Source organism: Cygnus olor, chromosome 1 (genome assembly GCF_009769625.2).
Source record: "Cygnus olor isolate bCygOlo1 chromosome 1, bCygOlo1.pri.v2, whole genome shotgun sequence".
Taxonomy (NCBI): Eukaryota; Metazoa; Chordata; class Aves; order Anseriformes; family Anatidae; genus Cygnus; species Cygnus olor.
In genome coordinates this window covers 92,860,377-92,924,114 of record NC_049169.1, presented here as the reverse complement: position 1 = coordinate 92,924,114, position 63,738 = coordinate 92,860,377, and the positions used below count along the sequence as shown (strand labels likewise).

Below are 63,738 nucleotides of genomic sequence, written 5' to 3'. Positions count from 1 at the left end.
GAATAGCAGTTCTGACAATCTCAGCTTTTTCCCTGTCATTTCTTTGCTGTCTTTGCTCTGACAGCTCAGATACGAGCAATAAATGTAGCACTGATGAAAGTCTGTACAAGTAAATGAAGCTATATGCATTGTAAGTGTACATATAAATGATATGCCATTAAAAGTAAGTGAAGCTATACACATTGGAAAGACTGCCCTCGCTTCATGAGTAAAAAGGTGGGCTCTGAGTTGACCATGACCTTTCAGGAGAAGAAATGTTGACAGACAGTGCTTGCTGAGCATTGAGCTAGTGAGATAGCAACAGTCAAAAAGCAGATGAAGTATGTAGTCCCTAGGAAAGGGACTGAGGGAAAATAAAGTACTTCCATGCTACTTGTATAAGCCCTTCCCCCTCCTTATTGTTGCATGCAGGTAGGGTGTCCCCTCAGGTAAAAATGTGCTGGAATTGGAAGAGGCACAGAGGTGTGGAAGAGTTTCTCTACAGGGAGGAGCAGAGTAGATGAGGACACTTCAGCTGCAAGAGCAGTGACTGACAGCAGATAAAACATGCCTGCAATATCATATCAGGCCAGAGAAACTGGATTGGGATTAACTGCTTGCTGTGCCTTCCAGTATAAGAGCCAGAGGCTATTAATGAAGGTACCAAGTGTACAACAGACAAAAGGATATGATTTGTTGAGATAGTTGAAGAATGTTGTAGAAGCAACATATCTGCTGATCCCGGGATGGACTGGGTGGATACTTAGAAGAAAAACCTTTTTGTGAAGGGCTTCTAAACAGTCCTTCCTCTGTTAAAGGGTGCTGGGGGAGTACTTGAGGTACTGTACGATCATAGGGGCTTGCTGTGTGCTTAACTCCCCTGGGGATTTGTTAATGGACACTCTTTCAGAGGAGATACTGCAGCAGACTATACCTTTTCACTGCAGTTATGCTTTTAGTGGTTCAAAGCTTCAATCTGGCTCCACTGATAGCAGTCACACCTTTTATGAGAAGAAAATCTGGGAAATTCATCTTGTGGTCAGTTGAGTGCTTCAGGGGAGAGCTAGCAGATCTTCTGGTCTGCCCCTGTTCTGTGTAAAAAGTGGTCCCTGCAGGCCTCAAAAATGGCTTCTGGTGCTGAGGTAAGGTGATGGAGAAAAGAGGCTGTACCTTGTTTAGCAGATAAGACTATGAAATGATGATGGAGGGTGGAAATGGGATTGAATTTCTAGTTACAGTATGCAAAGAAGAAATGGCACCTGTTGATGTGAACAACTAATTGGGCCTAGATTGTGTTGAATATGCTGTCATCTGAATGCTCCTCTCACTGTTCGTGAACTCAAGTCCTTTTTTGTATGAAGAGCTCAATAGCGCAGTTCTCATTTAATTTCCCTTTTCTTTATAAAAGGTGATTACACAGAAAAAAAAAATTGCTGATGAGATGCTGGCCTTCATATCAGCTCGATCTGACTGCCTGGCACTCCTTTCTGGGTGTTGTTAACTGAGTCATCTAACAGAGTATAAAGTACCTTGGGCTTTTAAGGGTGGCAGAGCATAAGCATGCACTCGTCTGTGCTAGGGCATTGAACAGGGGCTGCTGGTGAGAGGTGTTTAGCAAGTGGTGCTGTTCTTTCAGTGACACTTGTGCTGCAGATCTGTTCTTGAAGGCATTCCATGTTTAAAAAATAATAATCCTGAGGGGAGACTGAAGTGTTTGGAACATATTTAATCTGCCTAGAGCTTAATTTCATTGTCTCAAACTCAGTAGGTAATTTCACAAGAAAGCATACTTAACCCAAGTATAAGTGACTCATTTTTTTTCTACCCTATAATATTGGGAAGTTTTGATGTATCTAATATGATATGAATAGTTATTAGAAATGATTCTTTTTTAGTGAAGGGCAAGTGACATTAGATATTTAGCAGGCTAATAGTGTTTACTTGAAAACCTGCGGTGCTGGGAAAGCGCCGAATGGCTTTTATTGACTTGGATGCAAGCACATCATTTATTTCTCTGTTTGGAACAGAGGCAAAAGAGGCTCTGGCTTTGGTCCGAGTAGGGATATTAAGACATATGGGGCTTTGTTCCCAGGATGTTTCTGATTTGTTTGTCTAAGTAAGCCAAACCTCAGGAAAGGGTTCCTTTTTGATATTTGTGGACTGCTTATCTGGCTGGAGTTGGGGAAGGTGGCAATTTGTGATTTCCAAGAAATGCGTTCTGCTTTTGGGGATGGAAAAAAGTACATTTCCCACATTTATTGCTCATTTTATATATTTATCAGAAAAAGAAAACATATCCAGGAAGTGCATTCTTAGAGAGGTTGGGTGTGGTGGAAGTAACTTCAAAGGTACAACACGAAGTGCTTGTTCTTCTCGCCTGACAGTTTGCTTATCTGGTTGACTTTCTTTTAAAAATATACATGCTGTCCTCTGTAAGAGCTGAGGATGAATAAAGTGCCCTGAAAATGGAAGTTAAAGAACAGGTTCCTGCAATTAAATACCTGGCAAAAATTGATCTGATCTTTCCGTGCATTCAAAACAAATCCTCCTGTTGTTATCTACTAAGTTTCTTGTGTGTTTGTTGGAGATATTGGCCCTGAGATACTGATGGCTTGTACCCCTGACTTCTCATCAGGTTGATTAAGCATCAGTCAGTGTCCAGCACTGTTACCTATCACTTTTCAAGACTAGGACAAGGACCAGCAATGATGGTGACAAGAATGACGTATGTCCGGGAAAAGCAAGTGGCATCCCTGTAAGTCGGGGCACCTCTCAACAAACATCCGCCTTCCCTTCCCCACTGCCTCCAGGATGGCAGTGAGGGCTCACCTGGCTGCATTTTGCCATTTTGAGAGGAGACCTCTGTAAAAATCTTTGAACTTCTGGAAAATTAAATACTATTTTGAGAGGAGAAAGGTTTAGTTTGCTCAAGGGATGGATTTGCTGATATTTCTGCCTCTAAAGGAGGCAGAACTAGCCCCTAATTGAAGTAGAATCATAGAATCATAGAATATCCCGAGTTGGAAGGGACCCATAAGGATCATCAAGTCCAACTCCTGTCACCGCACAGGTCTGCCCAAAAGTTTAGACCATGTGACTACGTGCACAGTCCAAATGCTTCTTAAATTCAGACAGGCTTGGTGCAGTGACTACTTCACTGGGGAGCCTGTTCCAGTGTGCAACCACCCTCTCAGTGAAGAACCTCTTCCTGATGTCCAGCCTAAACTTCCCCTGCCTCAGCTTAACACTGTTCCCGTGGGTCCTATCACTGGTGTTTATGGAGAATAGGTCACCTGCCTCTACACTCCCTCTTGCGAGGAAGTTGTAGACCGCGATGAGGTCCCCCCTCAGCCTCCTCTTCTCCAGGCTGAACAGGCCCAGTGACCTCAACCGCTCCTCATATGTCTTCCCCTCTAGGCCCTTCACCATCTTCGTCGCCCTCCTCTGGACACTCTACAGCAGTTTAATGTCCTTTTTGTACTGTGGTGCCCAGAACTGCACACAGTACACGAGGTGAGGCCGCACCAGCGCAGAGTAGAGCAGGACAATCACTTCTCTCGACCAACTAGCAATGCCGTGCTTGATGCACCCCAGGATATGGTTGGCCCTCCTGGCTGCCAGGGCGCACTGCTGGCTCATATTCAACTTGCTGTCAACCGCATCCCCCAGATCCCTCTGTGGGGCTGCTCCCCAGCGTCTCGTCGACCAGTCTGTACGTATAGCCAGGGTTGCCCAATCCCAGGTGCAGGACCCGGCACTTGCCTTTGTTAAACTTCATGCGGTTGGTGATCGCCCAGATCTCCAATCTGTCCAGACCTCTCTGCAAGGCCTTTCCACCCGCATCCGAGTCCACAACTCCTCCAAGTTTGGTGTCGTCAGCAAATTTGCTCAAAACACCTTCTAGTCCTACATCCAAATCATTTATAAAAACATTGAAGAGGACTGGCCCTAAAATGGAGCCTTGAGGGACCCCACTAGTGACCATCCACCAGACAGATGTGGCCCCATTTACCACAACCCTTTGAGCCCTGCCTGTCAGCCAATTGCTCACCCATCGTATGATGTTTTTGTTAAGTTGTATGCTGGATGTTTTGTCCAGTAGGATCCTATGGGAAACTGTGTGAAAAGCTTTGCTGAAGTCCAAAAAGATCACATCAGCTGGTTTCCCTTGATCGACTAGATGGGTGATCTTATCATAAAAGGAAATCAAATTAGTTAGGCAGGACCTACCCCTCATGAACCCATGTTGGCTGGGACCAGTGACTGCATTGTCCCCCAGGTGCGCTTCAATAACTTCAAGGATCATCCTCTCCATAATTTTACCAGGCACTGACGTGAGACTGACAGGCCTGTAATTGCTAGGGTCTTCTTTCTTGCCCTTCTTGAAAATTGGCACAACATTTGCCAGCTTCCAGTCTACTGTAGTAGTTCCTTATAGCCAGCCTTGGTACCTGGGAATGCTCATCTGCCCATGTGGCCAGCTGTGTTTCTTGGCAAAACGTACCCACTGTTGTTGGCTAATGGATATGTGTCTAATCTTTCTTTCTTTATTTATTTATTAGGATTGGTCCACTATTAGCAAAAACACAAGACAGCACTAATGAAATTGGGTACTTCACTAGCTCAAAGATGCTGTATGATATGTTGTCTCTTTTCAGATGCTTTGATTTGGGGATTGGTTCCTCCTTCAGGCACTTATTTTGGTCTTGTGGGGGAAAGGTGGTATATCCTGGGCTGTGTTTGTTGAGTGTGTATTTGTTTCCAGCTGTTATGATTGATTAAGAGAATGACTCAGTAACTCTTTGGGTTTTACTTGATAAACCTTCCTCTTAGCTCTGAAAACTTGATCTAGGCTGTTTTGAGAAAGTGGTTGTTGCACTAACCAATCTAGACTTCACACGTGGTTTTCCTCTTAGTTTCTGGTGAAATTTCTCCCCTCCCTTGCTAGTCAGAGAGCCTGAGGGAAAGATGACTAAGGTGGTGCTTTAGAGTTAGGAGTGGGAGTAGACAATTGAAAGCAGTTGCCCATTGCTTCTGTAAACTTGTCTGGGCTGTGATTTTTACTGGTGATGAGTCTGAGTGAAATGTTTACATCAGTGCAGTGCAGAGATGCGTTCACATATGCTTCATGAAACCTTGTAACCCTGTTCAGATGGTCTCAGATGGTACATGTAGTTCACAGTACCAAATGCTGCATGGGGCTGGTTTTTAGGCCTCAGCTCAAAGATCTCCGGGCCAGTGCTGAGCTCTTTCCATTGACTTGGCCTTAGAGGGAGGTAGAACTTGATTGACCTTCATCCGTGGCTCGTGGATGGCATTCACTCATTGCCCATGTATCTCTTGGAGCCTTTCTGGAAAGGCCCAGAGCTGCCTTGTAGCTTTTGGGGTGCCCCCAGGCCTGTGGGGAGAGACAGGAGGATGTTTGCACTTGGTGAGCATCAAACTCAGGCTCACCATAAAATTTCCAAGAGGACTGGGACTAAACATAAACACTGCAGTTCGTGGCCAACCAATAAACCCTGCTGAGCTGGGCAGGTATGTCTTGTTATTATCCTCAGGCAGACCACAGGCTCTTGCCCAAGGACTTTCATTCTACCAAAACCAACCCAGTAAACGATGCCAATAAACTTGGGGTTTTTGGGGTGAGAATTGGAAATTCGAGGTCACAACAATGAAAGATCTTGCGAGATGCTTACGGTGCCACCTGTGACCTTGTCCTTTGCAATGTGCTGCATTTTGGTGTAGCATGTAGGAGTAAGAACTGAGTCACCAGTGGTAGCCTGCATACATTTTGAGGGGAAGGGCCTTAGTAGCAATTCAAGGAAAAGCCTCAGTATAGGCTTTTAAAAGCGTGCTATTATCATTATTCATCATCAGATTTCCAGGTGGCTTCAAAGGACAGTCAGTCATTAATCGTATCAGCTAGATAAGAAACCAGAGGTAGAGAGAAGCTTATCTGAAGAGTACTACAAGATCCTCATCTGAAGGCAGTGAAGGCTTGCAATTACTCCTGCAGTTGCCTGCTCTTTCTAAATTTACTGAATAATGAAGTGAGCAATGACTGATCTGGAGGTCATTCACGATCCTTTTGTAAGTCGTTCATGTCATTTGTACACTCACTTTGAGAGACCCTGCATGTGATACTGCTAGGCTTGCCAGACTGTTCAGGTCAGCCCCTGGTCAAAAGCTCAAGAATGAGCTGCAAACTTTTCAGGAAAAAGTTTCACCTTTCACCTCTCGAAACCCAGACTGCTAGAACAGGAAGAGGGAAAGCAGACCTGGACCAGGAAAAAGTAGACCTAAGCAAATCTAGTGTGTTACCACTCCAGTGAGCTCTGAGCTATGCCCATGTCTCTAGTTACTGTGTTTTGTGAACATTGAAGGCAAAACTTGACAGCTTTTTTTTTTTTCTTATGTAAGGTGAAATCATACATATTTGGACATCTCACTACAAGAAGGGTAGTAAGTTGCTCTAGTGTGTGCAGAGGAGAGCAACAAAGCTGGTGAAGGCGCTGGAGAACAAGACACATGAGGAATACTTGAGGGATCTGGGGTTGTTAGGAATACCTGAGGGATCTGGGGTTGTTAGTCTGGAGAAGAGGAGGCTGAGGGTAAACCTCATGGCTCTCTACAGCTACCTGGGAGGAGGTTGCAGCGAGGAGGGTGTTGGTCTCTTTTCTCAGGTGACAAGTGATAGGATGTGAGGCAACAACTTCAAGTTGCACCAAGGGAAGTTTAGATTGGACCTTACGAAGAACTTCATGGAAAAGGGTGGTCATGCATTGGAACAGGCTGCCCAGGGATGTGGTGGAGTCCCCATCCCTGGAGGTATTGAAGAGACGTGTGGTCATGGTGCTTAGGGACATTGTTTAGCGGCAGACTCATAGTGTTACGTGGATGGTTGGACTTGATCTTAAGGGTCTTTTCCAACCAAAACGAGTCTATGATTTTAAAAGCTGGTCATAAAGTATGCTTAGTCATTAATGGATTTCTCAGAAAAGAATAGCGATGATTCAAACTGAGAAATAAACATTTATCTTACTGGTATGGCCTTTTAAATGTGCTTTATATATTGCCATGAATATTCTGACAGCTATATAAAACAAGTCTTCCTTTTGGGATGGGGTAGCAAGATTCAGCTCAGGATGTGAATGACGCAATAAAAGTTATGCTATCAGGACAGCTATCCTGTTGTTGATGATAGAGTTCTCTTAACAAAGATAGTTAAAATAAATAATATAAGTGTGTTTAAAGTTAACAGATAAGAGAGGATGCATTATTGCCTAGAAATACACAGCTTTTATCCATCTCTGTCCTTGCTCATCGCCCTCGTTGCAGGCTGGTACAGTTTTTCAAACTTTCTCACATATGTCTGAAGAAGAAAAATGCATATGTAGAGTAGGTTTAGAATATAGATCACTTTATTTTTGTACTCTGTAGGAGAATTGTATGTATATATGCATGCAAAATGTAAGTATGTAAAATGTATTGTGTGGGAGTACATAAGGCTGTAAAACTCTTTCAAGAAGATTAATCTTTTAATTCAGGAATACTTCATTACTTCAGAAGTTTTATTTTCTTTTGTTAAAAATAGAAACTTTTCCCATACTATTCCCTTGAATTTGCAAATGGAATACACTAGTAAAAACATGTAGTTAAAAACAAAAAACAAACAAACAAAAAAACAAAGTTCTACATGGAATAAAATTCAGGTTTCTAATGGTTTTCTGTTGGTTTCTAATGGTTTCTGAGAACACCAACATAGACTTTCCCATGCCTGACAAGGATGAAGCACGTCCTCGGCAGCTGGTGAGGACCCTAGTGTGCTCCCTGCTTCTCTCTTGGTTGTCTGTGTAAATGCAGAAGGTCTGCATGTCTATATGAGATGGCAAACCCTGCAGTCTCCTCTTTTTGTTCCAGCGAGGAGGACCCCAGGAAAGGTGGTTTATGTGCACTTTATGGCATGAGGGGCTGGAGCGGGGTGGGATGTCTGAGTCAACATTGCAAAGGGCTGATGTCCTGCTTGGAAAGTGGCACATAGCGCACCAGCAACTTCCAGCCCTCATCCAGGACTGCAACCTGCCCGTGCAACCAGTAGTGCAAAGGCAGATACCTTTGTACTTTATTACAGACACGGTGAACAAAGAATTTTTTTTTTTCCTTAGCTGTCATAATGTAATTCTGTTACTGAAGTGGTTTTATCTGTCTCCTGATGAGCATGAATGTTGTTAGCCTCTTTCCCACGGTTTCTGCATCGGTGTCTCAGGACGCTTCCCTTGATTTCGGGGCAGCCCTTCCTTTCCACACCCAGCGTCCTCAGCCGTACATTTGGGCTGGGCCGCAGCAGAGCCCAGGGAGGGGGATCTGGAGGAAACCTGACTACAGGTGTGCGGTCACTGGGCACTGACCAGCTCCACAGCTTGCTTGAGAGCAGCATGAGCTGATGCTCAAGCTTGGGATACTCAAGCCGGGACACGGAGAGCAACTGTTCCCTGTCAATCTGGACTTGTTGGAGTAGAAGCACTACTAATAAACATTTTAAAAAATCTTCTTGCTTCTAGGGGGCTGTCAGAAAGATGCAGTAAGAGCTCTAGGGAAGGCAGCATGCTCCTCGTGTCCTCCTGCTCCCAAATTGGTGCTCAGGCTCCTGCTTCCCAGGTACAATGGGAGGACGGACCTTTGCTCTCCAGACAGGTACCTGGCTGGCACTTCCTAGCTAAGGCTCCAAACATTAAGCCTTCTTGCCCCTTCCTCGTGCTGCCTGTGCTCAGCAGGCCCAGGGGTGGCACCTTCCCTCAGGGGCTTACCAGTGGCTGCTGACCCCTGCAAATCCCCCTATTGCCCCTTGGAGCGGTCAGGGGCTCGTGACAGCCTCTGCCCCGAGAGCTCTCAGTCTAGACACCGGGCGTGGAGACGAGGACGCTGTGGGCCCCTACTTCAAACAGATGAGTCTTCCCTGGTCGCTTGCTTGTCATCTTCCAGAAGCCTCCCGGCACGCTTGGGGAAGATTTGAATAAGGAGAGGGAGGAGGCCCGGCGGCCCCATGGGGGGCCTCTATCAGCTTCTCACTGGGTTTGTGTGCAGTCTGTATGCTGCTGTGCTGTGGTCCTTGTTATCATGCTGATGGCTCCAGTTGTTGCTCTGCCTGTTTGGTTTTGCCCTATTGTTGAATTTATTGCTCCTGGACTCTTTACTCTTGTTGGCTCCTGATAAATTGCTGCCTCTTATTAGCCTTAAATTACTGCCTCTTACCAACCTTTAATTACTTGCCATCATATCTTGGTGCCACATCCTCTTAATTATTGCTCCCATGCTTCTGAAGATTCCTCCTTGCCTTTGCTAAATCCATTAGCCTTGCTTTCAGCTTGCTGTGGCCACATCTCTCTCTGTCCCTGCCTTCCCTATCTCTCTGTGTCTTGCATGGATCTTATGTGGAGTACCATGGAGCCCTATCCTTTCCTGGGAGCATTTCTGGTCTTACTGCATCCTCCCTCTCTTGTCCTGTGCCCCCAGATTCCTGCTGCGTTGCTCCTCCATGGCCTGCACCCCACTGCCTTTTTTAGGGCTGGTGCTGATGGATTTCTTTTGCTCTGTCTTCTCTCTCTCCCTCTGCTTTTTTACATGCTCTGGTGTCCCCTGTCAAATTTCCCCCATCCCTCCTATTTCTCAGTTAGCCAGTGTTTTTTCTTTTCTTTGTCACTTTTGTGGGAAATACTTTGCAAACTTTTCTTTTGCTGCCAAACTTCACTTTGAGACCTGCTTTTCTACTCAGAGCTGCTGACACCTCTTTGGTGCCTCTTCTCCTGGGCAGCTCCCAAGGGCCTCTCTCTCCTATTGCATATGGTCCACCACATCTAACTGTGGTACTTGCTTTTCCCCATCTTCTGCTTGGTCTCTTCCTTGGAGTGCCATGCTTGAGCTCACGTGGGCAGATCCTGCCTCTCCTGTTGCTTTCACCTCTGTCCCTCATGGTGCCTGTGTCACCTCCTTGCTGGTTCCAGCTGGGTGCCAGTCAGACCTATTTTTCCAGCCTTTATCCATGTTCCTCACCAGATCAGGCTTTCTGCCTGCTTTCTGCCAGCATTCAGTTTGCAGTCATGCTCTCTCTCTCATGCTCTGTGTTGCTGCTGCCGAAGTTGTTTCCTTTCCCAGCCTCACCTTTGGAGCCATTGTCTTCCTTGCCCATTTTCCCACATGTGCAAATCCTATTGGCTTAAGTTTTCCTTTTTAACCCCATCAATGCATTTTCTTTATGTGTCTGCTCATGCCGAAATGTTGGCTGCGGAGAAGAGAAATTGAAACTCAGGGAGACAACAAGAGGAAAGCAAAGTGGTCAAAGCTCAAAGTAACCAAACCTTGCTATTTGCCTAGAATTAGCCTATTTGACCATCTTACTCTCCTCTTCGTGTTCCTCTGGTCATAACCCATTGCTAGAACATCAAGTGCCTGATTCTGTCCCCCATGTGTGGGTCCCAGGGTCTGTGTAGCCCTACAGCCTTTGTCCTTTCTGGCTCAGCCATGCTGCAGGCTAGCTATAGCCTGCAGATCACCTCCTGCATGCCCTTCACATGGGACTTTACTGTTATCTACAGTATCCACTTGGGCTTGCTTTGCATCCTGCCTCTCAACGCAGGGCCCAGCAATTGCCTAGATGTTGCCATTTCTTTCCCTAGTGATTGCCTGTGAAAATTTCCAGCTACTTCCTCTGTGCACCCAAAAGAGTTTTCTTTGCCATGTCACATCTTCATGGCCTAGGCTGTGTGCCTCATCAATGCTGTTGATGGAGTCTGGGACCGGGGATTCCCCTGAGGTGCCCTCCTCCTTCAAGAGCCTGGCTGGAGCTGTCAGTTCTCAGGACCTGTCTGCTTGATCCAAGCATTCGGTGAGATTGAGGGAATGATTCTGCCTATGTAAGTCATTAGTTTAACTAATATTGTATCTCTTCATTGTAAAAATGCTCTTTGAGGTCGATTAATGAGGAGTAGGTGGAGATAAAATGAACTCTGGTTTTACAGGTGAAACACCATTCCTTTAAAACAAAATACTTGTAATGTTACAAAAAATAAACCCACTTAAAACAAACCTCTACTTCTTCCTGTGGGGAGACTGTCTCCCACAGAAAGTTGTATTTTCTCCTGTTCTCTTCTTTTTATTTATTTATTTATTTATTTATTTTGGAGAACAGTGTATTCCCTGCATGTTTTTATTTGCCTGCCTTTGGTCTCCCTCGTTCCCAAGTGCTAACATCTTGGGTCACCAGGACGTAGCCTGGTGCCTTTGAAACACATCTGTTGCATGGCATGAGGTATAGAAATGCTGTGATAACTGTCCTTATCAGAAAGCCATGGGGAAGTCTGTGTTGGGATATTCTCCTGATTATAAGCTTCTTTTCCACATCTGTCAGTGCAGGTGGGAGCTTTTTCCAAGCAGATGTGCCTGTGGGAGGCCAGCATGGGAGAACATTGCATCTCTTGCAGCCATCCTCATACCCCATTTGTGAAGCCACCATCATCTTCTGATGCGGTACGTGTAATGCCGTGGCTGTAAGGGTGGCAGGAGGCAGCGATTGCTGGTCTGCTCTCCCCAACCTCGCAGCCGCAGAGCTCTGTTCTGCAGTGGTGTCAGTCTGTCTCCTGCTTTTTCTCTCTAGTTAACCAGAAAGGAAGGCCTCACGGGGCAGTTCTGGAAGCACCTGGTCACACTGATTGCATGCTCCACAACCCCCTTAATAAAAAGTACTTGTGGAGCAGCATGGTAAGGTGCCTTTTTTGCAGCCCCACGTGTATCTGCTTGGGGTGAGGACAGGCTGCGATGCCGAGGCCGGTGCCTCAGCTGCAGACATGGAGCCGAGCAGAAGATGGGCGAGCCGAGCTGAAAAAACCTATCTGCGTCTGGCCTCGGCCCAGAGCCCGTCTGCCTTGGCGTGCTCTGTACTGGGACGGGTGAGGAGCAGAATGGGTATGCGCAGGGGAAGACGCCTTGGCACCATGGCCTGTGCCCGCGGAAGCGGGTGGGAGGTGATCTGCGCCCGGCAGCTCTTGGCAGCATGGCTCGGCTTGCTGGGCCCTGCTGTGCCAGGCCGGGGCCTGGCTCTCCACGCTGCTCCTCTCCTGTTTCCCTTTCTCTGCATCGCTTTTCTTCGCTTCCCTGCGAGCTAAACCTTGCTTTGGAGTTGGTGCTGAGGAGGCTGGTGCGAGGGAGAGATCCCAGCAAAGGGGGAGAGGAGGGTTGCTCTTAAACCCTCTTGTGCCTCTCCAGCAGCGCAGCGCCTGCCTGGGATGCTGGTGCCAGAGATGCAAAAGAGCAGGGAGGGCTGGGGCGGATGAGTGACTGTGTGCTGCGTGTCCTGCTGGGGAAGTGTCGCTGTCACACGTGGCCCATCCCGGAGCTGTGTGTTGGCTCACGCTGCCGAGAGGTCTGCGTGCTGGAGATCGAGCGTGGTGCTAATTGTCATAATGCTGTGCTGGGCTACCGGCGTCTCCTGAGCGAAGGCTTGGAAAAAGCGACTATCCGGGCACTATCAGAAGACATGCAAACGCATGTAGAGCCAGCTCACGCACGGGGCAGGGAACAAGCGTTCCCCCAAGGCAGGAGTGGGTGGGCTGCTGGCTGCCTGTGCCTGTGGGAGGAAACACCCCGGCGTCTGCCCTGGCTTGAGAAGCAGGCGAGGAGAATGGCTTTGTAATCATGAACCGTGCGGGGGCTTCTGGCAGCCCTGCCCCACGCTGGCTCATTCCTCTCTGTGAGGAAAAGGATGCTTTGCTGCACTGGATAGGGGGGAGAGGGAAGGGGAACTACTGTCTCCTCTCCCTTTCAATCCAGTTTACAGCACAGAGACTGATGCTGGCACAGCTGGCTGGTGGGACAAGATGCCTTAAACCTTCTTGACATCTTACTATGCCAGCCACTGCTTCAGCCACAAGAGGATAGTACGGGAGCCCTCCCCAGGGGTAAATAACAGGCAGCAGGGAGTAGCTCGGGGCCAGGCATGGGGCTCAGCCAGCCCTGCTCTGCCCTGGTGGGAAAGGTTGAGAGGCACTGGGAGCCAGCAGCACTCTCTGCCTTGGGCACCAGGCCCTCGGGCTCGTCTGCTGCTCTTGGCAGGAGTTTGGGTGACTCCTCACCGCTGTCCCTCCTCCAGATACATGCAGCTGCCTGCGTGTCCTTGAGTGCCGGTGCGGGCTGGGGGTCAGTGATGCTGAATGGGGATGGTCTGGGGAGGGATGCTGGGGCAAGCTGCCAGCCCCTGGTCAGGGACAAAATCTTTATTTCAATGAAGACTGTTTCTCTGGACAGAGCCCTTAGAGAAAGCTCTGTTTTCACCCAGGAGAGCTTGGTATTGACGTCTGCAGGGTTTCAAGCACCAGCTACTCCTTTTGCAGGACAGGGGACATCAGGAAGCAGTGTGAATGGACCAAGCTAGACTTCTCCAGGGATTTGGTTTGAGATGCGGGGCTTTGCCTCATCCTTCCTTATGACCATCCCCACCAATTGCTACCACCTTAGCTCAGACAGATGTTGCATGGCCTCGGTAACTCTTTCCATGTGCTTTCATGTTTTCTTTTCTTTCTTTTTTTTTTTTTTTACAGGGTTATTTTCAATTTGGACGCCTTCACTGACTGCTCATAAGTTCTGATCATTTGGGAAGCTCCTGCCATCATAAGAGATGAGTCCTTGCACTGCAGCACAGGCATGTATGAGAGCCAGCATGGGGAGGAAGCTGGCTACTGTGCTCATCACCTTCTCCCCAAATTTCACAGTGAGGGTTTTGCTGGAAGTGACTTGGCCCATTGTAGCAAAGTGACGCTGGCTGGAGGAGTGGTGCAGCCTGCTGCATCTGGGACATGGTCCGAGATCTGCTCCTGATTTGGTGAAATCCCAAGGGAGCCATGTGGCTTTTCTGGGATGTGAAGGGAATTGAGGCTTTGGACTCGCTGTAGGAAGGCACGGAGGTCTTCCCTCATGCTTCTGAAGGGTTATGGCAAGTGCAAGGAGTGAATAATGCTAGTCGGATAGCAAGATGAGGTTATAGTTAAAGCTTCTGACCTCCTTGCCTTACCTAATTTCTCTTAAATCGAACCTTAAATCTACTTTTCTTTTCCCTACCTAAGGATAAATGCAAAGTGATGCAATTAGATTTGGTGGAGAAACAAATTGTAGAAAACTGATCAGCGATAAGGATCTGATCTCATCTTCCGTAAAATGGTGGTCTTTCAGCTGCTTCCTTGCCCTGGCAAAACCTCAATTGCCAAGGGGACCATTTCTTTATCTATCATTGCAAAATATTGTTCCTCCTTAATTTTAATACCCAGAACCTCTAGCCAAGCAAATATTTAGCATGTGCAAAGCCTGCATCCAATGAACTGGGACAAATTCCCCACTGCTGTAATCATCCCCTAGCAAAGCTCCTTGCTCTTGGGCACATGGGATGCTCTGGCAGGGAGGCTGCGGCTCACGAGAGCCCCAGGGCATCATCCAGGGCTGCCCAGGCTGCTTTTCCCACAGCAAGTCTTCCCTTTCACCCCCGTGAAAGCTCTCCAGTTGCAGTGTGGGCACATGGCTGCCCATATTCTCTAGCTGAGAGCAGAGGTGAAAGCAGCACGTGTCTCTCTTCCACACCCGCACGTGCAGGCGTGCACAAGCTCTGCCTTGGCCCTGCCTCTGCAAGTGATTGCTGCCTGCAAGGGCCAGGCATCTGGCAGGGACCGAGCAGCCTCGGCCACATGTCCTTGTGTCCCAAAAACCCGCCGCACCAGTGCTGCAGTGGGTAATGTCCCCTCAGCAGCCCTTGGCTGTGTGAGAGCAGCTTGGATTGCTTGAGTTGTGCCCTGGTGTCTGGGGACTGAATTAACTCCCTGCCTGCAGACAGGAGGTGTTTTACACCTGGGTTTTGGGCAGCTGGCTGTGCAAGGGAGACTTACCTGCCTGCTCTGCTGGAGGCTCTTGGGGAAGCCTTGGCTCAGAGCTAAAGAGAACAAAAATCGACCGGGTATGGCTTATGGTCCCTGTGCGTGGAGGGGGAAATGAAACGCTGCTTTGTGCAAAGATATTGCAGCTTGGTCGTAAGGCTGTTTTTGGCAGCCTTCTGCAAAATCCCCCTTGATTTTTGTTTTCACTTTCCCATTAAGAAATTCAATTGAATTTTGGGAAAAGTTTAATCTTTTTAAAGTAGCATGAGTAACTGTAGTTAGCTCTGGTCACAGAACTGCTGCTGGATTCCAGCCCTTAGTGGATGTGCATAGGCTGCCAGAAAGAGCCTGAAAATTCCAGTGAGGAGTCAGACTTTTTATCCCGGTACTTTGTTGCAAGTGTGTTTTCAAAAGATATCAGCTGGATGAGATTTGTAGGTAGAGGTAACATCTTTTATCAGACCAACTGTTGTAACTGCAAAAAATTAAGACAGTCTTTTGGGAACAGAGTCATTCTTTGCTTTGGGGTAGCAGGCATGAAAACTATTTTTTTTTTTTATCCACCTGTACCAATTAGTTGAATAAAAGATAGACTTGTAATTGTGCACTCCTGGCAGGTAGCTGCGTCTGTACGATTAGGACTACAACAGAGCACAAAGTATAAAAGTAGCACCTCACCAGAACCTCTGCAAGTGCACAGCCAGTGTATAAATCAGATCAAAGCAATAAATTAACCTGTCAAATTCAATAACTCAACAAAGCATGCAGTCCAAAGTTCAAGTTTGTTTAGGCTTTTATTGCCTTCTCAAGACCAACCATTCCGGTAAGTTGCTGCTGTTTGGGTTTCTTTTGTGAGTGTGTGTTTTATAGCAATGTTGTTTCAAAGAAGTAATAAAACTTCAAAACCGGACTTTGAGTTACACAGCTGGTGCTTGGGAACCGAAATTTTCGAAACAGAATTTGTCTTTATCACCTGGATGGTGTGTTCATGTTTGTGTGCGCAAGAGAGGGAGCAGGAGGGAGATCTTTACATATCTATATCATCTTGAATTTCAAAGGGCTTTACAAATCTTAGTCTTCCAAAATCTACAAAAATGCTGTGCTTTGCATATGATTATGTGGAGCTCATTAGTAAGGGTACTAATGAGCCTTACACACCCGAGGCAGATAAATGAGGTTCCAGAGTAAAATGATTTGCTTAAGGTCAGACTCCTGCGAGCTGACAGCAGAGCTGGAAATAGAAACCATTGTTTCCCAGTGTCTTGTACCATATTCCCACGGAGGGAATGTTGTTTTAAAAGATGAAAACATTGCTGTTTGTTCATGCTCTTTCACTTCTTATGCTTTCAATGTAATCTTCACAAATGCAAATGTGCTGACCTAGAGCTACATAAGGCCTTCATTAAAACCTCTCTACAGTATCAGGCTTCATGCAATTGTATGAAGCAGAAGGGATAGCACGGTCTAACAATTCCCACACCTTATAAAATGATTGGCCTAGTTTCTTTAAAGTGGGTTTAAACCATAGCCTCTGATGTGATTTAAGACGGAAGCCACACTATTAATTGCTTATCTTCTGCCATTAAGGCAATGAGTTATGGGAAACTGGGGGAAACAGTTGTTTATCTTCCATGTGCTAATAGACAGTTTTGCTTGGTTTTTATCTTTATGTTTAGGCTGTGACAGAGCACGCTGACCTCATGCCTCCCCTCTGCCTTGAGGAGCTGTATTGGGGGTGGTGCAGGGCGGGTGCTGCACCTGAGGAGCCTCATGGTGGGCACTGAGGACATGGGCACCTGCTGAGATGCCCTGCGCCCAGACCCCAGCCAGAAAAGGGGGATTTTGTTCCTATTTGGGATCAGAGACAGGCGGTGTGAGGGAGATGCTGATTACTCCCTCCCAAGGGCACCGTGCCCCCATTGCTCTGGGTTTTACCCATGGATGATGAAACCTCCTCCATGCACTTGCCTTTCTCTTTACGACCTTCTCTCTTTTCCCTCTTTACGTACAGCTTGCCTGTTCCTCGTTTCCCTGTTATTTCTGGAACACAACTGGTTGCTGGTCCTGTCAACCATTTGGAGCGAGTCCAATGAAAGGGGTTTTTGGCAATTCTAGGCTTGCAGGGAAGACTTGTGGCCCAGAGAAAAATAAAAAGATATATATACACATACATATATACATACACATATATATGCGTTTATACATATACATGTGAGAGAGAGAGAGAGTCTGCCCACAAGCCTAATGTGAGTGTGTGTGCGCATTTTTTTGGCAGGGCGCATGCGACTGTGCATGCACATTTTGTGCTGCAATTCCAGGCCCGATTCCTCCATCCTCTTGTACTCCTGAGCTCATCTAAAGCTCGGATATTTGGGACACAAAATCATTCCTGCAGAATGGGTGGCGGGGCTGGGGAAGCCATCTGTCTGTCCGTCCATGCAGCACATGTTGCACCAACCCTCGCCAGGCAGATGCTGTTTTCTCTGTGAGCACTCGCGCTGGCATAGGGATTGCTGGCAAGGGGAGCGCAGCAAGCACGAGCAAACAGTTTCCTTACTGCTTGTATAAACCGAGCAGACGAACGCACAAGAGCTCGTTCTCCTGCTTATCTCTCTGTGGCTGAAGCAAATGGTGGCTGCGGAGTTCAAATACCCTGTGTTTGATTAAAATCATTTTTTTTTCTTTCTTTTTTTTTTTTCAATGCACTGAAACAATAGCAATAAAAGCTGTAAAATTGTGTTCTTCTTTTGGCACCAGCCCACTGTAAACAGCAAGCTACCGGGCTTAATTAGGCAATTCTGTACCATCGCTTTTAATAACTGAATGTTTGTCTCCCGGCTATTCAGGTGGGCTATTAGTGATATTTAATATTACTGGCAGTGTTGTTGCATACTCTGTGCCAGCGCTGGCAAGGAACAGTGCGATTCTTCCAGATAACAGAACTGCACCAGCATTTTTCTGGATTTATCTGAGAGAAAGGCCACGCACAGAGACTGCACGCTCTTATTCAACTCTCCATTTTTTCTTGCAAATCTTCTTCCAGACACCGAAAGGGTTAAGCAAAATAATTGCAAGAATAAGCATGTTGGTTCTAGCTTCTGTTATGGCAAACATCAAAATGTATTGACCTAAAAGGCAAATGTTGATTGAAGCAAAAAAACTGACGTCAAACTCCAAAGCGCTCTGTATCTTGATGTTTGGCACGTGAATACCGTACTGTTTGTATCGTGTGAAATACTTAGGTTGCTTTTAATTAGATGAGTGATAATCTGGCGATTGTGGTTCTCATTTCAAGTGTAACAATTTACTGCATGACTAATTCTTCTGAAAAAATGAAATTGTCAGCGACAATCTGGAGGGCTGAGCAAACTGTTAAATGACGGCAGTTTATTCCACAAATGACACCAATGGGTTTTTCAGAGAAAAAGATTTGTATGCTCTTCCTAGTCTGACCAAATTCTTGGGGTAATTTTTTTCTGTGTGTTTTGTACCCATATTTCCTTCCTCTTTCCCTAGATCTGGCCATGGAGAGCTGTTGGTGGCTGAAGATTTGGACATCTGGTCCCAGTGGCATCCCTTCCTCCTGCAGGCGTGCTGCTTTAGCAAAACTCTGCTTCTCCTCTGTCACTGGTGAGACTTAGCCAGGGCATGAATTTCAAAACAACCACAGAGCTGCAGGTTGTATGAATGTCCAAGGTGCTCAATGCCATGTGAGTGCTCCAGGTTATTTTCCTCTTTCCAAAACATGCTGGGCTGACCGGAGGGTACTGGCCGTACAAGTGATGCCCAGCACCAAGCGGGAGGGTTGTGTGAGGGATGCAGAAGTCCTGCATGGAGAGTTTGGTACCAAAGTGGGCTGGCTGGGAAACTGAAGGTGAGCGTGCTGCTCTTTAGATCCGGTTGAGTGGGCACTAATCATAGGCTGGTGCAGGCCCATGTTGCTGACCCCATGGTGGTTTCTGTGGGGGCTTTGGCCATCCAGGAGGAGGGTGGCTGAAATGGCCGCTGGGTGTTTTCTCTTGGAATTGCCTAGCACTGCTCAGGAAACTGGAAAACATTTCTTAGAAAGTATGAGCTGCGATGGAACCAAGCCACCTTCTGCTAGGAAATCCCTTTTTCTATGAAAAAGCTTGACTGCAGCAAGAATTTTGTGGGAGGGGGCGAAGCCAGCATGCTTTGTGGCTGCTCTTGGAGGAAGGCATGGTCTGGGCTGTCCAGGTGGGACGTGGTGCACATGTACCTGCATTGCTGGTGCTGGCCCAGGCTGCATCCCTTGTGCTGCTACCCCACTGCTGCCTGCCTTTCTTAGCATAAACTAATGTTCCTGAGCTCCTAGATCTTTTCTTCTGTCCTCAGGTTTGCACAGCACTGAATTCTCACCCAGGAGCTGGGCAGCTCTGGGCAAGCTGGCTGGCTGAGAAGAGAGTGGAAGCGAGGTTCAGACCGTTCCAAGCATCATGGCTGCTTCAGAGAGGTTTTGGTGTAAGATGTTTTTTGACCAGGGCCATGATGGGGAGGGAAGGGAGGTGTGACATGGGGCCATTACTGCTTTCCACCAGTGCGCTAACTGGTAGATCCAGCAACTGGTAAATGGCAGATCCAACGCTCCCAAAGGTGAGAGATGGGGCTGGATCCCAGACAGTGGAGGTGGACGAGAGCACTTGGTTGGAGCTGCAGGACGTGAGTGTCTGGGGACAAGAGACGGCAGGGAGCTTGGACGTTTGCTTGGGGGGTGCGAGGGTGGTGCGTGAGGGGGTGGTATGCCTGCAGCTCCTGCCAGTGGCCATGCTGGAGCAAGCTACGATTAGGATTAGACTTGCAAATCTCCTGAGAAACCCTTGGGAAAGCACACACTGTGATTCATAGGGCTTCTCCCTGCATGCACCACACAGAAGGCAAATCCCGACCAAAGCCCTCGCTCCTGCTCTAGTAGGGATGGATTCTCCAACTGGGAAATCTGCACCTTCAACGTCTGGCTCTGCTGCTCAGCCTGGTGTTGCATCTCAGCACGTCAAAGCCCTTGTCCTTGGGCCTTGTCTTTACTCAGCCTTTGTGCGCTGACTACAGCTTGTTTTCATTTTTATGGGCCCCTAAGTGTGGATAATTGAATTGTGAATGTGTCCTCCAAAGAAGCACAGAAGAAGGGAAAGGCCTGGTGGAAGATGTAAAAAATTGGGTGTTGGTTTCTTAAGATGGATCTGACCATGTAAATAGGCTTGTGTTGGTTCCCCTCCTTTTTCTTCACCCTGATTTGGAATTGGAGACTGACTGCTCTCACAGAGTGCTGCTCTCACCAGCCCAGTGCTAACACAGGGTTAACTTGAACTGAGGGGCTTGGAAGAATGACTTCGTCTGAAGGCAGTTTGGAGCTCTGCTTTTTCTCCTCTGTGTTTAGGGTGTTCCCATGTCCCACTTCCAAGCTCTTTTTCAAACTCTAAAGGGAAGAAACGTTAATTAGGAATTTTTAATTAAATATGAACGATGACATTCTCAAGCTACAGCCTACTTCTGACAGGTTATGTGTTAAAACAGATTATCAGGCTACATTAAAAATACATGGGGTGTGTTGGAAAATCCTCAAGGACTTGATGAAGAATTTAGGTACATTGACTAGGTTTCCTTGGCTTTGAAGGGTAATCTGCAGGTTTTTCTTTTAAAACAAGGATTAAGTGTTTTTCCAAGTTTTTTCAGGCATTTGAGCTATGTGGTAAAACAAGGTCTCCAACAAGCATTTTCTTCTGTTTTGCAATGTTTCTCTCTGTGTTAGGTCTACTGCCTTCAGGGAAAAGCGTGGCAGACGAGTCATGTTTAACAGCAAAAGCTAGCTGGAGAATCCCAGTGCCTTCTCTGGAGGGGAATAGTGAAAAGGACGTTCAATGCAAAAAGAAGCAAATTGGAAAACCTGCATTTTCCCTCCTTTTTCAGGTGACTTTAAGTGTGACACGTTTCTGTGATACTAACCTGTTGTTTCAGGCTACTGTCCATGCTTGTGGGTCTGGAGGGGACCAAAACGTGATGCTTCAGAGAAAATTTTGTAATCCACAGTAACCCAGTTCAGTAATGTGGCACACATGGGGTGAAGAAAATGGCAGAGCTTGTTTCCAAACCTACCATATCTCTCATTCGAGTACTGACCATTCATTTTGTTAAGAAATCATGGTGACGTATTATTATAATTTCCTAGTGTTGTGCAAAGCAGAAATTGGGTCTATGGCATTTTAATGGCAGGCTTTTGGTGATTGCTTTTGTGTTTAATATTGCAAGGCAAAATGCAACTGGAGGCAATAAAAGGAGGTGCTTTAAATACAATGCAGTTAAAAATGAAAGGCTCCTTGCATGAGATGTGGCTTTTGCTGTGTCGCTGGGATCGTCAGGCATGAGTCTTCCTGGTGTGGGAGGGGGTGATCTTGGTCCCAGGCTCTCCAAATCTCAACACCTGGCTGCAAGTAGCCCAGGTGGCTTTGCTTCATGCCCTGCTGGGACAAAATGGGGTGTCATGCCATCTCTGTGCCTGGGAAATCTCCGGGGTGTCCCACTGACTTGTGCTGAATGGGGTAAACAGCCCAGCTGAGGATGCAGAACACGCCCAGCTCGTAGCCCAGGTCTGGCCCTGCAAACTTATCTCGGTCACCGAAGGCATCTATTAAACTCTGACTCACCTTGCAGAGGCACAGCCCACAGAGGAGAGGTAACTTTGCATTGCAGTCACTCTTTGCAGTAAAACTGCTCTTCAAGAAACCTGGTCCTTCCCACTCATGAGCTCTGCGCTGGCGCTTCTTCACCTCGCAAATGATGTGTGGGGTGCTGGCCCCGACAGCGAGCACCTTGGTAGAAGAACCAAGAAAACATGTCACAATTTACCACTAAACCAGGGTTTCAAATATTTTGTTTACAGAGGGAGGAAGAGGTGACTCATCCTTCTCTGGGTAGGTGGGTGATGTTCCTGTTGCCAGCCTGGATATTCCCCAGCCTCCACTTACTTGTGCTGTGAGAAAGGCACAGCTCCTCTTCTTGCCCGTGCTGCCGGCACATGGAGGGCGAGTGTTTGGGTGCCTCGGGGTGTCACAGGCTGAGTTTGGGTGCCACAGGTGGTGGGGATGGCGGGCAGCAGCATGGCAGTGTGCTCTGTGCCACCCCTGGTATGGCTTTGTAAGGATTCAGGGCTCTGCTTTGCTTCTTGCACAAAGCCTAGGTACTGGATTTTGGCTTAGTCAGCAGGCCTTCCCCTTCTCCACTCTTGCAGGAAAAATTTGGGAAAGCTGCCATGTACGGGTCAGGTAGAGGCCTCAGAAAGATGTGTCGGAAACAATAGATGGCTGACCAGTGAAACGGCAGGCTGCTTCACTGCGTTGCAATGCCGGCTCTGCCATTGACTGTACGTCATGGTTTTGTTTGGTGTGCTGGAATAATTTGGATGGAGCCAACATTATTCGTAGGTGGGGTGAATCATGGAACATGGGATCTCGAGCTGTGTCTTGCAGGGTGAGATTTTGAGCAATTCAGATGTGATCTTGTTCCAGGTTCTTTCCACACTGTCAAAATCAGTGTTGCTGGATGAATCTGGAAACAAGGAGAGTTGATGGCTTGACCTTATTCTCCAGTTTTAGAGCAAATTGGTGCCTTTTAAGAATTCTCGCCCTAGTGTAAGTCAAACTAATTTCTGCCTATTCAGAATAATTCCCTATTAGCCTTAGGAGTTTATGCACTGTTGACTTGCTGCACATCCATTTACTAGACTGATAATGTTTGGTTTTGCAGCTGGACAACATATGGGATCCGTCCAGGGGGAAAAAAAACCCACCCTTTTGTATGATTTAGGAATAAGCCCCATCTGTGCTCTGCAGTGGATGCTTCTGTCAACTGTTTAGCTGAAATAAGGTGCAGTCAGTTAAATATTTGGGTTCTGCATAACAGCTGGAATGGCAAAGGAACGTTATTATACAATGAATCCAAGCTACACCCAGATCTTGAGTAATGCCAATTAACGTGAGTAAGTCAACTGAAGACAGTGAAGACAAGGTCAGTGCAGCCAGGTCTGCCAGTGGAGTGTGGCATCAGCTGAGCAAGATGGGGTGCCCAAAATGCTGATGCTCCCCAAAGAGCCCTGAAGACCGTGCTGCCCCCTGAGGAGAGGCTGAGGCTGCTGCCCTGGGTCGATGGCTGCCTGTCCATCTGGATTGCAGCAGCAAGTTCCTAATAAAAGTAGGACTAGGATCTGTGTGTTCATGGAAAGTCTGTAACCGAATTTTTTTGTTTGTTTGTTTTCATTCATCAGGGCAGCTTGCTGGAACTTCAAGTGTTAACTTCAAACCAACTCTTGTCATCGTTCCGGGGGTACTCCAGTGTCACTTGCTGATGTAGAGTCCTCTCAGCCCTGTGTACCACACAGATGGAAAACGGAAATGAGAAATGATAGGTTATAAAATGAATTCTGGCTCCCTTTTTCACTTCCATCACTTCCTCGAGGCCAGAAACTATGACAATAAAATTGATAAGAAGCAATTTTTAAGGGTCTGTTTCTCTGGTGTCAGTATGCAACCTTATCTAGAGGAAGAGGAAGCACTGAATGCTTCACTGATACTTGGATTAGTTTAAGATAGCCAGTTGCTCACCATTTCCTTTTTAATTATTTTTTTTTTTTAAATTTTGAGATATTTCCTTCTGATTAGAGCCTTCCCCTTCCCAGCATTTCATGCCCTTCTTCATTTCTGGTAGGGCTTAATTCCCAAAACTGACATGGTTTGCTAACGGCTTATGGCCGTAGAATGGAAAAAAAAATCTTGGATGGAAAAATATTTGCCTACACTGACTTTGGCTGTAGGCTCACAGCAAGCAGCAAAAGTACGCAAGAGCTTTGAGACTGCATGTAGAATGCCATCTCCCTTGATAATTTGCTTGAACTGAGTGAAAAGGGACTTCTTGTTCCTTATGGACAATAGGAACATTGGGTAATTCAAGAGGCCAAGTACACATACTGCTGCATACCAGACCACACCACTCTGCATAAAAAGACAAGATGCTGAGGATATCTTGACTAGTAAAATCCAGACAGCTGAAGCCCTGTTCTGATATGCAGAATGAAAGTTGAAATATCCATGCTGACAAATACTATGTCTGAAAATACACATGCAATGTCTGTTTTGTGTTTCTTAACAGGGGCTTACATTTGCTTCAAATGCCTCTGCTGTCTCTGAAACTTCCATATATGCCACAGAAATATAATACACCCTGGCTATATGTTAAAACAAATGCATACTTGTACATGTAACTTATGCATCATCAAGCCTGCTTAGTGTAGTCTTCCATCCTGGCTATTTGCTACAGTTGCGCAGCCTTTTGGAATTGGATCTGAATGTTATGACAATATAGCTTAGAGATAGTAAAGCAAGGAAAACAGTTTGTCTTCACATTCTGGCTCCTGGAAGAGGGATATGCAGAATAGAGGGAAGTCAGGGTTTACCTAAAAACAAGTGGAACCCAAACCACGGTGGGTGTAGCTCCACTCATCTCCAGACTATTACATAAGTAGTGGATTTAATCCACTGAAAACATCTAAGGATTACATGTACGAGGCATCTAGAATTAATATGTGCACATTAATAACAATTTTTTTTTTTTCTGGTCATGGTTACTGGATAATGGTGGTGTTACTAAGTAGTTGGTCTCCCTTCCAGCTCTCTAGTATTTGTATTCCTTTGCCTGTCTTGTTCTTTTAGGAGTTTTTTTTTTCCTGGTTTTGTTTGTAAACAAGGCAGCAGATGCCAGGGTCTATTAGAGATCTAATCCAAAAACCATGAAAGTCAGTGATTATCTTGTCTTTGAGCTCAACTGACTGTCAAACTAATCGTTAGGGATTATTTAAGACTTGAAACAGAGTTTGACTAGCTCTTCCACACATTTATAGCAGTGATTCTGGCTATTCTGGCTATGATAACAGTATATAATTTTTAATGGAAAGCTGTGGGTTTGGGCTGAAAAATCTTACATGAACCGGAGTTGGTCTCTTTGTGAACTTCTGAAGGTTTGTTGTTGAGGAAAATAATTAATTCCTGAAAAGCTCTTGTTTGTAAGTTCTGGTGCTTTCTACCTGTTGACAGCTGCTGTCCTTAGGCTGCCTTGTGTGCTCATGCCCCTTGCATGTCCTTCATGCATGGTGATACCTCTGTATCTGGTGTGGTATCTCACTGCCACACCTGACACCTAAAATCTTCCGAATGGCTCTTCTACACCTCTCTCTACCATGTGTCTTGGTGTGTGTGGCTGTGGGGGTTCTCTGATATCCCAGAAAAGTGCAAAATTATTGCAAAACTTGGCCCAGCAAAAAGGTTACAAGCATTTGTTGCTAGTGGAGATGGTGAATTCTGATTTGGGCTACCCAAGTCTATCCAAAAGGCGAACTGATGGAAATGGCAGTAATATTATGTTTTCCTTCTTTGTTTTTGAAATTAGATGAAAAACTGCCTACGTATCTGATTTAAAAACACTTGACTCTTTTTTTCAGGCTAGAAGTGGGATTTGCAGCCTTCTTTGAGAGGACAACTGACTTTTGTGGTCATAGATGCATCTACCCACTGATGGAGCAACAAAGGACTGAGAGCTGCTGAGCCAGACAGAGAGGAAACACGTCTCGCAGATGTTATGTGGATCAGCCAATTTTCAACACGTAATAGAAATGTTTCCCTTTGGATACAGGGTGAATCATGAAAACTGTAGAAAATGTCAGAGCACTTTCTACAACGGCCCCAATTTTGCTATGTTACTGCTCTTCCTATGCCAAGAAATAGCTTTTTAGCCACTTTGATTGTTGAAGGGCTAAAAATTCACCTGGATCTGGGAGCAACTCCTGTGCTATTATTCCTACGGACCGGCGTGAGCATTGGCAAGCTGCGGGTGCTTCACCCACAGCTGTGCTTCACCGACTTTACCAGCCTCCCGGGCAGAGAGCCCTGCTGATGTGCCAGAGCTCACCGCAAAGCTGCCGTGTTGACACCAGGGATGTGACAGACCTTATCCGGCCACAAACATGTTCAAAAGCATTGGGGAATGGCCTGAGTTACCTGAAGCATTTACTAATTGTTTGGTGATGACGCAAATAGCAGGGTCCAATTTCAGCCATGCAGTCAGCTCCTGGGCAGGGACGGTGTGCTCAGCTCTTCCTGCTCCCAATATCCTGGTGGCAGACGGCTGAAAATCCCCCTGGTGCTGGAGTCCCGTTGTAAGTAGGCTGTGTTGAAAGGGACATTTAATCTCTTTTGGAGTGAAATACTCCTGCCTGTGGCCCTTGTTCTGTTTTAGTCCTGTGGGGTTTTTCTCCCACATCTATGTAGAAACCATGTTTTGGGGATCTGTCTGAGCACCATTTCACGTGTGTGCTCTACACACTTTTGTTATTGACCAAAATAATGACGTTAAAATCACATTCACTGACTTAAAGTCTCTCTTTAAACTGGCTTAACTCTCAGCACATCCCACATAATCATTTCACCATGAACTATGCTCCCCCCCGCCCTGTGTTGAACTGGAATCATTCTCTGCACCATTGGCAATACTTGTGGAAAACTGCTGTAATGGCTGCTTCATAGTGCTCAAAGTGGTTTTAAGTGTTTTTCTCAATGTTTTCCTTGAGTTCCCTTCTGGTTTGGTCACTCACAGCAAAAGCCATCTGATGTTATTTACGTGGTGGTTGTACCCTGGGGATGAATGATGGGGAGAGTTCAGCCATAGCCCGCCTCAGGATCAGGCCTCAGCCTCCCTGCATGCCAGGTGGCATGGGGACACGGGTGGGTGGCAAAGCTGCCAGGGTCTGCTGGCCTGTCTTCACCCACAGCCACCCAGTTCCTGTCAGGAGCAAGGCTAAGGCATGGCCTGCAGGCCTGTGAGGCCCCCAGGGAGCACACCATGCACGATCGACTCTCTTAGGGTTGGTCTCCAGCGGCTGGTGTCTGGGGAAAAGGTCCCTGGATGAGAGGCCGAGGCTGGGTCAGGCATCCCAAACAACTGCAGGAGGAATTGCCTGCGCACAATGCTGAGAATATTTTCTGTACGGCTTTTTTCACCTGTGTGGTTACTTGGTTCTGCTCAAGCTCTTTGCAAAACATGCGAAGTGGAGGGAAAAGAGAAAAAAAGTTCCTTGTTTTTAATGGTAGTGCTTAAAAATAATATAAAACCATCCTCAGTGGCCAAACCACAGAAATTGCCATGCAGATCCAAGAGCAGGTGTGCCTCCTGGAGCTACTGGAACAGCATCAGAAACCTGCTGGATCCCCAGTAGAAAGTGTCCTTTTAATTCTGGGTCAAATTCTGCTCCAAATGTGGTTGAAAGCAAAACTCCTATTTACTTTAATGCTCGCCGGCTTTCATCTGTTGCTTTTGGAATAAACCGAGATCAGACGTGAGAAGCGCAATGTACTGCTGTCAGGACGGGAAGTCGGCGCTGCGCTGGGAGAGGTTTGGAACGAGCTGCTTGGTACGTCCAGGTCCTAGGGACAAGGTCTTAAGGAGCATAATGTGGCAAAGGACGCTTCTGGTCTTCCAGCATAAAGCTGAGGCTATGGCTTTCCGTACTCCTCTCTCATTTTCCTTAATTTCACCTGCAGGATATCGGGGTGGCTGCAGCCAAACGCCTGTCTTGTAAGCAGCAGTGGCCACCACGGGCGTTTCTGTGGAGCTTTTCCTTACTCTGTCCTGCCAAGCCAGTGGCTCTGGGAGAGCCGTCCCCATGCCTGCCACTGTGGATGTGACTGACCCAGCAAAGCAGCTCTGTGCCTGCCTTTGGGTACCTGCACTGCCCCTGGTGCTACAGGTGGCCCTCATCTGCATGGGTAAGTGCTCCTGCTCAGCTGGCCTTTAAGCTCCACCAAAAAAACAACCCTCTGCTATCTTCAGCTTGGGATGTGCGGAATTTCAGGCATCTTTAGCATCCATCCCTTCAAGAGCAGTAGGCTGGCTCAGTGCATTCTTGTATTGCTACAGAAATACAGAGGGAAAGCAGGTTGCATTGTGCACATAAGCTCATACAGGATATATTTATTAAATCAATTTCATAACTGTACAGCTGGTCCAGTTTCTGGGTCAGAGTGGATACGAGGTAGTAACTGACAGTTAATGCAAACATCCAAAGAGATTCAGACCTTCCATCGTTCTTATTTTCTTTATTCATACCCATCAAAAACTTCCACAGAAATAATTGGCCTATTATTCAGTAGGAGAACTCCTTTCCCTCCCACTTTCCTCCCCCCTATTTCCCAAACCATTCCCTCTCAATTAAAGCCTTCCAAAACATTTGAGACTTGATACTCCAGCATGCCGAGCACTCTGGCCCTGATTCAGTAGAGCACTTAAACATAGGAATAATTTCATTTGAAGTCAATGCAATTATTTGCATGCTTTAGTTGCTTTGCAGCGAATTGCTCCATATTCAATAGGGTGGAGCCCATCGAGTCCTTTCCTGGCTGTGCTGCTCAAATTTGCTAGACAGGGAGGAAAGCTAGAGCAGTCCTTCCCAGTGCTTTTGCTGCTGGTGAACAAAAGGCAGCGGCATCTAGAAAGGGTATTTCTGGGCAGGATGGGGTTGTGGTTCAATAATGCTGCATTGTAAAAGGCTTGTTCTTATTGTACTCTTATCAAAGCCTGAGAGATTATCCTTATCAGAGCCTGTAACATTATTTTTATCAGCGTGAAAGATGATTCTTTTATATCAGGGCAGCTGTGAACCTCTTAAGGCTTTTCCCTTTATTTACCTCTCTGCAGCACTTCTCTGCCTCTCACCCATCAGCATAGCCCTTTGGTACAAAAGCTCAGAGTAGCCCGACTTTTAAATGTGCAGCGCTGGGCTGGAGGTGTTTTGCAGTGTAAACTGCCTGGATGTGTGATTCAGAATACTGTCCCTCTGTTCCCAGCTAAAAGTATGGCTCAGGGTAGGCTCCGGTGTCTGTCTGTCTGTCTGAGGAGATTGAGCCCTGTGATGCTTGTTCCAGACAGCACAAGCTGGTGGCAGAACATGAGGACATGCATCAGTGACTTTATCTGTGCTGCCTCAGGCTGTTCGGGTGTGCTCTGGGATGAGCTCAGCAGCTCCCAGGGACAGACACTTCTTGCTCTTTGGTGTGGAGTCCGCTGTAAGACTGGAGCTTCTGAATCTTCCTGGAAACACTACTTTTTCAATAATAATAAAAATAATAACAACAACAGTGGTCCCATTCCACCTTCAGTGTCAACCTCCCCAGTTTGGCCGATATGCACATTCTTGTATTTTTGGTAATCTAGTCTGGAAACCTCACCTGGTGGCAGGGTGACACCAGCAGATGCTCCAGCCCTCCTGCGAGGTCTGTTTGCGTTTCCAGGAATTTTCCTCTGGTGTTAGCAACACAAGGGGATCAATGGGATTGTTTTTGCTGTGTCTGGTCATGGAAGAAGCATGTGCATTTCGAACCAATGGTGAGACCGCTGCATCAGGGCTGCATAAACAGAACCTGGCTTAAAAGTAGTCAAAGAGAGTGACCTTGGCCATTCATGTTTGTATCTTATATAAGGTCCAGGAAAATAATGTCGATGCTCAGTGCTCCTTGGCTCACTTTCCCAGAAATGTGCAAGGGGATGTGACTGTTGGGGCTGCAGGGACCTGTCTCTGCGCACCGAGGCAGCCGGACAGGCTCTGTCACCTGTCAGCCATGAGCAAGCTTTGTCTCCTGCCTCCTCTCTCCACTTCCTACCGTGCTGTAATCAGAAAAACATCAGGAACAGTCACAAGCACGGTGGGTCTGACTGGGGGCTGCATCCAACATGTTCGTGTCCCAAGAACAAGCAGTGCTGACCCCGGTACCTCCTCCAGCGTGCATAAGGGAGCACAAGCACGAGCATCTCTCTGGGCTGGGGCTGTTTGTAGCCTTGGCTCGAGGCCCACTGCACAGCACCCATTTTGATCATGCTACCATCTCATGGGCAGCACAGATCCCCGGTTTTGCAACCTGGTTCCACATCTACAGAGGGCAAAAACAAGCTGGGGAGCCCTGTAGGGCTTTGCCAGCCTCTGTGGTTGGGTCACAGGACATGCACCGGGCTGTGTTGCTCATCTTTGCTCCCTTGCAAGCTGCAGCCCAGGGTGTCAGCTGCAGCACAGCCTCGTGCACCATCCCACCAGCAAGAGGGAGCTGAATTGGCCCTCGAGGTTGCGGTAAAAGCATGAAAACATTTGGGGTTGTGGCTGGAAAACTCCCCTCACTTAGACACCTGAAGGGAAACCATCCAGATGTTGTTGGGTTTTGGGTTTTTTTGGTCTTAAAGTCTCGAATTTATAAACTAGCCTTGCGGGGATGGTATTTTTGTTGTTGTTGTTGTTGTTGTTTCCCCCCAGCTGGTATGGGAAAGATTGATGTGGGGGAGAGGGAAGGGGCTGGCTACTAATTTCTGAGTACTTACAGCTGGCATAATTGGCAACAGGACTGTGTCATCACCATGAGTGTGTCTGACCCTCCTTTTGCAATGGGTCTTTTCCCCACAAAAGCATGGGCCTGAGCCGTTGGGCTGCTTTGGAAGAGGCTGATCCTTGTGGGAAACCCTTTTGATGCTGACTTCAGTAGCATATGGACCAAGCTTTTAAGGTAGCTTCTACAGATTTTTAACAGACCCTTAAATCCAGTCTAGAAATGATATCGCACATTGATGCTATCCAAAAAGGAATGATGAAATATTGCAGACAAAAACCCAATACCCATACTTGTTCCATCTTTAGCCCTAACCTAAACTTTCCCCACCCCCAGGTTTTGCCAGGGCTGTGTTGTGCTTCACAGCACTTTTTGGGTCAGCCAGGCATCCTGGTCCCTGACTGACAGCTCTTCTGGCAAAAGCCTGCAGCATGTATCTGGCCCGTGAGGTGCCTTGCCAGCTGTGTTTTAGGTAGATACTCAGGTCCTGGGAGCATTTCACAGTCTTGCTGGAAACCCCTGGGCTGGCTGGAGCACTCCTTGGGTGCTGCGAGGGAGCGTGGTGATGCTCAGCAGCTTGCAGGGTGGAGCTCATCCTCTTGCTTTAAAGCAGCTCGTCATGAATGCCCTAGTCTGAGAGAAAAGGGACAGTGGTGCTTCCCAGTGCTTGTACCCAGGAGAATAAAGGGAAGTGGGACTAGTGGGAGTCTTCAGAAGCCTCTAACTCACCATAGGAGCACAAATATCTTCAAGGGATTGCCCTGGGGTGCTTCTTAAAAAAGCAGCCGGGTTAAAGTGGCTTTGTTAAGTTTGTTCCCATGAATATGATTTTCCCCAGGCACGCTTTTTACATATACCTGTTAGATAAAAGCTACCACACAGTATAAAAAAAAAACCAACACACAGGCCTCTTAATTAAAGATATGGGACGAAGGAGGTTCCTCATACAAACAAGAAAGCGATGAGGTGGTTCTGGTTTAAAGATCCCTGAGAAATAAAGCTGCCTGTGGCTGCTGTGGTGGTCCACCCAGGCTTCTGCACAGAGCCTGGCCTCTATGAGTGCTGGTGGCCGAGAGACATGCAGGTGGCTCTGTGCCCTCCTCGCTGTTGGCCACCCTGACCAAGCAATGACAGGCATTGGGAAACCCAATGAGAAAACTGCTCCTGTCAGTTTGCTCTCTGGGACTGGTCCCTCTGGTGTACCCTGCCCCTGTTATCCGCCGGGCTGTCCAGCTGGCGCTAGGAACCCAGTTTCCCCAAACTCCCATGTGATTTTGCAGATACGTGGCATATTTCAGAGGATGGGCTCCTGTCATGCAAGTGATGGTGGCATGATCATGTCCCTAGATATGATTGTAGTCCTGGGTCTCCCACCCCTGCTCTGCACTGAGCTTCTCTGTGTTGTCCTTCCCTGACACCTGGTGAGGGTGGATTTTCAAGTCCCTCTTTTTCAGAGGTGTGGCCCCTGATGTGAGGCACGGTGATTTTTGCGTAGCTTTTCCCAGCTTGCCCATCATGAGCTGCAGAAATGATCCTGCAGTGCTCAGGGCCTAGGAGCGATGAATAAGTTACTCACCGACAAAGGTGAGAGCATCATGTGGAGGAAATGGGAGTAATGACTTGTGCTGGTGGAAAAGCCATCTGTTGGACATGCCTACTTTGTGCCAGGTAATGCAATCATGCCAAAGACTCGCTTTGATGTAAATTCACTCCTGTGAACAAGCCTGTAATCTTATATTTGAAAGCCAAGAAACTCCTGTTGCTGAAGATTTGGAAGCTGTAAATGCTTTTGTTGGTATGTGATGACAGTAAAGACACATGGGATATGCCTTTCAAAACACATTGGTCTGAGACATTCGGGAGGGAGGGAAAAGGTGGAAAGGAGGTGGAGAGTGTCTTCACCAACTGGGGGCTGTGGAGTGTTCGGTTTGGAGTGTTTGGTTTGGAAGACCTATGTGCCGAGCCAGATGGGTGTTTGTGGCCTAATGGAAAGGGGCTTCAAAGTGCTATCCAGTCTTCCCTACCATAGTTTGCGCTCGTGTGGGCATTTTGGGAGCTCAGCAACATGCTGAGACCCCTCCTGAGAGGACAACGTGGTGGTGGGAATGCCAGGAGGAGCTGGGCTGTGTGTAGGGTGGCTGGCTGGTGGGGAAGGATGGTCCTCATGTGCCTGGATAGTGTGGCCACCAGGTACTGGGCCTTGGCCGGTAAAGCCAAGGCTGTGATGGCCCAGGGGTGAAAACCACCATGCCATCGGCTGCCGGGCAGTGCTGACCCATGGAGGAGCATGCTGCCATGGAGGTGGGCAGACTGGGCCCGGTGCTATATACTGGTACGAACACAGGTTTCAAGGAACAGTCTAAAATAATAATAATGGATAATGAAGCAGTGGAACTGACTGGGAAAAAAAAAAAAAACTACAAAAAAAACCCTAATACCAATAGAAAACAGTGCTGCAAGAGCAGTGTGTGAGATCTGGAAGATAATCCAGACCTAGCAAACCACTGTGAGAGCGACAGCAGTTTATCTAGCGCTCCATCAGTCTGCTCATGGGAACCCGTGCAGCAAAGTATTTATTCTGAGGGCTAGTTGTGTAGGTGGCCTAGCGTGTTATCGCAGAAACGAAATGTTAGTCATGAGAGCCTACTCGCCAGACATGCCTTCTGCATGCGCCTTCTCGTGCAGCAGCCGGCGTTATCTGCTGGCAGCAGTGGGTCACTGCCAGCTTGGCATGGGAACGCGGCAGGATGGGACTTGACTTGACGGGGAGCCTGGAAGCCAAGGCTGCTCCACCAGCACCAGGCGCTGGGGCTGTATTTCCATGTCTAATCGGCCTAATTCACATTTGAATTAATGCAGCATATGTGAAGGAGCTTACAGCTAACAAGTGGTTGTGGTTTTGTTTTTCAAATCGTTATCTCGCCTTCTGATCAATGAAACTAACTCCGCGGCCTACAAACAAAGCTAAGGTACTGAGGCTTCCCAACATAACGAACTCCTAGGTTGGCTTGGTTTTTGGTTGCCCAGCTTTAACTAAGCTTTCAGCGGCTTTTGGAATGCAGGTCCAAGGATGATGGAAGTGGGCTCAGCACAACAGAGGGTCCTAAATTACAAATCCCTAGGTTTTAAGTCCTTAGACCTGGTCTTCCCTTGCTTGCTCACTATTAACGAGGGGTCACAGAGCCACGCAGCACAAACCTTAGTTTCATACCAGTGTAACTGAATCCAGAAACTTATTCCCTGGTGAGAAATAATGAGCGGTTTTACGTCAATGTAGTTGTACAGTTGCTAAGATCATTTTTCCTCCTTTTGGCCGTTCTGATAGAGTTAAAGCAATACAACTCCTAGCATAGACTTTGCTCTTGAATACAAGCAAGCATTTTGTGAAACTTGTTCTGCTTCTGAAGGTTTTGTGCTTCAAAATAGTTTTGTTGTATGGTAGAGGTCTCTGGTCAGGTTCTTGGGACATTGTTTCTGCAGTTGCCTATTCCTCAATTACTCTATTTACAACATGAATCTCTTTTTTTTTTTTTTTTTTTTTTTTTTTTTTACTCAGGATGTCTTTAAGTTTGAAAACAAGATAGAATCAGATGAATACAAAGAAGTTCAAATGCATTTTTTCATTATACAGTTCAGTCATGGAGGGGACACGGCCACTGAAGGGGGCTTGTCCACAGGAGGCAAGTGATGAACTTTCAGGAATGCAAGAAGTTGTTGGCCTCAGACTGCAGCTTGGGGCTGCATTCGGCAGCCTTGCTTTGCAGCAAAACATCCTTTCATCTCTGTAAAAATTGCATCTCCAGTTTATATCCTGCGGAATCTGATCTGATGGCAGATGTGGCTGCTCTCTGCGGTCCCTGTCACAGCCTTCCCACTTTGGATGGTGCTTCGCTCAGGGACCGAGGTTTTGGGGAGAGGTGAGCGGCTCATACTGAGCTCTGTGTGGCACTGCCTGAGATGTCCAGGACATGGTTGCCCTTGCCTATTGGGGTGTGTGGTGTTGGGGAGGTTTGGTGCACGTTGCAGGGAGGGAGGAGGCAACTCCACATGTCGTTTGTGAACGTTTGTGGAGTCCTCAGTGAGGGCTTCGTCTGTGCACACGTGCAATTTGCTAGTGATCCTTCCTGTCCCGAACACTGCAGTGCATTAATTACTTCTACACTATCTGGAAGGCATTATCAGGTGCTGCAGGGAGACCCAAAGGAAGCTGCAGGACCCATGGCAGGGAGCTGCAAGGCCTTGTGGAGGAAGCAGAGGAGGCTTTGGTGGGTGCCACGCAGCCGAGGCCTGGTCCCACCCTCGTCCCGACTTGTGAAGGCATTCCCATCCGCCACCACGCTGTTAATTTACATTCCAGCCCAAGCTGCCAGGGTTCTTTAACTATTGTTTTCTTGGTACATATTGATCTTATTCTGTTGCCTAAAGCCATAGAAATAATTAGCAGAAGAGTCTTCCCATCGCATTTGCCATATAGTTAATTAGAAGTTTTATCATATAAAGCATTTGTGTGAGAAAAGCAGACCTTTAGTAACACAAGTCTGTTTTCTCAGCTGGAGTGAAAGAGCAGATCTCCATTGACTCCTTCAGGTCCTCATTTTACAATAGCAGCAGAAAAATGGTCCTGGATGTCGTGCCAAACCCCAGTGTCTTCTGTTTCAGGCACACTAGGAGACCCTGCAGGTGCTCCAGCGACACTCCTGCTGTTGAGCGGCTTGTGGGGGGATTAAGCTGACTTGGTGCACATCAGTGTCAATGCTATGTTCTCCCCTGGTGTCCTTTCTGTCACCATGGGAGGGACCTGGCAGGTTGGCAGCATTTCCACACTCTTCATGTTCATCTGGTGCTTAGGACACCAGTCTGCCCACAGGCTCAGGACTCTGGGTCTCAACATGGCAATACTAAACGCTGAGCCCTTCCTCCTGTTTCTGCTAGGGTTTTCTCCTATAGCAGGAATGCCCTCCATGCATTACCCAGCTTTGCTGTGGCAGGAAGGCTTTTCTTGGCTCAGAGTGCCAAGTCTCTGGCTGAGATGAACCAAACAGCTGCCTCCTGTCCCTCTCTTTCACCCTGGACCCTAGCAGTGGGTGCTGCGTCCTGCTTGGGAGGTGGCCAGCCAACCATCCATGCTGTGTCCACCCCTCCTGCACAGCGTGGTGGTGCCAGGCCATGGTTCACAGAGGGGGAGATGGCAGCGTTGAAGGTTTGCATGCATGTTTGAAGGTGGTGATGGTGGATCAGTGTGTGCTGAGTGTTGCTTGTTGTGACGGCTGACTGCAAGTTCAACCTTCAGGTGCTGCTGGGAGTGGCGGAAAGGCGCTCTGATGGTGTGTCTGTATTTGTGTGTATACAGGGCAGAGATGAAAAAGAGACTTGCACATGCCAGTAGGTAATTTGGGTATTGATAACGAATCTCTCCCTTGTAACCAGGTGGCTTAAATGCAGCTGATGGCCTAGAGAGAATAATGTTTATTCCTGAAATGAAGGCTCTTCAGCAGGCTTTTCTGGCCATAGTCCAACTCCTGATATCCATTACTTAAATCAGAATAGGCAATGTGTGTCCCAGAGAAGAACTGAGGCTGGTGGCTGTCTGAAGGTGAAGGTCAGTCTCACCTCCCAAAAAGCATCTCCCATAAAGCAGGGTGGAAGCATGTGCTTGGAGCTCTGTCTTTAGGCCTCCACCTCTCTGCAGAGGTGCCATGCCAGGTGGCTGGTGCTCCTCTGAAACTGCTGGTAATTAAGCACCCGTTCCTGCTTGTGATGTGTAGAGAGAGGTCGTGCTTTGGTGGGGAGTGCAAGATCGGCCACCGTTGAGTAGCGCTGCCTCATGCTTCATGCTGAGATGGGGTCTCAGCACGTGGAAAAGCAGTTGAATATATGGCTGGTGGCATTTCTTTGCAAGGGTCCCTGGTCAGCGAAGTGGGGTGGGTGGAGGTGCAGAACAGGACTCCGGGGAGGGCCCTCTCAGTAGAGACCAGCATTTCAGCCGGTTCTGCTTTCAGGTCCTCTACTGCGAGCTGCTGTAAGCTACGTGCCTTTTATTTCTGCAGCCACTGTCCTACTTGCATGGTAAGCTCTTTGGGCCTGGGTGCTATTTGTCTTCCTGTTGTGCCCTGCAGCCTTGGTTTGATGTGATGCTCTGTGGGCACCTGAGGTGGCTCCTGGGCTGGGGGCACAGGCGGGCAGCCCGCCCGGGGGGCACATCCTGAACCTGGGCTCCAGGGATCTGAATTGCCTTCTGGATATTCTGCTTAGCACCCAGGGCTGGTATAAGCACCCAAGTTAGATGCCTAAAGCTAGTCTAAGGTAGTTGGACTACCCTCATCCTCTCTCCATATGTATTTTTTATGCACATGCACATTCTTATATGATTGATTCTTGTGTGGTCATTTCCACCAAAAGGCTCTTCTACACACAGTCAGTGTTGCGGTGGCCTTTGCCTGGATAACCAACATGTGTTGAATATTGTCCTGCAGCTGTATTTGTTGGAGCCTGCAACGAGGGCTCATCTATTGCTTGTGTGCCTCCAGATTGAGGTTTGAGATCCATGTTCAGTTTGGTTGATGTTAGAGTGTATTTAAAAATATAATTTCTCTAAGCCTTTTCCAAATGTTTCTGTTGCACCACTGGAAAATGAGAAGTTCTGCTTGCTGAAAGCCCCCTTTCTCTTAGATCTCTGTCAATGCCTTGCCTAGCTTAGATAAAATACCCACATCACAGCTCACAGCTTTTATCATGTTAGAAGTGAACTTCTCATCTGAGTCTTGCACAAAAGAGCCTATAACCTCAAAACAGCTGTAACTGAATGAGCAGCAGCTGGGCTATAAATTGGTTGCTTCTTCAGAGACAGCATTTTTTTTTTCTCTTTGAGTAGCTGGCCAAGCTATATTGCTGGCTCCTTTTTAATTTAAAGCAAATTTACTCTCTCAGCTGTGCTAAAGGAAGACGGCACCATCGTTACAGCTGCTGTGCCCGATAGAGGCAGCTGATCAAGTGGCAGACCTTTCCGGTGTGTTGTGGAGAGATCCCTGCGAGTGTTTCCCAGGCACAACCCGCCTGCCTGCAGCAAGCAGCTGCCTCTGGGTGTCTGAGGGTTTGCCCTCGGCACAAGCGCGCAGGGCAGGCTACTGCGCGGGAAGGCAACGCGAAGCCCCGACTAGATCTGCCAGCAAAACGGCTTGTTATCTACACCCCTCCGGAGATGAAAGGAGCCCCGTCTGGCTATTCAAACTCTTTGAATGAGCACGTTGTGACTGAAGTAGATTAAGGTGGAAAGCAGGTTATGGGTAAGTAGGGATGCTGAGCTGACACAGCAAGATTTGGAAATCCCATCCACTTGTGACCTCTCATTTAGAGCAGGCTGTTGTGTGTAGCTCTGAAATGAACCCCCATTAGTTCTGGGCTGGAAACAAGAGAGTCTGCTTACATCCCCAGCAGTGGGAAGGTGCCCAATGGCATTTTTAAATGGTGGAGGATGGAGAGGGCAGCAAATCCTTGAGCGTCTGCTGTGGTTAAGGTAGACTCTGAGCTCCCAGATACTTAAAGCTGCATGTGATGAGAAGCAAGACAGTTAACGGAGTCAATGTTTTGATTTTGGTAGGTTTTGTGATAAGGCTATGTGGAAAGTTCACCAAAGCCATTTCAAGTCTTGCCCATGATCTATACGTATTAGGACAATGCCTTGTTTCCACATAAAACAAGACATTTCACAGCTCAGAGTTGCTTATCTCATATGTGGTGAAAGCAGTAATTCTGTTGCTGGAGAGCAGGAATCTGTAGTTTCTTATTATCAGATATATCTTTCCTGGGGTTGATCTTTGAGCCTCTCTAAAAAACTAAGGAGCTACTAAAGTCGCAGCTGGCATTTATCCCCAAAGTGATTTTCTTGGCAAGGCTTCAACAGGTAGGCTTTAGCAGGAGGAAAGGAGGGGTAGAAGTTGGAATTTCCCTCTGCAATTAATTGTGATCAGGAAAGTGTTCTCCTTGCACACCTACAGGTAACCTTCAGGTGGGATGCTCCTGGAGTCCTTTCCAACGAGCAGGAGGTGTTGTGTCTGGAGTCTTCTACTTAAATGTCATTTATCAAGGGGTTTCCCTTCCAGCAGCTGCCCAGCATTTTGAAGTACACTTTGAGGAAAGCTAATTGTTATCGCTGCAGAAAAATATTCCACTTGTTAAATGAATTCAAATGAATTCTTCAGTCCTGCCCAGACTGAGCTGGCCAAAGCAGATTGCTATCATCCTAACTAGCTCAATGCTGCCCTAATGAATTTCTGGCTTGAGGATGAACTTTCCTCTCAAAACATGCATGTCTGCAAACACAACTGTGAATGTAGCAGGTGGAGAGGCTGCAAGCCAGCATGCTGCTTCAGATACAGATCTGCCTTGAAACAGCAACCTGGGCCTGATTCCCCTTGCCAGGTCTCTCAGTGGCTTTACTGTATGTGCGAGGCATGGGGCTGTGCCTCGACACAGCAAGGAGAAGAGGGAGGAGCAGGAGCTGGCATCGTCAGGGAACAGGATGGGAAAAGGGGAGCCTGGTAGGAAACCAAGCTCCTCATCCCTGTGCCATTTCTGATGGGGATGGTGTTTGCAGGGCTGTTAAGGGACACCGTGTCCCTCGCTGGGTGCATGTAATGTGAGTTGTGGGAACTACTGATCAGTACAAGGTTGGAGGATGTCTCTCTGACCTGAGGAATCATTTCCACAAATGTTCTGCTAACCTCAGAAGCCGGTGAAAACTGCTCTCATCTAAACCAGATCTACGCAGAAACAGGATCAGGTCTTGCAAAATATTTAGTTATTGCACCCGATATGTCCGGGTAATTCAGCAGACAATAGCTGCTTTCTCCTCTGACAAGAGTTTCACTGATTGCCCAACTGGGCAGGGAGAAGAAATGTGGAGCAGGGTTCCTGCAACAGCAGCTCCTGGAGCAGTGCAGACAGTGGTGCCAGGGAGGTGTGCAGGGGAGAAGGGCCAGGCATCTGTAATGTGAAGTGAAAACCCAAACCAAACCAGGGAGTCAAAGCATTGCTGGCAGCTCCTGTTTGCTTTTCTATTCGATTTGCTTTAGCAGCCAAGCAGGCCCTGCATTTCTCTGGGAGCCCGGGCGCCCTGCATGGTGTGGAGCCTGGGATGGCAGCTGTCTCCGGACCACAGGTGCTGGGGGCTCCCTTTGGGTCTCTGCTTCAATCCTTCAACTTGCCCTGAAGCTTCTCCCTTCCTCATTTCTTACACAGAAAATGTTTTTATCCGCCACTTCACCCTGTGGCAAGGTGCATCAAGGGCAGCGTCTGTCTCCCTGGCAGACTTGTTGTTCTCAAACTTTCCTCTTGTTCACCTTGCTGGCTTGGGACTCTGCTTCTTGCTGTGAGGCTGCCCTTCCACTCCAGTTGCAGTTTCACCCCTCCACCTGTGATGAGGGATCCTGGTGCTGCTTTGGCCCGGGCTCTTCCTTGCAGCGAGCAGGACCTTACAGCCTTGACAAATCCTCCTGCACGGGGCTGGAGCTGACTCACGAGAGGAGCTGCGTGCACACTCTAGTGAGGCGCTGAGCCAAGGACAGAGAGGGACAGGGCTTGGCACCTGACTGAACATTGCTGTCTCCTCGTGTGGGTGTGCAGAGCCGTTCCCGCGGGGATGTTGAACCAGTCCTGTTTGCAGTGTTTGGCTGCTGGTGAGCCTCTGCCTCAGGGCAGGAGACTGGCGTGGCACACAGGCGGGCACAGAGGAGCAGCAGGATCGTGGGTATCGCTGTGAGTTACCAGGATCCATAGGGCTCCCGCAGGAGGAGGACGGGGCTCAGACCCCACGGCCTCTTGCCCTTATGCCTTCCTGGACGCAGCACACCTACCCCTGAGGCAGGCTGGTTCAAGAATATTCGTTTAGTGTTGCCTCTTCCACTGCCTTTTGGTCTTGCTCTTACCTGTGTGTTTGTCCGATGAGCTGGAGAAGCAGGTTGCACCTCTCCTTTCAAGGTGTTTAGGTCACCCGGTGATTCTCCTGTCCTCCTAGCCCCAGCTGGCTTTTCCAACTCCAGCCTGCTGGCAGCTGCCTCAGTTTCAAAACAGGGAAAGAAAAACACAAAAACTCTGTGTTTTTCCTTTTTAAATAGGTCTTACACTTTATTTTTAAAATGAGTAAATGCCTCCAAAAGAGGAAGTGACAAGGGAGAAGGGGAAACTAGTGACTATCAAGATGCTTGGCTCAGTTGAATCACTCAGACTGCCCTTCTGAAGTTAACTTCCTGCACTGCCAAAAACACTTACAATAAATGTATTTCAGAAAAAAATGAGAGTGATCTTGTCAGTTTCTCTCTGAAAAAAACAGAAAGTGCTTTTTGACTGTGGATCGCCACATGCTATTACATGATGTGGGAGTCTCCAGTGAGCCATTTTCCTGCAAACTGATTTGAGGAAGAATTACTCAGCAGAAGTTCCCTTCAAATATGTTGAGACATATGCAGGTTTCAGCTGCTTCCTAAAAGCAAAACAAGCCTGCACCGTGATTTTAAAAAGATCAGGTATATTGATAAGGGCCTCCCGAGAGATGGGTTACTCCGATTCTTGGGGCTCCTGCTGGAGGGTTACTTGTTTTGTCCAGACCTGGCTCTGGCTGACCGAGGCTGAACTGCTGTGGCTGGGATCCCACGCAGGGCTTGTGCTTGCTGTGCAGAAGGTATCAATAGCTCTGCTGTCTGATGGACACAAAGAAACTCATGGTGCTTCAGTGCTGCTAGGGAGCAAATGAAGTGGAGTCCTCTGATGTAAAAGTCCCATGGCGTGTGGGCGGGCTGCAGTCAATACAGCCTCCACCCCAGTTTGGCAGGAGCTGGACTCTCCAGGAACAAGACCGTGGGATTGCAGGCCATGAGCCATCACCCATCCCTTCTTCTGTGCTTCAAGAAGTGAACCTGGGCAGGGTTTGGCTTTTGTTTTCAGGATAAAGGCTGGTTTGGGGTATGAGTCCTTTAAAGCTATTTTTCGCAGGTTGGTCCCTCACCTGGAGCACCAGGGAGAAGACCATATGGGAAGCAAGATGCTGCTGGATATTTCCTTCAAGGTCCTGCTGCTTCCTCCTACGCAGTGCCAGGTGTCTACACACAAGACGTAGTACCAGCAGTGCTACTGTTTTTGCGCATACCCTTCCTGCTCACCATCAGTGTGAGTGCTTGGCGCACGGTGGCTATCGGATTGTGGTGGAACAGAAGGGAGGAATTCAGATTCTCTCTGGTTTCCAGTAGGATATGGCACAACAGTGCTACCTGTGAGGTGTTCATATCTTGAGGTTTCTCAGTATTAGCCCTAAGAGCTGGTGGGAGTGGAGCGTTCCTGAGAAGCGATCAGTGGAACAGCAATTTCCTGCAGCTGCTGCTCCATGTGAGGTGCTGGGAATCAGTCCTCCTCTGATTCACTACCTGCTGTCCCCAGGGCCAGACCATTCCCAGCCCAAGGGCTCTGCGCTCTCTCACAGGGCAGAGGGGTCAGTGAGTCTCTGTGACTGCCTTGAACGGAATAGAGTGGAAACGGTTCCCAGAAACACATTACAATTGGAATAGAAAGAATCAAGGCTAAATCGGAAACTGAAGAGAGCGTCCCAGGCTCAAAGTCTCAAATACAAGGAAAACATCCTTCACCTCTCAGAAAGGAGTGTTCACAGTTTACCACTGGCAAAAAATTCTCTGGGTTATCCAGAATGCCCTTTTCCTTGTAAACCTGATGCACTAGAAGACGGAAGCAAAGGAGTAATTTAGATGCAAAGAACATTCACTGTGCTTGCACCAAGCCCCTTAAATTTTATAGGAACACTTTAAACAGTGAAGGACCTTTGAGAGGAGTCACCAGGTCCAGTAGTATGGGAAGTGGTCCACATGCAGGAAGACTGGGTAGATTACGTAGGCAAAAAAATGTTTTAACAATTATTTTATGGTCTTACTGGAGTAAGTAATTCCTGTGTGCTGATCCTGTCACTTTTTTTCTTTTTTTTTTTTTTTTCTCTTTGTGAAGTGTTTATAAGGAGATAACAAACTTTAAATTGAAGTAACCTGTGGTTTCTTTTTTTTTCTTTTTTTTTTTTTTTAACCCACACAACTATTTTTCCTGCTCAGTTGCTGAATGGTTTATAATGTGACGTATGCTGAATTTCAGGTACCATTGAAATGATTTCAGCGAAACTGCAAATGTAGAAATAAGGCAAAACCTTGCCTTTATGCAAAGGAAAGCAAAGCAAAGACTACAAAAAAGGACTTTCCCAGGCTTTTTCTATTTCTTCTTTGATGTCATTTCATCCGATATTTATTTGAAAATCTAAACATGAGAACATGTACTTCCTGTGCCTGACACTGTTTCTATTTCTGAAGTAAAGGAAATGATTATTTTCCTATTCACTTATTTCTTTTGTACTGATTCAGCCGCAAATGTTAGTTGACCTCAACTGGATACGGATCTGTCCAGGCTTTTCTGTTTTGCTCCTTGTGAAATCTTGCATCTGTGCATGCATGAGTCCTCTCCTACCTTTTTGGTTTCCCAACCTGTGTTTTTGTTTACAGTCTGTAGCAGGCAGTCTATTGCTGTGTGCCCAGAAACCACAATGAGTGTGAGTGTAGAGTGGTAGCAGACCACGCCATACACACGCTGATATTTTTATGAAGTCGGGCTGGTCATTTTCAATAACCCTTGCTGGTACAGGAAGATGACGTCTGGTGTTGTGATCATACCAAAAATCCCCGTTGTTTTTGGCATGAATCAACGTAGAGTTGTTCCTGTTTGAGATGCAAAACCTGAATCCCAACGCCCAAATGCTGTAGTGCGATGAAGCTGTGTGGGCAGCCCCAGTGCCCCCAGACCCACAACCCAGCAATCTCTATCTAATGATAAGGGCTTATTATCAAATTCCTGTTTTTGTGATACTGTGTACACATACGGCGTACATGGGTGGTCTGATGGTGGCATGCACCATATATCTCGTTGTTCAGCTTCCTGACTTGGTGCTTCTAAACACGTACTGTAGCCTTCAAAGATGCATATGTGCTTAAGGCTCTATTCTGAAACTTGAGTATTTATAACAACAAATAGTTGTTCCAATTACTTTCCGGATTCTATTGTTTAGCTTGACCTGATAGTTTAGGATTTGGTAACAGATCTTCAAGGTCTGTCTTAGAGCTGCGGATTTGAAACAAGGACCTACCCTGTTGCTCATTCTGTGCCAAAAGTTAAACTGCTGGCCCATTTCTGCAGGTATCTTGTTGAAGCAAATGCTTCTGTCTAACAAGTTACTATGGGAATGCCTCCTGAAAGCACATAGGTACATCGTATTGCTTATCTGTGGGAACGTTTCCTCCTCTCCACAGAAAGCCATGCGTCCCTGCTGACTCACACAGTGTAAGGAGCCATCCCATAATTTTGGTGGAAGGTCTTCAAGACAGGGTCCAAATCTGAGGAAACATGCTATGCCAGTCTTTATGGTTCAGCAAGGACTTTTCCTCTTCTGATCTACTTTGCTGTGGGCCAGATGGGATGGCAAGATTTGTAATGTCTTGTAGCAGTGGCACCAGTTCCGTCTTTTATTTAGGATGAGGTGGATGGTGAAGAACAGTTTGATTTCTGGAGGAAAGCTGTTAGGCCTTTTCAGAGCAGACTGCAGTCTCCTTGATGACAGCATGTTTTGGGAGACTGCGATGCTTCTTGTTCTGTAAAGTGGTACAAACAAAAGGGATGTCTAGCTGGCCAGGGTCACTCCTGATGTCCTGTACTATGGTGCCTTTCCCCAGCATGGCCAATAAGGACCAGGTGTGCACACAGCTTGTCTGCCAGTGTGCTCAACACTGGCCCTTTCAGCACACACACAAAATACTTAAAACTTCTGCAGAGAAGGATTATGGTGGGCTGCCCAAGGTCACAAAGAAAGTCAGGGCAAAAAGGAGATGTGAATCTAGATCTTTATGCACTACACTGGGTCCATGTCTACCAGACCTGCCTTTCTCCTCTCTGTCCTTGGCTTGGGGTAGCTCACTTTTTCTTCTGTAGTTTAAAAAGACCTCCCTGGCAGCTGGCAGAAAGCATTTCAGTCTGCACAGGGCTTCTGAAATTGAGGTATAGCTGATTCAGATCACTAAGTGATGTCTCTCCCCAGCTGTGTGAGGCTGTTTGTGAGCTCTCTCTTTTCTTCCAGTGTTGGCCATAAGACTGAGAAACCTCCCAGTTTTGCTTTGTGTCCATTTTGTGGTGAAGCTGATGCCAGCTGATTTCTGTCTGTTTCCCTACTGGCATGAGCTTTATTTTACTAAATCTTCTAAATGGCTGTGCACAGGAGAAATTGCAGCTGGATTTTTTCAGGAGGTCTTGATGAGCAAGAGCCGTGGAAATGCCACACTGCTTCCCCACAGAAAAAGCTCCTGATGTGCTGAAGCAAAACACGAGCTCGGAGTGGGAGCAGCAGCTTCCTCCCCGAAGGCTGATGGAAGATTAGGCGTGCTTACATGACCCACAGAAAGGGATGCTGGTTGCCTGTGTCTGTCTCGCCTGTGACGCGGACCCAGTGGGGCTAAATCTGCATGGGATGAAATTAAGCGGACCTCCCCAATAGCAACAGAGCCACCAGGGGCTGTCACTGTGGTTTTGAATCTAAATACTCTCTGCAGTGATGTGGTTGATCAGAAAAGAGAAAGGGGATGGCTTGTAGCCCTTGGGAAGCCATGTCTGCTCAAGAGTGTCCTGAGAAGCTGCCCGCGTTTGCTGATGCCAGGCCAGCTCTCCTGGAGCTACCGCTTGCAGCCTGCGGGATTGCGCAGCGCCAAGTTGGAGGAATGCTACGCCACGCCTGGGGCCTCTAGACATTGTTGTCCTACAGATAAATAACAGGGTTTGAGCTGCTGACGTTGCTTGTAACACTGTGAGTCAGCTTTTCCAAAGAACATGGTGCCTGATGTGCTGAGCTGGGGGAAAAGCTGGCTTTGCATTTAGGTGTCTGCTGGCACGCCATGCCCTCGAGAAAGTTTGGTGCTCCGCTGCGGGATCTGTGTTTTCATGGGTTTCGTGGCTCATATCTTCTGCTTGGCCTTGAGGCTAGCCTAGCCTCACTGGCTCTGTGCTGCTTCCCTTGATAGGATACCCCAGTTCTGGGTGGGCTTGTGCTTGCCCGGCCCCTCGTTTTTGAGGATCTCCAGCTGGCCTTGTTCCTGGAGAGGCAAAGAGACCACCTTGCCCTTGCTGGCCTTCACAGATGAGGCTGTTCCTGCCCCCTGCAATGCCTGGGAAGAGCCAGACGTTGCAAGAGGCATATTTAAAATGAATAGAGAAAGGCGTGTCTTTGCACAAGGTTCTGTTCAGCCTTGGAGCAAAAAAAAATCCATCACGGTTATTAAATACACAGAAACTACTTCTGACTCAGGAAGTCCCTGAGCTGTATAGTGCCAGACTATGGGTCTATATTCAGGGGGAAAAATCACTGTATGCCTGTGCTCCTCTTATAGTCTTCCAAACTGGAGCCTGGCTGGTTTCAGGGAGCGGAGGTGTAGCAGGATGGGCTTGGATGACACCCCGTGTCTCTGCTCTTGGGCCTTGCCGTTGCACGTGGCCCTCCTGGGGGTTGAGGTGTTGCCTGAGGGGAAGCTCCGGCCTGCACCGCCAAGGGAGAGAGACCAGGCGGGCTCCAATCCCCTGTGTACTGGGCAATTTCTGCTTAGGACTGTGTTTATTGTTAAAAAAGGAAATACAGCTGTCTGCTTTCCTCACTGCATCGATACCAAGAAAAACCACAGAGATGAAACTGTCACAGGACAAACCCCAGACCTTCTCAAAATGATTCCAGCTGTGCTTCTCTTTTTGTGTAACATAGAGGGTTTAATATTTTCACTGGTTTTCTCTGTGTTGTTGTTGTTGGTTTTTGTTTTTTGCCTTAGGCCACAGACCAGACACAGTGTCAGAGGCAAATGTCAGGGTAAACACTGCAAGTCCAGTTGGCTCAGCTACCCTCAAGGGGTCACTCCTTTGGCCTACTGTCTTCCCTTTCCCTGTATTATTATTTCCCATTTTTCCTTTTATTTTTTTTTTTTTTTGTGTGTAGTGATTTTAGACATTGTAGTTCAGCTGTGAGACTCTCCTTGTGCCCCACTTCTGACCCTGATGCAGCAGTAGCTCTGAGCATAGACCATACACATCTGTAGGGAGAGAAATACTAGCATGCCCAGCCCTCCCTTCTACAGCAGTGGCTGTGCCACCTTGCAAGCTGTCCATGGAACCCGTGTGCTTGCCTTTTTGGGCAGCTTATTTCTCTTCTGTGAGGAAAAGGCTGAAGTCCACGTGGAAGCATTGTGAGGACAGCCAACTAAACCATGCTATTTAAATGAAATTCCAGTTTGTCTGGCTGCCAGGGCAGCTGTTCCTTTGAGGCTGAAGCTTCTTTTGAAAAACAAAACAAAAAAACTGACCATAAAAAGGTCAGGAACTATACAAGGCACTGAGCTATTCAGGATACCATCAGCTAGGGATGGAGAGTTGTGTGTGCCTGCCTCCTGCACGCTTGGCAGTCCCTGCCTGGGGCCAGGCTGGACACTCAAATCCTGCTGTGTGTAAGAATGTTGATTGTTTGGGGTTTCTTTCTCCCCAAAGGTCAAAACTGTCTGAAAAACAGGGCTTCAGACTACTCCCTGAAACCTTTCCTTCCAAGGAAGAAAATAAAGCCCTTTAGTGTTGTTTAGATGGAGTAAATTGATGTGGTTTTGGTTTGTATCTTAAGAATTTATATTTTACTCTGGTCTATTTCTACAATATTGAATGAAAACATATTGAAACCACATCATTTGGAAAGGGGGGGATCCCTGAGCAATTGGTTTGCTGTGACTGGGTATGGGAACTTTTGCCCCACAGCCATTTTTACCTGAGCCAGGGTATTGGCAAAATTGATGCTGAGTAGTCAGATGGAAAAGCAATCCCATTGCAGTTTTCCAAAAAAATCTCATACTTATCTTTGCAATGCAAGAGTGTACTGTCTTTCATATCTAATGTGTATATTAGAGACTGTATGATCCAGCCTGAATGCCTACTTAAGCACTTAACCCCTGTTGATTTCAATGAAAATGTCATGACCAAGCATCCTTTCAATGCCAGGGCCTGATCTTAGCTAGCTGGATGCAGAAAGCTTTTGGCAGTGCAAAGAACTAGCCATCCTCCCTGGGGAAGGACTGCAGCCAAGGAATGCTACTTGCCATAACACTTACGATGGACTCTCAAATAGAAGTTGTGGCTAAGGCGAGTGTCTGTGCTATGAGAACGGGACAAACCAATGGGAAGTCATTTAAATTGCAAAAAATACTGCTGAAAGGGAAAAGAGAATAAAAGGCTTTATAGGTTAAATGAGTGTAACATACTGTATGAAAAGAAAGGTGAGAGTGCAAAATGGTGATGAAAGATGAAATTTGGAAGCTAAAATAGTGATCTATTCTATAGGGAAATCAATGGAAATGAAATGTTCAGATGCTGGAGATGCCACTAGCTGACCTACAATGGTGCTTCATGAGAACATCAGTGGGGAATGTCGCAGGTCCCCAGCGCATGGTCCTGGGAGTACAGCATAGCATTCAAGTAACACTCTGAGTTCATGTGAATTCAAGCTAATGCAGAAGCTATGGGAAACCATTTGATTTCCTTTGACAAGATGAATTGTTTGGCAGTGAAACTAAGTATTCTGTTAATGGTGGGAAAAAAAAGGCATTTCAGCCATATTTATATTTTCTTCTCTTATTTTTTTTTTCAAAAAATGCATGAAGAAAGTTTAATTTGCAGGTTAGAAGTTAAGTATTGTGTTGGTTTCACCCTGATGGACAGCTAAACACCACCACAACTGCTTTTTCTCTCCCCCTCCTCAAAGGATGAGGAGGAGAAAATACAGTGGGAAAAGGACTCAAGGGTTGAGGTAAAGACAAGGAGATCACTCACCATTTACTGTCACAGGCAAAACAGACTCAATATAGGGAGATTAATATAATTTATTGCCTATTACTAGCAGATTAGAACAGTGAGAAACTAAAAACAAACTAAAAAACACCTTCCCCCCCCAACCACCCTCTTCTATCCTTGGGGAGGTTTAGGTTAGAAATTAGGAGACATTTCTTCTCAGAAAGAGTAGTCAGGCACTGGAATGGGTTGCCCAAGAAAGTGGTCACGTCACCGTCCCTGGGGGTGTTTAAGGAAAGGTTGGGTGTGGTGCTTACGGACATGGTTTAGTGGGTGACATTAGTGGTAGGGGGATGGTTGGACCAGATGGTCTAGGAGGGCTCTTCCAACCTTAATGATTCTAGGATTCTACCTCCTCCCCTTGAGGAGGGGGCACAGGAGAACAGGGAATGGGGGCTGTGGTCAGTCCCAGACACTTCACCTCCATCGCTCCTTCACGGTCACTCCATGCCCCTGCTCCACCTGGGGTCCCTCCGATGGGATGCCGTCCTTCCCGAACTGAGCCTGCGGGGGCTGCCCACAGGCAGCAGCTCTTCAAGAACTGCTCCCACATGGCTCCGTACCACGGGGTCCATCCCCCAGGAGCAAACTGCTCCAGCACGGGTCCCCCATGGGTGGCAGCTCCCCCCCAGGCCCCCAGCTCCTGCGTGGGCTCCTCTCCACGGGCTGCAGCTCCGGCCCGGGGCCTGCTCCTGCGGGGGCTCTCCATGGGCCGCAGCCTCCTCCAGGCCACATCCACCTGCTCCACCGGGGGCTCCTCCACGGGCTGCAGCGTGGAGATCTGCTCCATGTGGGACCCATGGGCTGCAGGGGGACAGCCTGCTCCACCAGGGGCCTCTGCACAGGCCGCAGGGGAACTGCTGCTGCGTGCCTGGAGCACCTCCTGCCCTCCTGCTGCACTGACCTGGGGGTTGCAGGGCTGGTTCTCACTCCTCTCTCCCAGCTGCTGTTTTGCAGAAGTCCTTTTTCCCTTTCTTAAATCTGCTCTCACAGAGGCGCAAACAACCAGCTCCGGCCAGCAGCGGGTCCCTTTGGAGCCAGCTGGAGCAGGCTCTGATCTGACATGGGGCAGCTGCTGGACTCTGCTCACAGCGGCCACCCCTGCATTTTTGCTGCTACCAAAATCTTGCCACGTAAAACCAATAAAAATTTATGCATCTTTAGGAGGCAAAATGCTCTCAAAGCAAGACACTTGTGAGTTTCACAGTTTCCACTTATGTTATTCATAACATTACATTAATCAGGACGTGATGTTTCTAAGACACTCAATTGCTCAGCCAAGAGGCTAAATCTAAAATAATCAATCAGCTCCTACTCAGGAAGTAACCTCCTCTGCTTCCTGTCAATGTAAATTATGTTAATGTAAAGAGTATAATTTAATGCAGTGTATAGACTGTTAATGGAAAGAAATGTTAATTTATTAATTGAATATTTTTTTTTTTGCATCTTTTCAACTAAACTGACTTGTCACTCCGATGTGCTTATTTTTATGTCATGAAAAAAATACAATATGAATAAATATAGCACATGAATTTTTTTTTTTTTTTTTTTTAATTTTATTTAAAGATCAAAGCCAGAATTTGAAATATTTGATGTTGGGACAGGTGGATGTTATGGATGTTAGCCAGAGAGCATAAAAACAGTAGATTTGTTTTTCCCTAGCTCTTGTGTGGCTGGAATACTGTATGAGTGAGTTTACTTATACGGTGACAAGAACCCCATGAAAAGAAGAGTTTTGGAGGATTTGTGCTTCTCAGGGAGTATGCTATGCAATGCAATGGACAGGATGTTCACACATGGGCAGAAGGGCATATGGTGTTGTTGCAGGTGGGCTTTCATCCAGACTGCAGTGTCCTGTGCAGGTCCTGTTGTCCTGCACCTGGGGCGCAACAACCCCAAGCAGCGCTACAGGCTGGGAGATGAGTGGCTGGAAAGCTGCCTGGCGGAGAAGGACCTGGGAGTACTGGTTGATAGTCGGCTGAATATGAGCCAGCAGTGTGCTCAGGTGGCCAAGAAGGCCAACAGCATCCTGGCTTGCATAAGAAGCAGTGTGGCCAGCAGGTCTAAGGAGGTGATTGTCCCCCTGTACTCGGCTCTGGTGAGGCCGCACCTTGAGTACTGTGTTCAGTTTTGGGCCCCTCGCTACAAGAAGGACATGGAGGTGCTCGAGAGAGTCCAGAGAAGGGCAACGAAGCTAGTGAGGGGTCTGGAGAACAAGTCTTACAAGGAGCGGCTGAGGGAGCTGGGGTTGTTTAGCCTGGAGAAGAGGAGGCTCAGGGGAGACCTCATCGCTCTCTATAGGTGCCTTAAAGGAGGCTGTAGAGAGGTGGGGGTTGGTCTATTCTCCCACGTGCCTGGTGACAGGACGAGGGGGAATGGGCTCAAGTTGCGCCAGGGGAGGTTTAGGTTGGATATTAGGAAGAACTTCTTTACCGAAAGGGTTGTTAGGCATTGGAATGGGCTGCCCAGGGAGGTGGTTGAGTCGCCATCCCTGGAGGTCTTTAAAAGACGTTTAGATTTAGAGCTTAGTGATATGGTTTAGTGGAGGACTTGTTAGTGTTAGGGCAGAGGTTGGACTCGATGACCTTGGAGGTCTCTTCCAACCTAGACGATTCTGTGATTCTGTGATTCTGTTGTGAGGGCATGATCCTCAGAAAGAGTTGGTATTGCTTAAATGTGACCCATGTCCTTTTAATTCCTAATACTTGGTGTTTGGCACTTGACAATCTGGTTTTAGAGATTTTTTCTTTCCCTGTGGTTCTTGTTCTCATAGCTTCTTAATCATTCTCCTCTGCCTTGGCTTCCTGAAAGGAGTGCATCTGTTCTCTTGTGCTGGTTTCAGTCTGAGCTGAAACCACAAAACTCAGATTAGACTCTTCAAAAGCTTTACCAGGCTTCAGGAACTCCTGAAGCAAATCTGGGCCCGTTTTCATGCAAATCCAAATACCTTTTATGGTTTCGTTTCAACTTGACATTTTGATTTTGAGATTTTGAGTTGCTCAGACCCTAGGGCTTTATGTGAAACCCAAAGGGCGTGAACTTACATGAACTGAAATGGAAAAATATTCAGATGAACCCACTGAAGACTGAAACTATGTTCCCACAACTGTGCTTAATAAACCGCTCTGTTTTTTTCTTAATTGGAGAAGTGGCAGCTTCTGTTCCACAGCTTGAAGCACACGGCAAGGCATAGTTTTCAGTTTATGTATACTGGGTATTAATTAGGTATCCCAGTAAATCACGGATGGTTCATACCCTTCCAACTGGGAAGTCGGTAAATACACATCTTTTCCATCAGTGTGTGACCCGAGTAGCCAAAAAACAATGCTTTCCCTTCTTGGGGTGTGCTGATGCAGGACTTATGCTTCTCGTCATGGTGGGTCGCCAGCTCTGTGGCTTCCAGGAAAACTAAAGCTCCTCCTCTGCCTTGACACGGCTGAGATCAGCAGTGGCCAGCCCAGCCCCAGCTGTGGTGGGGAAGTCCTGGCTCTGCTGTATCCTAACACTTCCAGCATTATTTCTGTTTCTTCCGGTTGTGGCCCACTGGATCCTGTTGACCCTCTGCTGAATCACTTTTGTGGATTGAAACCCTAACAGCCCTGGGGATGTGTGCTGCTGACAGAAGTAGCCATGCTCAGGCACTGGTGGCTTGGTGCCATCCCTCTCTTCTGTCCTCACCACCCACCTTGCCAAGGGCCAGGAGGCTGTGGGGATAGTTCTGTAGGGATGGGATGGGAATGGAGATGGGAGGAGAGAGGAGAAGAAGGAGGAGGTACTGCCTGACTCAGGTACAGACAGGGCAGCTGTCAGGAGGGAGAGCAGTGCGTGCCCCAGGCAAGCTTTAGCAAATAGCTGGGGACTTGGTTATCATGGTAATAGCCAGTTGGGCCCAAACACACCCAAACTTGTCTACTCTCAAGAGCAAGCCTGCAAACAAAACTGCAAGGTCCTAGCATGGCAACAGATTTTAGAAATTACGAATGCTCTTAGGGAGCCCTTGTTCCTAAGTCCTTCTCTGCAACTCTGCATGATAGCTCCTCTTTTCCACCCCTTTTAACTCAGCTTGTGAACCCTGTCCATCCACAGAACTGTGAGGACTGGCTCTCTAAGGACATCCCCACTGAGAGGAGAGCTGCCAGCTCTTGGCACCCCCAAACTTCTGCTCTGTCCTTTTGCTGGACCCACTGCAGCACAGGAAAGCCCACTGTGGGTGCTGCAGTGCATGGTGCTTGTTCCCCACCCACGTCCAGTGGCAGTGGGCTTTCGAAAGGTTTCTTAACACCTGGAACAAAGCTGTGATGTTGCGATGAACATCTCTTATCGCTTCAGTGGTCCAAAGTGCTTTCCCTGCCAAATCGTGTGCACCACGTGCTCTCTGCAGGAGCAGAGGCAGACCTGCGGGGAGGGCAAGCCTCAGTGGCTCTCCTCACTTCGGGGCTTGCACTCTTTCTGTCCTTGAGGTTTCAAGCATGAGAGACTACAGTAGGCTCCATTCAAAGAAACAAATGGTAGTGGTGGGGCTCTTTTTTATTTAAAAAACCCCAAACTTATTGGCACAGCTGTTCACAAGCCCTAGGAGGGGAATCCCACAGTCTGTGACACTTCCACAGACAGATGGATGGCAGCATATGACCTTTTGGCATCATGTTCCCCTTCAGAGGCTACAACTAAAGAGAATGGAAAAACTGCTGTGGGGCTATGGCTGTGAATGGCTGCCCTCAGCCTCCGCTTTTCTTTTTTTAACAAAGCGTGTGCTTGGAAGCAAAGGTCTGCCATTTCAAAGGCTGACTTTGATTTTGGATGTTTGTGTCCATGTGTGAAGTGAGCCATCCACACCTAGGAAAATGAGGCCTTTTGAAATGAAGCTTTCAAAACCATCAGTTAAGACTTTTTATGTTAATTAAAAGATTAATATAATTGATTTAAAGAGCATGCACATCATGGCATCCTATTAGGGACATGCTATCTGCAGTTTACATTTGGTTTACTCACTGCAAATACCATACATACAGTGAAGCAAAGAGGGTGAGGTTACTCATGGGTGGAGGGAAGCAAGTTGTCCTTGTTTAGTTATCTTGTGGTAAAAAAACACGACAACTGTATCTCCATTAGGATTTTGCTATGAGCTTGCTAACACTCAGTAACTAACTTGTTTTTGTGTTCTCTCTGAATCCTCCCCCCAGCTTCTCCTGCACTATGGGCTTCAGTTCGGAGTTACCTGATCTCCACAATCATAATTTCTGCACACTTGGTTGTTGACAGGCTTTTGGCTCTTACAGCTGGTAATGGATGCAAGGACTCAGTCACTTTCTCAAGGAGACATGGGAAACCAAGCTGGAAATTGAACCCAGGCATTCCCAGCTAAAAGTTTCATGTTTTAACTCTCTCCTCAAAACTCTGAGGCTGTTTTCCTAGGGCCATGCAGTTAGTTAATCCATCAGACCTTTTTTTAGGCTGTTACCACTCTAACACCAAAATTTACAGAGTTCCCCAGCAGACACTTTTTTTTTTTCTTTTAGCAGACAGGGTTAAAAAAATCAGTCTTCCATGGTGTGCAGACAAAACTACTGACCTGTAGTTTTGTAGTTACCTCCAATAACTAAGCTTTACTGTGAACAGACCTGAGCAATGGTTGTGGCCTGCCTTTCTTTCCGAAAGATTTACAGACTCCTCACTGAGGGTGGGAACAGAGAAGTTGGTATTACTTTTACTTTCTGGCAGCCATATGAAAACGTAAAGGACTTTCTTAAGAATATTTGCTTGTCTTTCATTCATATTCCTATGTTCAGCTCTTATGCTGAAAATATTTTCTTCAAGAATTATTTGTCTGTGGGAAAGCATATGGAGGATTTATTGGATGGTCATTGATTCTTTATCATTCAAAGCTTTCTCTAGGCAAGAAGGCCATCAAGCTTGACTACTTCTCCTTTTGCAAATATTGTTGTGTTAATCACAATGTGATGCCTCCTGGAAGTTCAGTGAAGAATCAAAGCCCCTCTGAACTGCTATGACCTACAAATGGCAAGTAGCAGAAACTAGGAGGATTTCAGACATATGTAATTGCCATTAGCAGCATCATAGTTGTTGCCAGAGCTCAGAACAGTTGAAGTATTCCGATAGGAATTTAATCCAAGGTTTCCAATCTTTTTTTTTCCCTAGGATCATTTTGCAGGTGCTGGGTTTGTACATCAGGAACAGTATTTGTGCTGCTGCTCAGGGGCTGGCATCCCCTCAGAGGGTGTACTTGGTCCTTCTCCTGGGTCAGCTAGCACGGCTTCTCTAGGCATTTGCCATGGCCAGGCTGGCAGCAGCTTGGAAATCACCGAGGTGTTTTCTGGTGGAGGAGCATCTGTTGAAGAACAGCCAGTTTGTTGGGTTCAATTTAAACAGGTCAGCAGAACAGATCATTTGTTTTTTCTTTAACCAGAACTTACTGAGTTTCCTACAGGCTCCTCAGCTACAATATGTTATGGTTTTGCTGGTAGACAACGTGGTGTTTGGCAGTTTTGAGTGAGTCTTAACCCTTTGTTTGGGTGGCTGCAGCTATGGGATTAAAACTTCTTAAATCAAAGCTGTGAGTAATGTTTCCTGACTTCTCTTGCCAGCCAAATCTCAGGGAAGTTTTTTGGTGTATTGCTTAAAAAAAATGACTGAAAAAGTTGTTTAAAGTGATGTGCCTGTAAAACACTATCTGATCATTTTGTGTTTGCATGAAGGGCTGCAAAAAGGTAGAAAACTGTGCAACTTTGCTCAGTTTGAAGTGTTTTGCTTTTTATGGAGCCTTTTAATAACATTTGGCTGGAGCTTTGTATCTGCTTGGTTAATAATAGATAATTTGTATAATGAGAAGGCTGTTGGACATCAGAGTGACAGGTCAGGATTGGTTCTGCTGCAAATGAACCAAGTCACTCACAGGACTGTGGCCAGAGGGGAAAGCCATGTAGGGCTGTTTCAGGAGGATGTGTAATGAGCTGATGAATGTGGCTCCAGTATTTCTTTCTGCTAATGTAGAAACAGTGGTGAGTAAATACCAAAAACAAAATCCATGCACCCACTTTAAAAAAAGAATACACAATTTATATTCTTGGTTCATCGTAACTTAGTTTTGAGAGGCAAGACCATGTCCTTTGAAGACTTTGGTCATCTTAAAACAATGCTACAGGTCCAAGTGACATTTTGTCTGTAGAAGAGGTGAACTGACGTACTTCTCAACAGTTCTAACATTTAGTTGTGAGTGACCTCAGAGCTGAAGACATCTGTGCATTTATGGGGCAGGATGCTCTTGATCCTCAGAGTCAGCTGGGAGTTGGATCCAGTGGTCAGAAAGCATAGGGAGCTGTTTAGATTTGAAAACAGCTGTCTCCCGCGTACAGTGGGCTGGTTCCTGTTTAACGTTTCATTTCGATCTTCTTGTTTGTGGGTGCAACAAGAGGCCAGAGAAGTTTACTTCTCATGAATAATTTTTATATCCTGTGACACTTTATTGTAGCTGGCCTATCTGCATTCTCTGAGCAAATCAGAAGTAGCTGGAAAATAATAAACCACCGAAACAGTTGCAAGGGCAAGAGATGGAAATCTATAGCCTTCAAAAATGGAAAACAAAAAACTTAAGACAGCAATGGAAACCATGCATCAGTTGAAACAGAAAAGAGCATTCGGATTTGCATTGGGTTGAAAAAAACGGCTTACTTAATACACCTACTGAGTGTTGTTTCTCCCTCTCCCCCCACACCTGAGTACTTTGGTTTTCACTAATTGGCTTGTTACAATGGATTGGTGTGCCCTTAGCTTTACCCAGGTCTCTTTGTCTTCTGTACTGTGTTACCAGTGACCCTGGTCTTTTATTTCAGTGCAAATGTTATAACAGGTTTGAAAACCCATATGGATGGTGCAGACTTACCATAGATATTTTTTCAAGAAACTTTTTTTTTTTTTTTAATTTTTAAGGTTCAACACTGGATGGATTTTCTTTCACACGATGCCTATGAGTACCTCTGGCTCAGGTTTCCAGCCACTGTTTTTTTAGGGGATGGATGGGGAGAAGAGGAGAGAAATCATATGGTTCCCACACTCTGAGGTGGATCGTTGTGCTGCAGCTGCTGGGCGTGATGTGTGGTGGTTTCAGTCTGAGGAGGGTTCCTACCCTCAATTCTGTTTGCTCTGTGATCTACGGCATCCACTCGCACTTAAGCATCCTGGTGGCAGCAAGAATTAATGTTCTTCACAGAAAACTGACCTGAAAGTAGATCAGTTCCCTGCAAGGATGAAGGACTGCCCATGGCTTCAAGCACTGCCCATTGATTTGATATGCCCAGGAGCATGTTCAGGCCCTTCCACTGTCTTGGTTATCCTTTTGGCCATTCCTGTCAGTGAATTTTGCTCCCAGGCATGGATGCAACCTCTAGACACTCAGCTGTCACCAGGCTGTAGCCCTCAAACCCCAGCTAACAAAAATGCTTCTGCAGAACAAATATTTTCCTGCCTTTTTTTTTTTTTTTAACAGCCCAATGCAACTTGATCATAACAGCATCCCACTACTAAAGTCACTCAGAGGATTTATGAAAACTACTGGGAAAAGGCTCCATTTGCTGCTCTCAGCACCTTGTGGGATGGGGTTTTAAACAGTGGCTTGGGATTTTTTGGAAAACCATCTCAATTCAGCATGCGCTGTGTATGGCAGTCACTCAGCCTCCTCCAAAACCTTTTCAAGAATAACTTTGCTGTGTGTACAATTTTTTTTTTTTTTTCCCCCAGGACCGCCTGGCCTGGCCTGCCCTTCCCTAGGCTGACTCTTTACATCTGATGGGTCTGAAGAGCAGCAGAATGGAAGTGACTGTTTTAATAAGCACTAGGAACTTGCTGGATTTTGTTACACTTCCTTTTGGTAAGTACTTCTTCTTCCCTCACCTTGTGCCTTTTCTTCTCATTAAAACAGCTGTACATCATATGACAATCATGCAGTTGGGTGGCCTCCTTGTTAAAAGTGGCTTGGCATCCTTCTCGCTGAATGTTCCATTAGCTGGAGCAGGAAAATGAGCTCTCTGGCCACGGAGCAAACCTAGTCCTTAGTGCTGCAGGGCTGTGAAAACCCATGGCAGTGTACTCTCAGCAGCTCCTGCTGCCGCCCCAGTCTACCTGCTTATGGACACAGACATACGTACAGTGAGTGTGCAACCAGGTCATGACATGCTTCTCTGTAATCCACTTCCAGAGCAAGCGCTTCCGCAAGTTGGGAGTGGGCGAAACCCGGTTTCCTACAGCTCTGTGCCTTGTGGTTTGCTTCACTGGTGCCTGCGACAGAGCAGGTGATGACTGACGTGGCTTCTGTGCTTGAGAGACATCCTGAAGACTTCATGTGTGAACCTCCATGCCCTTTTCCTTGGCCATGGATGCAGCTCTCCCTCCTGTTGCCAGCTGCCAGCTTGAGAAACTTCTAGGAAATTGCTGTCTTTGAAAACTCAGTACTCGGGAAATTTGGCTTAGTTTGGTGATGGGGCAGTGGGAGGATGGATGGGAACAAATGCATGAAGAAGCCCATGGCTGCATCAACCTCTTTTCTTTAGGAAACTAAAAATTGGGCTAAATGCTTTTTCTCTCTCTTTTTTTTTTTTTTTCCTTTTCTTCTGACCATGTGGGCTATCTCCATTTATAAGAGCACCCAATTCCATCTCTACCAGCATTTTTAAGCTGCTAGTCTGAAATTTTTCAGTGAGGACGGTCTGTCCAGGGCATGCACTTTCAGGTGGCCACCACCTGAGTTTCAGGGAGGGGATACATGGCAACTTCACAAGCTAGGGCAGAAAGTCCTCGTGTCAGTATCCTACAGCAAGGCCACCTGCGTGCCAGGTGGATGGACAGGGACAGAGCCTCCAGTGACCAGCTGAGTATTAATATGGGGCTTGGGCAAAACCAGACTGCTCCATGGCTTCACAGGGTGCCCAGAAGCTGCTATGTAGGCAAGCGTAAGGACAGGTAGCTGCCCCCAGAGGGTCAGGTGTTGCTTGCCTGCATGCTCAGCAAGCTGTCTTTCAGATAAATGCCCGGATTTGTGTGTGGCAGCAAGCATTTATTTCCCTAGTCGCTGAGTGCTATTATTTGTTGATCATTATTCATATTTTTCCTTTCAAAGGGCCTCAGTCAGAGATTACAAAAGCAGAAATAATGCTTTCCTGACAAAACAAATTGAATGAATTATAAACAGTTGAACAAAACTGCTTGCAATCAGTTGAGGATAAAAGCTGTTTTGACACCCCTGTGGTAGAAGGAGCTGAATGCTGAACACATTCTTAGAAAGCAAGACTGTCTCACAAATGAGGTACAGACAGCAAAATATTTGCAAATAATTTCCTTTCATTCTTCTCAATAATTCATTTTAAAAGTCTCTAGGGCCCTGCTTCTACAGCTTCAGCAGCTGTAAGCCAAACTCTCTGAGTCCTTTTTAAGGATTCAGATGCAGGCAGCTTGGGAGCCTATGATTTATAATTCAGCAAAGGAACCATACAGGTGCATTTCATGTGGTTTGGTAGCCTAGGGCTCATGTAACTGCTTTACCACCATAACTGCTTCTACACCAGCGGTAGTTTAACTGTATCAGTGCAGCTATAGTGGTACAAAACTTGCGTGGCTCTTGGCAGTGGCTATCTCCCTTTTAGATGTGAATTAAATGTTCTTTTGAGCAAGACCATGATGCTAGGACCACCTGAACCTACAGCTCTCAGACAGTGGTTGCCTATATTGAAGGCTCTGCAGCACTATGTGAAGTTTGCCACTGGAGACAGGGAAACAGATGAGCATAATACTTTCAGCAGCGAAATAGGTATTTGCATCTTATTTATTTATTTATTTATTTCCCAGTGAAATATCCAAAGGGCTATTCTCACTTCTCTGTCTTAGGAGACAGAAGTTCAGAGAAGAACAAAGTGGTACTTGCTGACAGAAAAAACACCTTCTGTGGCCCGGGTTTGGCCGTCCTCTTGAGCATGTATGTTGAGGGGGTGAGCAGTTTACATGCTTTTGTTCAAAAAGCTCATGTTCAAAGCCTTTGCTGGATTACAGAGACTGCACACAACGTGATGTTAACAGAGTTTCCTTTGCTGTGAGTGCTCCTTGAAGAGCTGCTTGCTGCCATATTACATCTACTAAAATGCCATCAGCCCTGTCAACAGGCATACCTCACCAGTGGTGGGTAGGAAATGCATACATTTACTGTACCAATAGTTTATTTTGTGGTGCTTTGTCTGTTTGCAAGTCTTCCTTGTCCTTTTCCTTTTGCAAGGCGGTTGCCCAGGATGTTGGACTGTATAACAAAGGCCACTTAAGCCATCTCTCACTGCTGTAAGTAATGGAATTAGGATTGGTGTAGGCTGGAAAAAAAAAAAAAGTAGGCTAGAAAAAGATTGGTAACTTGCTCTAAATGCAGTTGTTTTTCTTGTAAACTGAAAAAAAGGAGGAGGCAGCTGGGATCTCTAGCACTGTCTATCAGATATGACTCCTTTATACATCCTTTGATGTATGTTGAGCAGTGCTAATCTAGTTGAGGATCAGACACAGGGGTCTTTCTTCAGTGCAACAATAATCCCATTATTTTATGCTGGTGATGCCTGTGTTGTGGCCTAATTTGACCTCCTGTCAGATATATAGCTCTATGAATATCTCATTATGGTTCTTTTCCCACACCCTGTTACCTTTTAACAGGGGATAATGGTATAGGTTAAATATTCTGTACATATTCTAATTGTAGGAGATTGTACCATTAAGCTTGTATAGTGGTTGATTTGTTTTTTTGGCTTTGTGTAATTCAAATCTATTTTATTTTCCTCATATGAAAGCTCAAATGGATATTGGCTGGAGCATAGCAAGAAAAAATATTTGGATATTACCTAGGAAAATGAATGACATTGCAAAACTCCTTACATTTGTAACTGGAATGAAATAGTTTTGGTTTTCACACTTCTCTTCACTTTCATAAAAAAAAAACAAAAAACAACAACAAAAAAACCAGCAGCTGCTATTCACATTGCCGTGAGTTGCATCAAGCAGAACTGGCAAACGTGCTCCTCAGCATAAAATCACAAATGCCAATCATGTTTTTTCACAGGGAGGAATGAAATCAGCTGGTTTTGGGGAAAGCAGTTGGAAAAGACTCTTAGTTCTTTTTTCCTTTCTCTGATTATTATCTAGGCCAGAAAGAAAAAGTACTGTTTGTCCCTAGAGAGCCAATGGTTTTGGACGTTAGTGCTCATCTTTATTACTTCCCAGTAGAAGCAGATGCAATTTAGTAGCACAAAATATGAAGCTCCCTACTTGAAGAGAATAGGAGAAACTTTTACTGTTGCTGGCACACAAAGGAAGAAAGAGACTTAGGTCTGTACGAGGATGCCATAAACCACCACTATGACACTGAGTTGGAAGAGAAGATAGTGATTAATCTGACTTACTGGGTGAGGGCTTTTCTGAGTAGAAACAGGGCAATATTGGTCCATATCTACACGCATTCTTCAATGAAATATTTTATATAGCTTTGATGACCCATGCTTCACAACAGTTAATTAATTAAACTGTAACAGGTGCTACTCGTGAGAAGAATGGCGTGCCATCCTGAGGAAAAACCATGGAAAGGCACTGGTTTTGGAAATGGAGAAATGAAGGTTGGAATAAGATATGATGGCTCTTTATAAATGTATTTTTAGGAACAGGGAGAGGACATAAATCATAGAGGGAGAAGAGGTACTTAAGTTAAGTGACACTATTGGCACAAACCCAATTGGCTAGAAATTTGTCATGAGGGAATTACTTAAAAAACTAGTAAGTCCATTCAAAGAATGAAGTTCTGGATCAGTCTCTCAAGCAATGTAATGAGGACAAGGACTTAATTCATTTTTTTAAAAACAGAATGTACTGTTATTGAAGTGATTGTGCTGCAGAGGATTTTAGTAACAGACAATAAGATATTTCTTCAGACAACAATGAACTAGCAAGTCCAAATGGATCAGAAAGAAGGCTGATTGGAAAGATGACTTTGCATTCTCCTATATTAAATCCATGCCCGGGTGCCTGTACAGGAAGGATGCAGGAGCCAGGGAAAAAAACCCTTTCCCTGCTCCACCCTGCAGATTGGCTACAGATTGGTTGTGGCAGGAGGTACATCTAAGTGAAAATCTGATACTGTTCAAACCTCTGCTGGAGGGAAGGAGCACCCTGTTTGTGTCACTAGGTTAACTAGTCCCTGGATTTAGAGCTGAGAAAGAAGTTTCCTGCCAGCTGAGAGAGCAGTGCTTCCCTCCTTCCCTTGTCCCATGGGGATAGGGCATGGTCGTCTTCCAAGGTCTGCATGGGAGCTCATGCTGATAGCCTCCTTCTACCGTGAATAAGGAGAAAGTGGCATTTTCAGGCACATTTTCAGTGATGCATCTGACCTATTTCACACATTGACTTCAGGATGAGATGAAGAGTGCCCCAGAATTTCATATCCCTTTTTGTTGCCCATACTAGGAGTCAAGATGGGTAGCTATAATCCAGAAGAATCTTTTTGTCCTGAGGACAGGGTATGGCAAGGGGAAGGATTTTTTTTTTTTTTTTTCTCAGAATATCTCGTTGCTTTGATGAGTTTTCCTAGGGAAACAAGCATTTGTTTAAAATGGGAGGAATTAAGTTCTTCAAATCATCAGTTTCCTTGGCTATTTAAAACTGCCATCAGCTCTCAACCCATCAGTACTTTGATTGGCATCAGGGAGGGCTTTACCACCAACCTTTATGGAAGAAGAACTGAGGTAACATGAAAGCACTTTGGTGTCTGTGTGTCTGCATGTGGTTAGCATTGCAAAACAAGACAGCAACGCTTGCAGCTTTCCTGAGATGTACTGATTTACATCATGATATGCTGCCCAGTTACTATGGGGACCTTTAACAGCACTTTCCTTTTTTGATTATGGTGGATCTTACACATGTGAATGTTTGTTTGTGTGTGTACGTGACATGCATGTGTAAGCATCTACTGTGGGATGGGAAGAGGAAATGCATTTTGTTTGTCATTTAAAGAGGAGCTGTTTTTTTTTTCTTTCTCATAGGAAGCAATCTCGCTTTGCAAGCATATTTCTTTTAAGTGCGCATGCTGGAAATGTTTGTACTTTGCTTCCAAAAACTAAGCTACTGAGAATGTAATATCAATTATACAATACCCATATGTCTGCATTATCATTTGAACTGTTGTGGAAATTATATATATATAAAAAATTAACTTCAGGTGCAGTAACTTTATTTCAGAGGTGTCTGAGAGGTGCAAGATTATGTTCTGGCATCACTGAGGTTGAAAGTAACTGGAGTGGAAACAAGAAGATTACTTATGTCTCAACTATAGCAATGAAAATTATGAATTAAAGCAATCTGGAAACCTCCCAAGGTTCTTTTATTGTCTCTTTGTGTTCATCTCCTATCTTTTCTGGAATAGGAGTAAGCTATATTGTGAGAAAGCTGGCAGAAAGTGGCCTTAGTCAACTGTTAAAATAGAAGGCAATTTGTGAATCTAAGATGCAGAACGGCATGTTACTGCCTTCCTTTAAATTTGGAGGCAAGGCAGCAAATACCAAATAATCTCCTGAGTGACACCGTGACTCATATGGGCAAGTGTGGGAGATGGTGCTTCTGCCAAGCTTTATAAGGCGTTCTTTCCTATTAGAAAAGATTTCCTTATTTCAGTATTCTTGTTTTGTTTTGTTTAGTACAGCCTGCCAAGGTAGAAAGGAAAAACCTGCCTTCATAAACAATCTACATCCGTGAGCGAAATCCGTCCTTAAGCTGCTGAAGTGTCAGTCACTTCCCCAGAAAAAAATGATTTGTTTGGTGTGTCTGACTGACATCTCCGTCCAGGGTGTCTGAATGTGTTTGACATTCTGGGTCATGGGGGGTTCAACCTGTGGAAGGAAGGGTGGAGGAAGAGAAAAGCAAGGTTTCAATCCTAGCTCAAGTGACATGCTAAACCAAAAATTCAGCCTTGACTTGAAACCCTTGGTTATAGCTGGGGTTGTTAGCAGAAGGGCTATGTTCAATTCCTACAATTTGAAGGTAGGATCAAACCATGTGGACTTTCAAGTGGCAGTCAGGGAGATGTGGTCTTTGTGCTGTACACATCTGGCACACAAGGGACCATCCACTCATGTCAGCAGCTGCAGTAGCTGCAATGGGGAGGTTACTGAGGTGGGAGTAGGGAACACTCATTTACAGGCCTGCTGCCTGTACAGGCCACTTTAGGACACTGCTTACCTTTGACACTCCCTCCCTCTTTTTCTGAATCATGATTCAGGCTGAGAAAACACATCCCTTTCCCCCAGAGAGCTCTCATTACTGAGAATGCATTGTTTTTGTTATCTCAGCCTGTCTGGCCTCTCGCATAGTTGGCTCTTTGGAGGCAGCCTGCGCTCTGCCATTGGCACCCTCAGAGCAAAACACTCTTATCGGGATGAAGCTGCTTTGTGCCCTTCTGG

At 46.6% G+C, this 63,738-nt stretch overlaps 2 long non-coding RNA genes across 2 annotated transcripts; both read left to right on the top strand.

Moving 5' to 3' along the window:
• Positions 1 to 18,312: 18,312 nt before the first annotated feature.
• On the top strand, positions 18,313 to 20,923 carry LOC121078876. Its single transcript, XR_005824774.1, has 3 exons — positions 18,313 to 18,598; positions 19,245 to 19,370; positions 20,656 to 20,923. It is a non-coding gene; the product is annotated as an uncharacterized LOC121078876 (long non-coding RNA).
• A 9,500-nt stretch (positions 20,924 to 30,423) lies between these two features.
• On the top strand, positions 30,424 to 62,652 carry LOC121075844. Its single transcript, XR_005823193.1, has 4 exons — positions 30,424 to 30,487; positions 31,765 to 31,978; positions 57,014 to 57,143; positions 57,471 to 62,652. It is a non-coding gene; the product is annotated as an uncharacterized LOC121075844 (long non-coding RNA).
• The last annotated feature ends 1,086 nt before the right edge of the window (positions 62,653 to 63,738 follow it).